The sequence below is a fragment of the Castor canadensis genome, chromosome 6, assembly GCF_047511655.1.
Source record: "Castor canadensis chromosome 6, mCasCan1.hap1v2, whole genome shotgun sequence".
Classification (NCBI taxonomy): domain Eukaryota; kingdom Metazoa; phylum Chordata; class Mammalia; order Rodentia; family Castoridae; genus Castor; species Castor canadensis.
Genome location: NC_133391.1, coordinates 38,675,794 through 38,736,741, shown reverse-complemented (window position 1 = coordinate 38,736,741; position 60,948 = coordinate 38,675,794). Strand labels below are relative to the sequence as shown.

The 60,948-nt window shown below is 46.4% G+C and overlaps 1 protein-coding gene across 2 annotated transcripts; it reads left to right on the top strand.

Annotated features, from left to right (window-relative positions):
* Positions 1-4,678: 4,678 nt before the first annotated feature.
* Kcna6 (potassium voltage-gated channel subfamily A member 6) lies at positions 4,679-40,672 on the top strand. 2 transcript variants are annotated; one of them, XM_074076236.1, is made up of 3 exons: positions 4,679-9,337; positions 14,907-15,097; positions 39,449-40,672. In XM_074076236.1, the coding sequence occupies exon 1, from the start codon at positions 4,681-4,683 to the stop codon at positions 6,268-6,270; it is 1,590 nt and encodes a 529-aa protein (XP_073932337.1). In that variant the 5' UTR covers positions 4,679-4,680; the 3' UTR covers positions 6,271-9,337; positions 14,907-15,097; positions 39,449-40,672. The 2 variants fall into 2 exon arrangements, with proteins under 2 accessions (XP_073932337.1, XP_073932336.1); XM_074076235.1 differs by lacking the exon at positions 14,907-15,097.
* The last annotated feature ends 20,276 nt before the right edge of the window (positions 40,673-60,948 follow it).

Genomic DNA, 60,948 nt, shown 5'->3' with positions numbered 1-60,948 from the left:
CTGGGGCTGAATTATGTGCCCTGTGAGAGTTGCTCACCTTGTTTTACATGCACATCCAGGTGTCTATTTTTTTGTCTTTCTAGAAGACCATAGTGCCATGGATTTAAATACCTCTAAAATTTAAAATTCATACATCATACATTTCTCATCCATATTCCAGCCCTGAGTCAGTAATTCCTCCTGGATGTCTTCATTTGCATGTCTAATTTGCCTCTCCAATTTAACATGTCTAAAAATGAGGTCTTGATGGATCTTAACTTCTTTAACCCTTCATCTTCCCTTTTGCGGCTCTTTTTGCTCTGGTTACTTTTGAAATAGGCTTTTGCTTTTATGGCTTGAACCTCCTATTTTAGTCTTCTTACCATGGCTGGAACGACAGACATGCACAGTGGTGTCCAGCTATCCATTGAAATGGGGTTTTATGAACTTTTTGCCCAATCTGGCCTTGAACACCTCCTAAGTAGCTAGGATTACAGGTATGAGCCACTGGCTCCAACTCATTTTCTCTTCTTAATCAATGACACTACTACCCCACCTGTTGCTCAAACCAAACCCTGGCATTCCTTGCTTATTTTTCATGTCCTCTGGATGCTGATCTTATCTCCTGATCTCTTTCCCCATCTCCACTCACTGTACTTACCCTAGTCCAAGTCACCACCATCCTTTCCCCCAGACTGCAATTTCCTGGTCTTTGCATTTCTCCATTTGCCTCTTTGTGATTCAGTCTCATTTCACCCTCAGCATTTCTCTCCTTTGCTTAAGAACCATCATTGGCTTTACCCTGTAAGCTCTACCATCTCTACCCTTATCTTGTACTGCCTTCTCCCATGGTCCTTGTGATCATTTAATACTCTGTAGTTCAGGCTTTTAGCCCTTGTATCTTCAGAATGTTCTCTCCTTGTTTATTACCTTGGTTGGCCCATTCTCATCTTTGAATTGTCAATTGAAATATTATTTCTTTAGTGAGAACTTGCCCCACTAACACCCTCTTTGAAACTGTACTCCAGGTTCATTTCTAACATAGTTCCCATGTATTCTCTTCAAAGTGTACCAGTATATCACACAAGTATCTTCTTTACTATTGGCTGTTTAAATGGTCTGCCTAGAATGTAATGAATGTAGGAGAAGCTTCTAAGGGCAGATGTTTTGCTAGATCACTGTTAAATCCTCAGCAACTGGCACCATTCTGGAAACCCAGGGGCTGTCCAATAGATGCAGTTAAATAAATGCATGGCCTGTGCTCATTGCACACACCTCAGCCTGGATGCCACAGAAGACAGTCTGTGCTGGCATGAACTTGGTGCTCAGTGGATGCTGGGCACCTGATCACCTGTCACTGGAAGCAGGGATACAGATTTTATGGAGGGAGGGAGCTGAGACTCACGTCTTCCTTCATCTGGGAACTGACACTTCTGAAGGTGTGACTGCATTCATCCTTAATCTATGCTTAGAAAGAAAGACTTAGGCATGAGGATTTTTCTTAAGTGAAAAAATGAGTCTATTCCACAAAAGAACTAAAAACAGAACTCTGATTCATGAATTTGCTAATGGCATTTCTCTCCCAGAGGAACCTCCATGCACATTGAAACCTTTCTTATGCCCGGTGTGGCGGTAACCGCAGCCATCAGTTCTGTCTGGAGCATGGCAGGTAGCGCCAGCCAGTTTGACAGGAGCTGTGAGATGGGGTTCCTGCCACCACCACACTAGGCTGGCAGAATGCAGGCTCCTTCCCAGGCTTCTTTGTTTTGAAGTCACTGACCTAGTTGACAACCACTTGGATAAAAATGGCATTGATATAAAAGAACACACAAATGGATAATTCCTTATAATTTTTGAAAATAAAAACAAAAAGAGTCATGAGCAAGTCATGTTACAACCCAGAAAATAACTGCAGATAATGGAACAAGGGCAAAAGAGGGTCTCCTATATTATATTTGCTGTTGCTTTCCTTTAGATTTTTTTTTAAATGCAGCAACTTTTGCATGAAGTCTAAACTGCTTAATTACATGCCCTGTAAGTGGGAAAACTGTGGACTGCGTAAAGGTGATATACTCGCTTTCAACCCTTCACTGATACACACAAGGGGAGGGGAGGGAGTGGAGACCCACAACATAAAAAGGAAGCAGAGCAACTGCCTGATAGAACCCCATAGGTCACAAGGGACAAAGTAGAGATGAGATGCAGTGAGTGCTACAGTCAGCATCTCTCTTCCCCTTCCACCACCACCTCACCACTTCCCTGCAGATCCAGGAGCGCCTCCCTCCCTCTTCCCCCTCATCCTCTGGGAGCAAACTCTGTGAACATCACTGTGATTTTAAAACACTGCATGCAACACAAAGAACTCTTCCATGCATCGTGTGGTTTGGGAGTACCTTTCAGTATCATTTGCATCATTATCCTCAGTGAACTCTTACTGGTGCAGAGGCAGCTACATAAATACACTGAGTAGCTGTCAGCCAATTCACTGTGGCCACAGCCAGCCAGAAAGGGGAAAACGAGGCACAGAGAAGCAAATGTCACGTGACATGGAAACTATAGTCTGAAGAGACCAGATGAGACCTCCCCTATCTGATCTAGGGAAGAAAGATGATCTGGTCTCTGGCAGAAATGTATGGAAAACCTCCCTATCTGCAGACCTCTGTGAGAGTTAGGGGAAGACTATGGTGCTCCATAACAACAAACTTGGCTCTGCCCTGCCACTTTGCCAAATGAATCTTCATTGTAACATGGCCTAGGAACCGAAGACATCTTCTGGTAAAGCACCTGGAAGGAAGTGACCAGCACAGATTAGATTGAATGTAGCTTTTATTATATGTATATTGGCATACTCAAATTTGAACTCAGGGCCTCACGCTTGCTAGGCAGGTGCCCCTACTAATTGAGCCATGCCCCCGGCCCATTTTTTTTCCTTAGTTATTTTTTGGAGATTATTTCTCTTTTTTCCTGGGGCCAGTCTCAGACCTCAGTCCTCTTACCTATGCCTCCTGTGTAGCTGGGATGACAGGTGCACCATATGGCAGGCCTGGCTTATTGGTAGAGATGAGGTTGAGATTGGTCCTACTAACATTTCCCTTGGGGTGGCCTGGAACAGTAAGCCTCTTGATTTCCCTCCTTTCAAGTAGCTGGAATTACAGGTGAATACCACCATGCCCTCTCCCCCTTTTAAAACCGACACTGACTACTCCCTTTCTACTCTACTCACATTTCCCTCACGTTTCTTGGTTGCATCATAAGCAGAAATCCCAGATGCATTTCAGGGAATGCTTGAAGCAAAAGCTTCTGGGAGTGCATTTCCTAGGCTATGATATGTCACTCATCCCACCACCCTCTGGTTCTGTTTTCACTGGGACTACCTGGGAGAAGGAGAACTTGTGATGGGTTGATAGGCTTCCCACCCCTTTCAGGGGATCACTTAGTCATCCTAGGAGAGCTGCAGCCTCACCCTCCCCTGTTTGCAGAGGGAGGTTCCCTGGGGCAGGGGGGAGATTTACTTTGGGATACAACCTAGTTTGGAAGCTCTCAAGCTATTTAAGAAAGCCTTCCTCTTTTTTTTTTTTTCCCCCTCCAGTAATGCTGGAGAAGCTGGCAAATGGGTCTTTGTAAATACAGAGGGACGGCATAAGGTTTATTTATTTTTTCATTAAATGTCCCGGTAAGGAGAGACACAGTGCTCTGTGTGGTGGAGTGGGGAGGGGTGAACCCTTATTGATGAAATACACAGCGTAGGTCACCTCTGTAAACAGAATTGAGACAAGCGGGTTGTGAGGGTGGAGGGGGCGTGGCATTAGGGTATGGCGCTCCTTTAGGGGACCGTGCATGAGAATGTGTGAAACCTAGAGGCGTGCCAGGAGAGCGCGGGAGAGATTATAGGAGAGGCAAGTGTGCGTCTATTTCCACAGCCCTGGCTGGCGGCAGCCCCTGGCTGGGTGAGGGGTGTGATGTGGGAGTGGGGTGGGAGGGGGCAGCAGGCGGGGCCTGCCACGTCACTTGGAGAGTGTGTGCTGGTGAGGAAGGACAGAGCAGAGAGGCGAGCCGCTGCTGCTGCGGCCGCTGCAGCCACAGCGCTCCGGCGCCGGGGCAGCCCCAGGGCCCTCTCCGAGGCCTGCGGAGCGGCTCCCAGGGAGGAGGGGGCGGTGGTGGCTGTTGCAACCGCGACCTTGGCCGGACCCAGCCTAGTGGTGGACGTAGGGCGGAGGCGGAGGCCGAGCAGGGGCAGGAGTCTTTGCTGAGCCAGAGGGAGGCGCATCTGGAGCTTTGGTACCAGCGGCAGCCGGGGGGTCGTGAGAGGCTGGAGAAGAGCAGTGGGAGCTGGGAAGAGCCAGCCCGCCTGGAGGGCGGACTCCTGCGTCCGAGAGCCCAGTCTCGGGCACAACCAGGGGCGAAGCCACGCGTCTTTTCCGGCAGCCAGTCTCACGCGCGCCAGTTTGAGGTACCAGGCATCCCAGTAAGATCAGCAAGCCAGAGGCGGGTACTGGAAGCCAAAGCCACATCTTCTGCGTTCAGATCACCTCCCAGACCTAGCCTTGCAGGGACCACAGGTCTCCCCGACCGAGCCGCCAGGTCAGATCGCGAGCCCCACCCTAAAGGAGGGAGCCGCCGAGAGCTGGGAAGCGGTGCTGCGCTCCCGAGGTTGTGTCGTGGGCGCCGTCCTAGCGGCGTGGAGCGCACCGCGGAGGGGACATGAGATCAGAGAAGTCCCTTACGCTGGCTGCGCCGGGGGAGGTCCGCGGGTCCGAGGGGGAGCAACAGGATGCGGGAGAGTTCCCGGAGGCCGGCGGCGAGGGCTGCTGTAGCAGCGAGCGGCTGGTGATCAACATCTCCGGGCTGCGCTTTGAGACGCAGCTGCGCACCTTGTCGCTGTTTCCCGACACGCTGCTTGGAGACCCCGGCCGCCGAGTCCGCTTCTTCGACCCCCTGAGGAACGAGTACTTCTTTGATCGTAACCGACCCAGCTTCGATGCCATCCTGTACTACTACCAGTCGGGGGGCCGCCTGCGGAGGCCTGTCAACGTGCCCCTGGACATCTTCCTGGAGGAGATCCGCTTTTACCAACTAGGGGACGAAGCCCTGGCCGCCTTCCGGGAGGACGAGGGCTGCCTGCCTGAAGGTGGCGAAGATGAGAAGCCACTACCCTCCCAGCCCTTCCAGCGCCAGGTCTGGCTTCTCTTCGAGTACCCGGAGAGCTCAGGGCCTGCCAGGGGCATCGCCATCGTCTCTGTGTTGGTCATCCTCATCTCCATCGTCATCTTTTGCTTGGAGACGTTGCCCCAGTTCCGCGCGGATGGGCGCGGTGGGACCAATGATGGTGGTGTGAGCAGAGTCTCCCCAGTCTCCAGGGGGAGTCAGGAGGAAGAGGAGGAGGAAGATGATTCCTATACATTTCACCCTGGCATCCCCCATGGGGGAGTAGGGACAGGAGGCTCACCCTCACTCAGTACTCTTGGGGGCTCCTTCTTCACTGATCCCTTCTTTCTGGTGGAAACGCTTTGCATTGTATGGTTCACTTTCGAGCTGCTGGTGCGTTTCTCTGCCTGCCCCAGCAAGCCCGCCTTCTTTCGCAACATCATGAACATCATTGACTTGGTGGCCATCTTCCCCTACTTCATCACCCTGGGCACTGAGCTGGTGCAGCAACAGGAGCAGCAAAGTGCAAGTGGTGGGGGTGGCCAGAACGGGCAGCAGGCCATGTCCCTGGCTATCCTCAGGGTGATCCGCCTGGTGCGCGTGTTCCGGATCTTCAAGCTCTCCCGCCACTCCAAGGGGCTGCAGATTTTGGGCAAGACCTTGCAGGCGTCCATGAGGGAACTGGGGCTGCTCATCTTCTTCCTCTTCATCGGAGTCATCCTCTTCTCCAGCGCCGTCTACTTTGCAGAGGCTGATGATGACGACTCACTCTTCCCTAGCATCCCAGATGCCTTCTGGTGGGCAGTGGTTACAATGACCACTGTAGGTTATGGGGATATGTATCCCATGACCGTGGGAGGTAAGATCGTGGGCTCTCTGTGTGCCATTGCTGGGGTCCTCACTATCGCCCTGCCGGTGCCAGTCATCGTCTCCAACTTCAACTACTTCTACCATCGGGAGACAGACCACGAGGAGCAAGGGCAGTATACACATGTCACTTGCGGGCAGCCCACACCAGACCTGAAAGCAACTGACAATGGACTTGGCAAGCCAGATTTCTCCGAGGTCCCCCGGGAACGGAGGCCTAGCTACCTTCCCACTCCACATCGGGCATTTGCTGAGAAAAGGATGCTCACAGAGGTTTGACAGAGCGAGCTGGGCCTGCGGGAGAAGGGGAACTCTGAGCAAACCATCTCTTAGGCTTCCTTCTTATCTTCACTCTTCGTGCCCTAGCTCCAGTTGAATTCTGAGTTTCTTCCCTGCATCCAGTGCACAGCATCCAGAACCAAGTACTGGGACTGTCAACCTTGTTGCCTGATCCCTGCAACATTCAAGGTTTATCCATTTAAGCGACATTTTGGAAATTCCAACGGTGCCACCCACTCATGCCCATCTTCTGTCATGTGAATGAGGCATACATTTCCGCTGACCTTTCCTCAAGACTCTGATTTTTCATATCTGGGACTTGTGATATCTCTAGGAATAGTGATATTGATAGAACAGAAAACAGTCATACTTGGGTCCTGTCTCTCTCCTTAGCATCCTTTGCTTTGGGACCTGCACCTGTCCTTGCTTCTGGTCACTTGGTAACTGGCAGAGGCTGGAGGATGGAAACTGTTCAACTTGCTGTTTGATTCCAGAGCTATAACATCTGCCAGTCATCCTGCAGAGGGCCCGGATTGCACAGTCTCAAAATATATTACTCATGTCTAATCTTGGATGGGATTAGGGAAAATACAATTAAACTGGACCATTTGGAGGACTTGAGGGCCAGTCCTGGATCACAGGGGCCAATGGATTCTCCCAGGTGTGATCCTGTGCAGGGGACACTGGTCTTTGGTCCACATTTAGCCCTCCCCACTTTGATCCCTCTCTCTTGAGCTTCCAGGAAGGTTCTTTCAAAGAGCCAAATACTCTTTTTGTGTAAGTGCCTTCCTGTGCAAGAGGAACTGGAAAAGGGAACCACCGAGCCAGGAGGAATAGCTCAATAGAGCCAAGCAATTGGCTGGACCACAGATCTGAAGCCAGGTGCCATTTAACAGAGATTTTCATCTTGGTGGGACAGAGGAGTCTTGCTGCAGACAGCAGCATTTTCTCCCTCAGCCCCCAGCCACACCACAGCCCTCTATCTTTCTTCCTGAGAATCTGATTTAGGATTGTAGTTAAAGGTTTTCTAAAGCAACCTTAGCTCATGTATACAAACAGAGGGAAGCACACATCGGACGCCAGCATGGGTTCCTTCCCCTGCTGTGGTTTAGAGTAAGGTAAAAGCAGTGCTCCTTTGCAGACAGCCCCACTGTTAGAGGTTTTTTCTGAGTCAAGCACACATTCCCTGCTCTGCCCCTTGGAGCTGCATCTGGCCTGCTCTAACTGGTAAGGTAATGTGGTGGGTTCCCACCTGGACTAAGCTATCTTCTTCCATTGTGAAGTCACTGCCATACCTCCCACCTGCCCACCACCCTTCATTCTCTCCCAGGAACATTGCCATTCAGTTCTTGCCTTTGATAAACTGTGATACACTGTTCTGAGCTTTTCTGGGTGCACTTCTGAAATCAAAAGGACTGTTAATATGTTTTTAATTTTATACCTATGCTTTAAGACTCTTCAGTGAGAATTTATTTTAATAAATTATTTTCTTGGAGAGCAACAAAGGGATAGCCCTTGTGGGATTGCTTGAAAAACAGTGAGGCTCCCATGAGTGCTATATTACAATCTGGATTTTGCCACAGCTTTACAGGGTAACTTTGGCACCACAGTCCCTCTTTGTGTCTCAGTTTCCCCACCTGCTAAAATGGGGACACTAATGTCTTCCCCTCCCTACCTCATGGGGAGTATTGAACTCATCCAGAAAGTCGGGGAAGACACTATGCAAATGTGTAAATTATTGTAATGGATTGGATTTTTAGTTCATTATCCTGTGTCCTTATCTCCTAGAGGCAAGGCCTTCCCAGAGAGTTTCTGTCTTGTACTCAAAGCCCAAGAATAGGCCTTGATAGGCTATTAGCTCCCAAGTCCCTCCTTGGCATTGTCTTTTTTCTTACCCTTCAGAACGGAGGGTATTCTTTTGGTAGGATTGGTGTGATCCTTCTAGGGCCAGAGGTCACTTTGTCCAGGAGCTTAGCTTCTCCATACCTGTAATACAGTAGGAGACAGAGGGGTTTATGGTTCAGAAACCTGTTCTGAAGTCAGAAAGTGTTACTTTTCCAAACCTCTTCAGTTACTCCTGAGCCCACTCCAGTGGCCAAAGGGTTGCTCCCAGCTGATGGTGGAATAAGTGTGCATGCATCTCTATGTATGTGTATGTAATCACGCTCATCACAATCCTTAAGCAAACATTGCCTTTTCAAGTCAGAGCATGCCTGAAAGTAAAGGTTTGTGGAGAGCCAGTCTCTCCAGGGACTCTGGTTGCCGTAGCAACCTTCCAGACTGTTCTCTCTATCTTCTGATTCGGGCATTGAGGGAGAACAGGCACATATTCCCAGCTTCTGAATGGGAGCAGCTCCCACCTACTGCTTTAGGGTTGGTAGAACCAGGACAAGGACTCAGGACCTTGGAAAATGCAGAGGAAGTAGGTCCCCCGAACTTCCTCTCCAGATTTTACTTCCTGGTTCCCCACCCAGTCCTTGAAGCTGCCTCATCTTATCCCCAAATCTTCAGAAACTTGAATGCTAAGAAACTTCCTCGCTAAACAAACATCATTATTAGGATTTTCAAAAGGACAAAGGAGCCCTTGGAGGGGGCAATGTATTCTCCTGTGGCAGTCAGGGTGGGCCTCATGGAGAATGATACTTGCCTGAGGTGTCATGGCGTCTCATCTCCTCAGAGGGAGACTCTATACAGGTCTGAAAGACAGAGAGAAATGAACCTCTTTCCTCCCAGAGAAGTGCAGCCTGTGAAGAATCTCTAGGAGGTGGTGCCAACTTCGTTCTTGTGAAGAACTGTACAGTGGTCCCTCCCTCACCCCAGCCCTAACATGTGGATGTCATGCTCTGAGAAGCCAGAGACTATGTACCATATGTTGCTGCGACAGCTGGGATGGGATCACAGCTGCCAGGAAAGTGGGGTCCAAGCCATCCTGACAAATGACTCGAGCCAGCAGGGGCTCCCGGAGGACTTCCCTGAACTGCCAGCCTCAGCCTGGGACAAGGATGCTCCTCCTGCCTGAGCATCCCCGAAGAGCAGGGAGGGACAGCTGGCTGTCTCTGCACCTGAGGTAGGTCCTCCTGTAGGGGGAACTTCATTCTTGACTCACTCTTCCAAGCAAAATTAGAACTCGGGGTGTTGGGGGAGGGGGCGGGAGGGCACACACCTGGGGAGATGCAGGGTTTCTCCTACTGCCTCCCTGCCCTGCTTTGTACCTTTAAGCCTCCATGGACTCTGATCTTTTCTGCTCTGTCTTCCCAGTGCTGTCTCATCCCTGCCTTTCTTACCATCTCTTTTTCTCTGCATTCTTTCCTTCTTTTCATTTTCATTTTCTTTGTCTTCTTTTCCCTTCCTTCTGGGCTTTCCCTCCTTGGTTGCTTTAAATCTCTTCTTCCTTCCTTGTCTATTTCTCTCTCTCTCCCTCTCTCTCTCTCTCTCTCTCTCTCTCTTCCTCATCTCTCCTCCCCCATTTTCATTTCAGTTAAGGTCATACCTTGAACTCTGGGACACCTGTGACCCAAGGTATCTAGCAGGAAGAATTCCCTTTTCCTGACGTCCCAGTGGGGAAAACCTGGACTTACCAAACAAGATGAGATGTTGTGAGGTTAGAAAAATATCTCCCAGAAATTTCCTGAATGTGCAAGGATAAAACAGAGAAAAAGGGAGGGATAGAGGGAAGGAGAGAAAGAGTGAGAAAATATGTTACATCCCAGGTAAACATGCTGCTTTATGGCACTGGAGTATGTCCATCTTAGGGTCCTCCAATATTAAGAGGGAGAGTAGACATAGTAAAATAAACAGAAAAGTGGACTTAGAGGGAAAGGCATAGATTGGAGTTAGCCTGGGCAAAGCCTTAACTCAGTGGAGGCCTGATGACTGTTCTCAATTCAAATGAAGCCTTGCTTAGTCGCTGGCTGGCTTCCTTGTGCACTGAGGGCAGATCCAGAGGAAAAGGCATCATTCCCAGTGGTGCATGGTACAGAGGATGCCCTTGATGTCTGCCAGTCCATGAGGAGAATGTGTGGGTTATCCTTCCTGGAGGTGGTGGAGTATAAGGTTAAGTCCTGTATCAGGACATCAGGACAGCCCAGGGGCCCTCCAGTGGGCAACCTCTGGGCTCTTAAACTAGCAACAGAGAACATTTGGGGGTGACAGAAATGTTCGAAAATAGGACTGTGTGGATAGTCATACAGCCAGGACTGGGAGGAAAAAAAGGTCTTGAGTCTGATAACCTGGGGGCTTCACCTTGGGCTGGGAGAAAAGTTTGGTTCTAGAAATCAGTTAGCATCTCTAAGGATAGAGTAGACTGATGTCAGGAATGGAATGATAGTTATTTTCTTCTGCCACATGGGGACACTTCAGAGCTTTCATGCAGCTGCTCTATGCTGTTTGTGTACAATACTAAGAACTCTGTGTGTGTGTGTGTGTGTTGTGTTGATTTTGATGATCAAACTATTGTGAGCTTTACATGCATTTTCTTTCTCTAAAGCTATGTCAGGCCAGCAGGTATGGCACTAATGATAAATATGCCAGGCATTGTTCACTATATATGAGTAGGGCAGTGAGCTTGCCAAGAAATTTACTCTTTGTTGGCCAAAAAAGCAACCACCACCACTACCACCAAAACCCACAAACATACTGCAAACCCCACCCAATCTTTGCACCTGTAAGCTCAAAATTCCCAAAGCAATTGCACAGGAGCCAAAGTTTTATTTTCCCCCAGCCCTTCCCCAACTACTCCCAGTGGTCATTATTAACCCTTAACAGCCCTTTGATGAGTACCTAGTAGTCCTTTGGTGCTTTGGCTAAACAGAGAAGTGGAGGTGACAGCTTCGCTTACCTTACCTTTCATATTATCTCAATCCTGTCCCGCTCTGCTCTTGCTTTGCTGGTGCCTACAGGACACCTTGGAGCTTTTCCCAGATGACACCTTTCACTCCTGTCACCTATCATTGCTTCTCTCCACTGGCTGAAGACTTGCTTTGGGCAATATTTCTGTTGCCCCACATCTCTGTGTAAATGCCAAGATAGATTCCCAGAGAATGTCATCCTCCTGGGACAACCTGGCTGGAACTGCCATCTGGCTCTGATTGGTCTTGACTGTGTCATAGCCTCAGGAAGGAAAGCATGGCCTCATTCTAGAGTGTCATGGTCAGTTAGAGGAAGCAGTGAAATCCACAGTCAACTGTAGGGTTTCCTCACTAGGAAACATTCCCTTTACACCAGGATGCACAGGTATCTCGTGGCAGAATAAGACCTGGGGCATGGAGGGATGGACACACCTTTCCAGACTGGGAGCAAGGACAGATGTTGCCAGGTTTCCTCATGAACCACTTTCCCATTCTAGGCTTGAGGTCCCTGTGGGATTAGAGATCGTCATGATTTTCATGTCCCTTTGCTTTGAACTTGGGAAAGTAGTTATCCTTGCCTCTTTGCCCCTTCTTGGTTGTCATGCCCTGTTTCATATAGTACCCTAAAAGAGGCGCGTGCCCTCTCAGCATCCGTTTCTCCAGGGTTGTTGCTGTAGGACGGTGACTCTCTCATTTTCAGAACAGGAGAGATAAAGAGGGCTGCATGACAGTAAATACCACTCACTGTGGTCTAACCTTGGTCATCACCTAACTTATTCTGGGCTTCACCATGCTGGGGTTTATGCCACTTTTTTTTTTTTTAAACATAGTTCCAACCTTTTCACTGTTACTATAGAAAGAATTTTCCCTAAGTGGATCATGGCCTGGCAGATAGGTTTCACCAGCCCCTAGGAAACATTCTGGAACATTCAGCAGCCTCTGCTGCAGGCTGCAAGGAGCCTAGACATACCCTGGCTCTTTGGTGAGAGCAAAGCCGACATTTCAAAAGGAAATCACAGCCACGCAGTCTGCTGGCGCTGCTATTTTTGACATGCTTGCTGTTCTCCCAGGGCTTGACAACCGCTGTCTCCAGGAGACAGACAAACTGCTCCTGGCAGCAGAGACACCACTTTGAGAAAGAACACTGCAGGACAATCCCCAGGTGGGGGAGAGTGGGGGATGTGAGATCCCTTTCCTCACCTCCAGGAAGCTGGGCACCTAGCTAGCAATTGCAGACCTTGGCCTGGGGCCTCACCCTTGCCTGGAGAAGCTGACCCTGTTCTGCAGCGCCCCCTACTCCCTGTGTGAGTAGCTGGAACAGGTCCTTTCATTCACAAAGTCTTTCAAACTGCTCAGGGCTGTCTGGTATGACAGTCTAGAGCAAAGCAGTGAAAAACGTGGGCACTAGGGTCAGAGTGCTAGGGTCAAGTTCAAAGTCCTCTCTGCTGTGTGACATTGAGCAAGTTGTAAAGCTGCTTTGTGCCTCAATTTCCCTTTCTCTCACATGGGGGATATAAGCACTAATTGTATAGGACTGTTCTGAGGATTAAACGAGTTTATATTTATGCATCTGTACAATGTTTAAAATAGTAAGCATTATGTAAAGATTGGCTAGATTTTTTTTTCCCAGTCCTGGGGGTTGAACCCAGGGGCTTGTGCTTGTGAGGCAAATGTTCTACAACTTGAGCTATGCTGCCCCCTCCCCACCCCATTTTGAGATAAAGTCTCCTTAACTTTGCCTGAACTGTCCTCAAACTTGAAATCCTCTGGTCTCTGCCTCCCAAGTAGCTGGGATTATAGATATGGCCACGATGCCCAGTTAGAATTGACCATTCTGATCCAGTTTCCTTCTCCTCCTTTAAGGTGGAGGAAGCAGGATTCTCTGAAGTTAGATGAAGTTGGCTCTCCTTTTCACGTCTCCATTTGAGAGTAGTTGTTGCAGCTCTCTTGGGGGCAGGGTCCCAGCACAGGACAGAATCCTCTGCCCACCTTCAGCTCACTCTTGCAGTCGCTACAGTTTCTCATGAGGGGCCTAGCCCGGGCAAGACACTGTGACTGCCCTTCTGTTTCTGGACTCTGAATTGCCTGGCTTGCTCGCCTTTGGAGTTGAGCTTGGGTCTGTACCTCATTTGTCCTCACCAAGCTTCAGTTTTGACATCTGCAAAACAAGGAAGCCACTACTACTTGCCTCTTATGGTTGTTGCAAGGCTCAGATGAGGTTGCCAATTAAAGAACTTAGCAGGAAAGGAACTCTCATCAAAGCATAGCTCTGATTAGCCCAGGGCCCTCCGTAATATGGGGCTGGAGCCACCTGTACCCTCAAGAAAAGGCAGTGTTCCTGCCAGCTTAAAACATGTAAATAGAACGTGACATAAAAAATAGACTCTGGAGCGCTCTCAGTTGTACCAGAAGGTTCTTTGCCTAGAGAATTCGTAACAGAATTTCTTTAAATAATTGCACTTAGGATGTGACTTAGTATACAGAAATTCACACTGATGCATCTTGGAAGAACAGGATGGATATTCTGGTAACATATTTTTTCCAGAAAAGATTGTTTCTCACCAAACTAGAATGAGGATTCTCATTTAATCCCCCCACCCTCAGCACCAGAGCATTGCAAAGGGCGGTACTGAGGTCCTAGATGGACAGGATGTCAGAGGTGGAAAGGGCAAAAATGCCTCTCTCTGTGGAGGAGGAAACTAAAGTAGGGAAGTGAAATTATTAACCCAAGATCACTCAGGCACACATCTGACTGACTGTGAGACTCACATTGTTGGTCCAATTCCAGCACATATTTCTATGGTAAATGGAAACCTAAGTATTCTACGAACTTTTTTTTTTTAAATGAATGACTGTTCATGTCCTACTCAACCACACTCCTTTGTAGAACTGCCCATAGGAAATGGGATTAAGTAATTTTGAACTTCGTCTCCCTCCCTGACTTTCTAGGGCACAGAGGCAGCTAGACGAGCACACACCACATAACCACCTTCCAGGTTACTAAAGGAGGCTTAATGAGGACAAAAGGTATTTCAGACCTGGGCTTGCAAGCAGGCATTGCATTGTCAGCTAAGTCTGGGCTTCTGTGCTCTATGATTAACAAATTCTTTAGATTTTCAGGGCTTTGATTTTTCTGTCAAATTTATTGACCATTCTGAAAGAAACTGTGACAGGTTGGAAATTGGGAAAGTGGTGGTGGGGGGAGGGTGTTATTTGAGCTTCTGTATTTGATGCAGGAAGGAAGTAATGTAGAAAGTTCTGATTTCTGATGCCCTGCGAACCAGAAACCAGCTTTTTGACTCTCTTCTTTACTTGTGTTGTCCTGGTAGAGAAACAGAAGTTACTGTTGGGTTACATGTGCCCTTTATAAATCACAGGACTGGGGTCAGGATGAACAAAGTTTCCAACAGCCGTGGAAGCTAAGCCATAAATCAGCCAGGCTCCTCAGCTTCTTTAAGGCAATTTGGCATTGCTGGAAAGAGAAGAAAGGTCTGGAAGGATGGAGAAAATAGCTCATGTTCCCTGCAGAAGACTGCTTTCTGTGCCTTAGGGAAGGGAGCACATTCTCCTGGGAGGGCATGCATGTGTGTGTGTTCTCGTAGGAGCCAGCCTGCTCACCTGAAAGTTTGTGTGTGTGTGTGTGTGTGTGTGTGTGTGTGTGTGTCTATGCTTTTATTTATCATTCATTCGGTCTGATGGGGTCGATCCTACCAGTCTGCTTTTCAGCAACCCTGGGAGGAGTGGAGGCCCAGCTGCCTCTTTGAGGGCTGCATCTCCTTTTGCCTGCAGGAATCCTGTGCTCTCCTGACTTCCAACCGAAGACAGTTTCCTTCAGCCCCATCACTAGACTTCACAGAAGAAGTAAGGTCTTGAAAGGCTAAAGATCCTCTTAGTCAAGGAGTGCCTGTTTGCTTGTCACCTTGAAGCTGGGACTGGGGCCTTCCATCATTTTTCTTGGCATCCACAGCCCTATTTTTCTTGTAAGTGAGAAACATTTCTCTTTATAGGTTAAACAACAACAGACTGAAGGGTGCAGCGCTTAGGGAAAGTGACCGCTGGCCTCTGTTATGTGGTGACACCATGGACATTGGGTTTGTGGCCCCTCTGCAGAGACTTCCATATGGCTTCACTTAATAAGTCCAGGCCATAGGTCCTCTGGTTTAGATGTAGCTTGTGGGGTGGGAGGTGGGATGGGAGTACTTGTAATTGTTAGAAATGACAGAGAGAGGACATGCAGGCCATGCCATCATGACCCATGAGGCTGCATGGGGAAAAACTGCATTGTGACAGGAACATGCTGTGTCCTTTGTTCAGTTAGGAAGGGAGAGGGGAATGTGTCATGCAATTAAGGATGTCCATCTAAAATGACTAAAATGAAAAAAATCAGGCCATGTTAGTCACCTTTCCATTGCTTTTATAAATACCTAAGATAAATCAATTTATAAAGAGAAAAGGTCATTTTGGCCCTCAGTTTTGGAAGTTTCAGGCCCATAATTCCAAAGACACATTGCTTTTAGGCCTCCAGTGGGAGTAGCTCATGATGGAAGGAACCTGTGCGGCAGAGAAAAGCCACTCACCTTATGACCAAGATAAAAGGGGAGGGAAGGGGTTGGAGTTCCAGTGTTCTTCATGAGCATACCCAGTATACCCAGTGACCTAAAAAACTCCCACTAGGCCCCACCTCCTCCCAATAGAGCCAAGAGGGTAACCATGCTTTAACATATGGGTCTTTGGAAGACTTTTTTTTTTTTTGGTGGTGGTGGTGCTGGGGCTTGAACTCAGGGCCTCAGGCTTGTTAGGCAGGTGCTCTACTACTTGAGCCACACCCTAGCCTTTAGAAGATATTTGAGAAGCAAGCTATAGCACAGGTAGGCATGGTGGTGCATACTACTTGGAAGATCCCAAGTTTGAGGCCAGCCCAGGCAAAGTTAGGGAGACTCTTATCTCAAAAATAAAAGCAAAAGGGCTGGGCATGATGTTGTTCAAGTGGTAGAGTGTTTACATAGGCTGTAAGAGGGGGCTGGGCTCAATCTCCAGTATCACAAAAATTATATAAATAGTATATGTATTACACAGGCAAAATTTAGTGTTTGGATAATTCCAATTTAAGGACTACCCCCCACTTCCATGAGGTCAGGTAATGAGATATCATTTGGTTTCTGCTGGGCAGGACTGAGGGAGTAAGAGCAGGAATTCAGAATCATGTGACTTTCTGAATAATGACTGAGCCTGAGCCATAGGTTCTGCACACCTCTTGTTGTCTGTATGATGCCACGGTCATTCCTACATTCTTACCTCTCTTCCTAGGTTGTTCTCAGTTGGTTTCAGCTTTGTTATGCTTTGAATATGAACTGTCCCCACAGACTCATGTATTGAACACTTGGTCCCCAATTGGTGGCATTATTTTGGGAGGTGGTGAAAACTTTAGGAGGTGTGGCCTGCCTGGAGGAAGTAGGTCACTGGGGACATGCTTTTGAAGGTTATGGTTGGTCCGCAGCCCCTTCCCCTCTCTCTGCTTCTTGTCTACCATGAGGTGAAGAATTTCCTTTACGTGCTCCTGCTGCCATGATGATCTGCCCAACTGCATAAGGCTAAGTGACCATGGACCGAACCCTCTCAATCCATGAGCCCAAATGAATCTTTCCTCCTCTAAGTTGTTCTCTCAGGCATTTTTGTCACAGCAAAAGTAACTGATCCAAGCTCTCAGGTCTTTGAAGTTTGCTAAGCACCAGTTAAATTGGGTTTCTGTTCAGGCTTTCCTCATTTCCCAGCTTTCATTAAAAGATATCAGGGCCAGAATTTAAGAGGGGAATTACCACAGCAATAAGTGTTGAAGTCAGCTCAAAATTCTTAGGATTCCAAGAGGGGAATACATTTCCCACGAGTTATCTCTCCATGGGAACAACCTTCATTTCTGAAAGCCAGAGTTTAAAAGGGCTCTATACCTTCTCTCCCCCAAATATTTCTCCTCTCTAATAGGGAAGAAAGAGTTAAATGAGGCTGGGATTAAAGAAAATCCATCATGAGCTGTTGTAATGTGGGTCTGCCTCACTTTTCCCAGTAGGTGCATTTCTGAAAAGTGCTTGTTACATGTGGAACAGTATCATTTTCATGTCAGAGTACTTTTTAATAGAAGTGGGCCCATTGAAGTGTAGCTAAACCTAAAAGACAGCAGGTCGTCAGTAGAAAAATGACCTAAAACTAGTTAATAGTGTAATTCATACAATCCTAATTTCATCCTCCAATGAAAGCAAAAAGAAAGAAAGAACCTTCTTTTTCCTTGGAGGAACTAAGAGGTAGTTTTCAAAATGTATGTTCAAGTGAGAACCTAAGACTGTCATAATCTTCTCTCTTGTTCTAACTGCACATAGACTCTCCAAGTGACACTCTTGCAGGTGTGAGCATTGCATTTCTCATACCTGAGGCTATACCAGGTGAAGCAGAACAGAAGTGAAGATACATTTTGAGACCAGTAACTTGTTCTTTGCTAATAGCAGGACAGGAGCCAGGACTGGCCACATGGAAGGGAGTCAGTGCTCAGCCCTGCCACCCACTGGCTGTGAACTGTGTGATCTTGGGAGAGTTAGGGACCTCTCCGAGCCTTAGTTTTGTCCTGGTAGAATGGGGCCATTAATAGATGTCCTTCATAGTGGCTGTTGGAATTAAAGAAGAACAATGCTAATGAGGGCTTAGCATACAGTAAGCATTCAGTAACAACTAGTTATTATTTCCATGGTCTCTTCTTTTTCTACTCTTATGGAGTACTGAGGCATAGCAAGGCAATTGGATATTGTCTGGTCTTTAGAAATAATTAAAAAGTCCTTGAAAATCAGTCTTTTGGGAAATAAATGTTGTAGTTTCTTTCATTTTGCAGTTCTACACTTTCTGATCTCACAGTGACCATGAGTCAGTTATTCAATCATCAAATAGCTGGTAGTAACAGGGTTGACTCATCAGAGGGGCTTGCTACCCTCCTAGGGAAAATTACTTCCATGATAAAAAAGCCAGCCGGAAAGAAAATATCCAGGGATTTGGATAAATTCCTAAAGAAAGGACAGAAGCAATGAGGTGGCTCATCCATTCTAAATCACTGGGAACTGTGAGAATTCCCAGCATGTTTAGGGATTAACCGGGAAGCTGTGTAATGGAATGGACAGTTTGTGTGGATCAGCTAGTCCCATGCCTGACTTCCAGGCTTGCCTTGGGGAGGAGAATGAGCTTTAAAGAGGTGACAAGGACACAGGTAGAAGGCTTGCTCTAGTGCTGAGCAAGCTTACAAATGTGCTTTTTATGATATGTGTAAGGGCAACATTCTTCTCTGGAATTTTAAGTCAGTGAAAAATATGACTTAACTTACAAATAAAATATTTGCTGTATATGCAACATTTCAGGGAATGTATTTAATTTGCAAGTAAGCCAGCTGAATTCTCTTAAGGATAGAGAATAAGGCAAAATGAAAAGAAAAATATGTTAAAAGAAAAGAAAAAAAGAGAATAAGGCAAAATTGACATAGAATGATCAAGCAGGAAGAGACTTTTAAAGGTTCTGGAATCCATGACTCTGCTCTGCACTGGAGACATTTCCAAATTATTCCAGGCTGATTCTGAAAAATCTCAAGAAGAAACATCCGTCACATTGACTCTTTCAAGGGTTTGAGCTTCATGAACTTGGTGTGAGGAGGTCTCCTCTCGTCTCCACTGGATTTAAACTTCCTCATATTTTGTCTCTTCCACTGAAGTGGATACACAATGACCATGTTACCTAGAATGACTTACACCAGAGCTTCCCAAATGTGTTCTGGAGAGCGCTGGTCCTACCTGACATTCCCATGCTGAAAACTCTTGAGCGCCGTGTTTCAGAAACTCTGTCTCTTGGAGACACCCAATGCATATGAACATACAATTAAAGACTCTGAGAAATCTAACAGCACATAAGACTATATCACTTCTTTAACCCAGTGTTACTCAAATTATTTTTACCACAGAATCTCTGCCTTCTCTTTTTAGTAACTTCTGTTCACACCCCACAAAAAAATGTAATCCAAGGAATACATATTGAGAAACTCACAGAAATAGGAAGCTCTCTCCAATAAATTTGAGTCCATAGAGCGTCAGCCATTAAAGGTTTTTCAAATGGACCACTTTGTGGCTACTTGTCAACCCTTTTAAATGTCTCCACACCTCTCTGGTGTGGTTTCAGTTCTGTACTCAGAGGCAAATGGAGAAAGGCCGTAGTCTCTCTTGCCTAAGGATGGCTTGGTACCTGCTCTTTTTTGGCTATCATGAGAGTTTCTTATATCTGTTTGTTCCTCTCATCTTTAAATCCACTGAAATTTAGAACAAATGGAGTGTGGGACAGACAGGAATTGTGTCTAACTCTGGGCCTGTCACTAGCCTGTTGTGTGACCTTGACCAAGTCACCTGCCTGGCACTCAGCAAATGTTGGTCATGGGTGTTATTCTCTGCCCCATGATCTTCACATGTGAAGTGAAGTGGTTGGATTAGACAACTGAGTTTCTGCTTAAAAATTCTATGGGGGCTCAGGCACATTTGTCAAATGTGACCTCCTTGATCACTTGGCAACCATCGTTGCTTGGTTGTTGCCACTAGAGTGCTTTTCGGAAAGATAATGGATTTGCTAAAATTTCAACTTTATGTAAAATAATAGAATTTAAGAGCTTATATACAGCCTCTCATTTTATAGATAAAGATTAGAACTGAACACTTAAAAATATACTGAGCAGGTTATAGAAAAGTTTAAAAGAGATGTAATAATCTTACCTAGTACTGAGTATGGCAAATCTCTTCCTTCTGCTCTTCTCCTTCCTTCTTTCCATCCTTGTTTCCTCCCTCCCTTCTTCTCTTCTTTTTGTCCCTTCCTCCATTTCTTTCCTGCCCTTCCTTCCTCCCTTCCTTCTTTCCTTCCTGTTTTTTCTTAGATGAGTTCTATCTCTGTTATTGTTTCCAGGTCCTTTTTTATTTGACATTGCAAAATAAACATTCCTTGGTTTTGGCTGTGTCACGCACCTTGGCATTATGATCGGAAAAAACGTCGGGCACGGAAAGACGCTTCTATATTAAGGAGAACCGGGAATGCAGACCAGCAGGGAGGATGCTAACCAGTTCTCTGCAGCTCAGGCTCCTTGGGAGGGAGATGTAGAAAGGACAATGGAAAGAAAGGTTGGCACAATTCTCTGGTATTCTTAGCAAAGTCAAAGCTGCTCTCTCCATTTCTGGGAGAGGACTGTGAGCAGTGGGCTGTGCCCTACGGTGGCTCTGGGGTAGAAAGCTCTGACCTGGGAAGCTTCAGGGCTGGGATGCAGCTCTGCACTTTCCTACCAGGTCCTGCCACTCTGGTGTTTGTTCACCATCCTGGTCCCAGTTGGCTTTCTGCCCTTGTAAGATGGAAGAGCTGAACAGAACATTCCTAGGGTACCGTTTTGGGTTCAAATATCATTCGTGTTCCTCAGTAACACAGTTTTCTGATACGCATTCATAGGCTCATGTGTTTCTCCCGATTCTCGCATTGTTGTGTTTGGTGAAGTTGGAGAGTGTGTGTGTGTGCATACACGTGTTTGTGTAACCTGGTGAATGGAACAGAGCCGGCAGACAGTGTGAAGCAGAGAGCCTTGAATGATCTATCGAGGAAAGGCCATTGGTGCTATTTGGTATAGATGGCTCTTTCTGGACTACTTTTATGTCTTAAACTCTTTGGTTGGGCAGTTTGTTACCCCACAGAGCAGGAATGAAATTGGATTTAGCCAGCCAGCATAAGCCCTATCCGTAAAAGCACACCTTCCCATGTGTCTGAGGAGGTCATTCCCTTCCCTGAGTTTATTTGCTCATGTGGTAAGAACCATTGCTGAAGCTAGGCATGGAGACTCTTGGCTCAGCTACTTGGGAGTGGAGATCTGGAGGATCAAGGTTCTAGGTTAGCCTGGGCAAAAAGTTATCGAGACCCCATCTCAGTCAATCAGTGTGGGCCACCATGCCCGTGATCTCAGCTATGTGGGAGGCATAGGTAGGAGGACTGAAAACACAGGCCAGCCCAGGCAAAACATTAAGACCCTATCTAAAAGAAAATAACTTAAAGCAAAACAAGGTTTGGGGTGTGGTTCAAGTGCTAGAACACCTTCCAGTGGGAAGGAGATGAGTGACAAACTCCTCTCTGGAGCAACATGTCCATCATGTCTGTTCTGGTCATCCCTTGGAATCCTTGTGGGACCGGCTTCCGGACCCCCACAGATAACAAAATTCATGGATGCTCAAGTCCCTTACATAACTTGGCACTCATTTACATTTTAACTATACGCACATCTTCCTGCATACATCATCTCTACCTAACTTACAAAGCTAATACAGCTTGTCACACCTCCTAGCAAGTCCAGTTTAGCAAATCTGAGAGAAGACCGAGACCTTGCTTGTTTGATAATACGTGCCCCAAAGGGTTATCTTCACAGGTCTGGGGAAGTCTTAGAAAGCGGGTCTCATCCGTCACAGGGCATCAGAATCACCTGAGAAGACATTTACAAAACAGCTCCACTTCCTGTCCTTCTGCTGTCTACCTGCCCTGATTTGCATAATTGATCCAAGGTGAGGTTCAGGTGCAGCTTAAAAAAAAAAAAATCTTTTCAAGAGATTGTTGTGAGGAGCCAGAGTTGGGTACCACTGCTTAAGAAATGCTGGTGGTGACACCATTGCACTTTTATATTTGATGGCACTTCTCCTTTACCATGGATCACATAACAATCCATGACAATCTAGTGACAATGAAAGTCACTAGAGAAGGTAGTATTATGATTGCTCTTGACCCAGAGAGATTGACTGAATTGTCCAAGATCATACAGCACCTTCTGTCCAGCCCACAGCCAGTCCTGCCAGGCCTCTTTTAAAGGGCTCCTCCCTCGGGAACAATTTCCTAAACAGAACACAAAAGGCTCAGCATCTAAGAGAAACAATGGGCAAATGGAACTGCATCAAAGCAAAGAGCTGCACAGCAAAGGAAACAGTCTGCGGTCTCAAGACACAGCCCACAGAAGGGGAGAAAATCTTTGCCAGCTACTCACCCAATAAGGGACTAATATCCAGAATCTACGGGGAACTCAAAAAATTCAGCCCCCAAAGAATTAACACCCCAGTGAAGAAATGGGCACATGAATTAAACAGGGAATTCTCAAAGGAAGAGGTACAAATGGCCAGTAAAAAGACAAAGAAGTGTTCAACTTCCCTGGTCATAAAAGAGATGCAAATCAAAACAACACTTAGATTTCATCTCACCCCAGTTAGAATGGCCATAGTCAAGGGTAATAACAACCACAAATGCTGGCGAGGATGTGGTGAAACAGGAACACTTATACTGGTGGGAATGCAAATTAGTACAACCACTATGGAAAGCAGTATGGAGATTCCTCAAAAAGCTAGAGGTAGAACTGCCATTTGATCCAGTGATACCGCTCCTGGGCATCTACCAAAAAGAATGTAAGACAGGTTACAGTAGAGATGCCTGAATACCGGTATTCATTGCAGCACTATTCACAATAGCCAAGCTTTGGCAACAACCAAGGTGCCCCACAACTGACTGATGGATCATGAAATTGTGGTACGTATACACAATGGAGTGTCAGTCAGCCACAAGGAATAATGATATGCAGTTTGAAGGTAAACGGATGCAATTGGAGGACATCATGTTAAGTGAAGTTAGCCAGAATCAGAAATGCAAAAGCCACGTGTTTTCTCTCATATGTGGAAGATAGGTCCAAAGATAAACATATACACAAAAACAAGCATGATCATGTACAAACTCTATGGAACTCAGGGAAAGAGGAAAGGAAAAGAGAAGATAGAGCATCAGTAACATCGCATACCACAAGATGTGAAGGTAGAGGATATAAGGATGTGTATTGAAAGCTGTTGAAAAATGGTGGGTGGGAGGTAAAGGGGAAAGGGACAACAATGAAAGGGGTTGAATGGACCAAAGTAAAGTACACACACAGTGGTCATACATTGAAACACCTCTTTGAACGTCAACTTAAATGTAATGAAAACCAAGACCGTAAAATAGGTACAGTGTGTGTGTGTGGGGGGGTACTAGTGGAAGAGGGGAGGGTGAAAGAAGAAGATTAAGGTGATAGTATATAGTAGATGTACTTCATATACCTATATGAAACAGAACTAAGAAACCTCTTGCAGTTGCTTTAAGTGGGATGGGGAGGAAGTTGAGGGAGAGAGACGATGGGGACAATGTAAATAATTAGAATTGTCACAATGAATACCCCCCTGTATAATGAATATATCCTAATTTATTAAACAAACAAAACAAAAAAAGGCCTCCTTCCTCCCTTGAGAATCTTCTGTGGTGAAACAGCCCTAGCCTCCTTCCACTGCCTCTCCTAGTGTGGAGGCTCACGAGGCTTTTCTTGCCCTGCTCTCTACACCTGCTACTGCAGCCACCTCTCCTCCTCTGAAAGCCTCCCTGTGCAATGTGCAATTGCACTGCTTTCCACACCCCATCCCACAGCACAGCTAGGGAATGGCATCAAGGGACAGAATGCCTGGGAGCATGGACAGTCCACGTCACCCCCCCACCCAGTGGTCTGAAAACAGAGTTGTACGGATCTTTAGTTCCAGGCCCAGCCCTTCTCTGCTGTCATTCTGTAGAAACACAGAGCCTCACTGACTGCAGGGAGTCCTGTCTAAGCTAGCTGACCCATAGCTGTGTCCTCTCTCCCCAACTGCCACCCATCACAGACTTACGTACACGAGCAGAGATTCCCTCACCCCTGTGCCCATGATGCCCTCCACTCCCCAATAGTCCCACAGCCCACCTGAGTCCTTCCTGCGAGGTCACTTTGTGGGGCTGGAGTTCTCCTCTGCACACCTGTCTCACAGGAGCTTCCCATGGTAGGCCAGGGAAAAACCATAGACCAGGGAACTGTATTCCTGCTTCTCTGTCTCCACTCAACCATCAACTGTGGGCTCAACATCTCTCCTGACAAACCAAAGACCTTTGAGTTTCTTTCCTCTTCCTCTCCTGGTCCAAACCTTTCTCTGGCCCAGGCTGCATCTTGGAGAAGCTCCCAGCCACTGCAGGCGCTCTGTGTCTGTGATCCTGCAGTTTCTATCCTGGGATGCCTGGGAAGAAGGGAGGAGGCGGGGCTTCACTTTACAGGCAATGCAGGCAGCTGAGATGCACCTGCAGCAGAGTACCAAGTGCCATTCTCTGTGTCCCCTGTACCTAGGATGCAGCAGTCTGCCACTGAGCTGAGCCACTGTCAGCAGATTCCTGCAGGGTGGTCCCTCTTTGTTTCTCATCCTTAGTGACTTCTGATCCCCAGCACTGACTTTCAAGAAAGGCATTCTCTGTGCTGGCAAGGACCCCCCTGTCCCTCTCTTCTTACACACAGTCCTGTGTAACTGTGACTTTTCTCTTGGATGAGACGACTTAGAAGGAGTGGAGAGGAGGAGGGACCTGGCCAGCTCTCCTCTCCTGAGCAGAGGAAGAGGAGGTGTGGACCTGTGGAGCCCTCCATGGACCTGCATGTGGTCTGATCCACTGGCTTGGTGGATCTTTACCTTTCTGACTCATCTATCAGAGGGTTCCAGGGTCCTTCACAGTAACCCAATCACCCACAAGGCTGAGTCCCCACCATTCAGATTGGCACTGCTTGACCCATCCCCTACAGTGGATTGGAGCAAGACTGAACCTGAGTCCTGTCTGAGTCTCTTCCTGGAAATGTTAGTTGGGACAGAAGGTTCTGGTTCAGACTGGGCTGGTCTGCCCATGAAAGAGATAGAAAACCTCACAGCTGGGGGAGCTGGAAGAAGTCTGCTCCTTCCTCTGGCTTCCCTTCTCATTTTACAAGTGGAAAAAGAATTGAGGACCTGAGGCATGGCTCCGCTGACCACATGGCCACTATGGTCATTTTATAACAGAGCTGGATCTTGGGAGTGTAAAGGATTAATTCATGAGCTTTTGTGGTTAGGAGGTGACACCTCAGCAAACCATCCTTTGGGGAAGCTTGTGTTCAGCTCAGACTTTGAAGAAATTCTAGTGGTCGAGCCCTACCCATAGTGGAGACTGCACAGGCCACAGCATTTGCTGAGCTAGACTTGAACCATGGCTTTCCTGCTTGCCAGTATTGGGATCTTAGGTATATTTCTTACACTCTTGGGCAGTGTGTTCTTCAACCACAAAATGGGGATCACAGGGCTGCGGATAGAGTCCTGCTTAGCAATGTGCAAGGTCCCAAGTTCCAGCCCCAGAAAAAAATGGGGATTGTTATACTCATCTTACAGGATCTCATGGGGGTGTTCTAATGAGGGTTAGAGATACTGAGCACATAATTATCACTCAGGAAAAGAAAGAAGACTTCCTACTCAAGTCATGCTAGCTCCCTCCTTCCTAGTGCTCTGCTCAGAGTCTGATGTGGTATTGAAGTTGTTTCATGATTCCTGTTTAGAATTATTCAGGAGCCCCCTCTTTTCTTCCTCAGCAGCACTACATCAGGGAACTGTTGGCTACATCCAACAGTGGTTTTTCTTTTTTTTTTTGGGTGGTACTGGAGTTTGAACTCAGGGCCTTACTTTTGCTAAGCAGGCACTCTACCACTTGAGCCATGGCCTAGCTCTTTTTGCTTTAGCTTTTTTTCAGATAGAATCCTGTGATTTTTGCCTGGGCTGGCCTTGGACTACTATCCTCTTTCCTATGTCTCCTTCCTAGCTGGGATGTCAGGTGTATGGCTCCCACCCCCCACCCCCACTGATCTTGGAATCCTGGGCTCAGCCTCAGCAGTCCTGCAGGGTCCTTCACTTGCCTCTAACCATGTAGCTGGGACTTTTCCTTATGCTGGATACCAGGGTCCAAGAACAAGGGCAGAAGTGTCAAAGCCTCTGAAGACTGGGGTTGGAATTGGTGCATCACTTTTGCTGCCAACTACTGTCTGAAACAAATCACCAGTTATCCACACTGAGTGAGGAGCTAGACCCCGCCTCCTGATGGGAGGAGCTTCCAAGTCACATTGAAAGGGCAAGATGGGAATTAGAAGCATTTTTGCAATCAGTCTGCCAGAGCCAATGATGCTAAGATGGGAAGGATTCTATTTCTGCACCTGAGCACCTTTCCCCTCATGCTCACTGAAGGCCCATCAGCTCCAGGCTTCATGTCCTCCACAGCAACGGCAAAGGCAGGCTGAATCTCTAAGGATGAAGGGATCTTCTCCACCCTTCCCTTAGCCCACAGTTAGGACACATCCTAACGAGGATCAGCAGGATGACTAATTTGTTTATTTGATTGAGATGGGGTCTTACTATGTAGCCCAGACTGATTTTGGAATCCTGGGCTCAAATGACCTTGCCACTTCCATCTCCCGAGCAGCTAAGACTACAGGCACCTGGCGATAAGCAAATTCCCAGTGCTGGCCACCATGACTGATTCAGAGTCAGCTAGAGTCCCTCCACCCCACTGCACCAGGGCTCAGGACGGACCCAACTTTCTTTGAAGGCTCAATCTCCAGAAACCTAAACAAAATTGGGGTTCTGGGAGGAAAGGGAAGAGCAGCCAGGCTGGGAGTCAGTGAGCTGTGGAGGAATCACCTTATGGGGTGGCTTGTGTCTATTTGTTGTTTCTAGCTGATGTTTACATGATAGTTGTGCATTCCTGTATGAACCAGGCTCTAGAGAACGTGAAGTGAGCCAGGCTTCAGTCTCCAGAGGCAGGAGATCACATCCTGGTGACAGGTTCAGGAAAACACCTGATGTGCCCAGCGTGGAGGTTGGGAGCTGTGGGGCTGACGTGAGGCCCAGATATGGTTCAGCTGTTTGCCCTTTCTCACCTCTGTGTTCTGACTGAGAGTGACGGAAAAGACCAATGCAGGCTCACAAGGCTGACTTTATTGTTACTCAAAGCACACCCAGTTACCTATAGTCCAGGATTCTCAGGTAAAAGGGTGAGTTGAGATACGCAGCTGGCTGCAGGCCAAGCTTGAGGTCTCTCTCTCTCTCTCTGTCCTCCCCACCCCCATGGTACTAGGATTTGAATTTAGAGCTTAGCCCTTGCTAAGCAGACCCTCTGTCTCTTGAGCCACACTTCCAGGTCTTTGCTTATTTGTTTTTTTCTTTTTTGGTAGCACTGGGGTTTGAACTGGGGGTCTCACACTTCCTAGGCAGGTGCTGTACCATGAGCCACTCCACCAATCCTTCTCTGGTTATTCTGGAGATAGACTAGCTTGAACCTCCATCCTCCCATTTTATGCTTCCCACTGTAGCTGGGATGACAGGTGCATGCCATCATGCCCAGTTTTTTTCCTTTGAGATGGGGGTCTCATGAACTTTTTTGTCAGGCTAGCTTGGAACCATGATCCTCCTGATCTCAGTCTCCCAAGTAACTAGGATTACAAGTATGAGCCACTGGTACCTGGCTCAAAGTAGGGGGTCTCTTATTCCTACCAAAAGCTGTGACCAGTTCTCTAAGAGGTAATTTCTGGGAACAAGACCCCAGTGACTCTAAATCCACTTACCTAGTTGGTTTAATAGATGGAGAGTCATACACAGCAAGGAAAGAGGCTTGCTGCCACCCCGAGGACTGTCTTGAAGAAAGGCTTGGACTGGAGAATGAGAGGGTGTTTGAGGAGCTGGAAGCTTGGGGCATAGGGAGTGGGACGACGGGTGCAGGGGAGGCTGGAAAAAGAGGTCAGACTTCTACAGCAAAGAATCACGAAGCTGCTAGAAGTTGCCCTTGAGAGTGTGTTTTAAGTCTGAGTCAGGACACATTTTGGAATAATGCCTAGGGCTGAAGTGAAGACAGGAGTGGAGAGACAGCTTCTGTAGCAGTGGTGGCTTTAAAGGCAATTGCCAAGAGAGGTTGTAGGGGCGGTCTTCCTGTCAGAAGGAATATTTTATCACTGACATTGTGCATAATTGCTGACACATGGAAATAAAAACAGTCCGACTTTGGGCCAGTTTTATGATGTTTTAAAATCCTCTATATACAGTGCACCTCTAAGTTGCTGGATCAGGGGCAGTCTCTCTCAGCACACTCCGAATGGCACACCAGAGCTGGGGGCTCTTGCAGGAATCTGAGTAAAGGGGTGACAGCCCATGGATAGACCAGTCAAGAGTGGGTTCAGCAGCCTGGAGGCAGATCTGAAAAGCGTCTTTGTATTTGGGGTACTGCTGTGTCAGACCACAGAGACTTTCTCCAAGAGAGCAAAAAATGTGCCTGGCACACTTGCAGGGCACAGGGTAGGTGGGGGTGGGTGGTTGTCATCATAGTACTGACCTCAGGGCACAGGGTCTCAGTTCCATCTCCTTGGGCCACTCTGATGAAGCCATCCCTCCAGCTGTTTGGAGGAGGCAAGGAACAGCGTCTCTTTTGTTCCTGGAACATTTACCATAAAATATTCAGGGCTGCCAGGAAGTCCTCAAGCAGCTGAGATGTTGGACAAATGTGTTTATCAGAAACAAACAGAAAGCCTGGCCTGCCAGTCACCATTCCTCCGGGCTTGCTCCCTGTCTTTGATACCAGGGAAGCAGCCTAATCCCATGCCTTCTGCACACTGGGGGTCACAGTGAGTGCTCCTAGGTGGGGCCAGGTAGAGAGCAGAAACAGGATCTTAGCCTAGGATTCCAAGTGCAGCCTGTATGAAATGTGACTTGATGGCCCAGTTAACTCAGTCCCCTCAGAAAGTGAGAAAGTATTGTATGTGTTTGCTTTGACCTGCTGCCTGACTGAACAGAGCACATAACTTATCTGAGGTTTTAATTAATTAATCAATCAATTAATTTTGAGACAGGGTCTCTCTAGGTAGCTCAGACTGGCCTCAAACTCAATTCTCCTGCCTCAACCTTCTGAGTGAAGGAATTACAAGTGTGCACCACTATGCCTATCTCTGTTTTTTTCTTTTTGTTGTTCTTTTTTTAAAAAACTATATATATATTATATTACATATTTAAACTATATATATAATTATATACATATATATGTATAATTTTAGCTCCTTTCCTTGGCTGTCTGTGTGTCCTCTTCAGTGACATGGTCCTTCATAACTTTTGTCCATTTACTAATTAAATTGTCTGGTTTTTGGACTGTTGAGTTTTTTGAGTTCCTCAGCTATTCTAGATATGAATATTTTATCAAATATGTGGTTTGCAAACATTTTCTCACAGTCGGTGGCTTTTATTTTCATTCTCTCCAGAAGATTACTCAGATAATTTTTACTTTTGACAAAGTTGAATTAATATTTTTATGGATTGTGCTTTTGATGTAATGTGCAAGAACTCTTCATCAAACAATAGGTCCTGAGAGTTTTCTGCCATACTTTGTTTTTTAAGGTCTTGTAATTTTGAATGTTATGTGGGAGTCTATGCTCCATTTGAATTTTTTATATAAAATGTGAAGCTTAAGTCCAAGTTCATTGTTTTATCTTAATGGATGTTCAGTAGCTCCAGAACTGTGTGTTGTAAAATCCCGCCTTCCTCCATTGGGTTGCTTTTGCAACGCTGCTGAAAATTAGTTGTGGGGGTGTTTCTATGGATTCCGTTCTGTTGTATTCATCCATGTGTCCATCCAGCCCAACAAAGCCTATGATCCAATTTTCATTGCTCAGAATTCCATCTTCTGCTTGGACCTGGACAAATTATCATTTGTCCAAATTATTATTCCCTTCCCGTGATCAGAGCATGCTCTGATTGACATATCTGCACTCCTTGGAGCGAAGGTTGTAGTCAGCTTTACCCCCAAAATTTGGGTGCTTTTGGGATATGGAAATGATTTCTCTAGAGGAAATTGTGCTCTTAGCCACCCTTCCCTCAAATGAATAAATAAAAACGGCAAATAGCTACTGCATCTATACTCTTTTAGCTTGAAAAACACGTCATAGCTTAGACCAGTGAACACCAAAATAGGACAAGGAACATTTCCAGAGCTTTAGGGAAGGAATTGCTGACCCATACGTGGATTTGTTATTTCAGATTATGAGATTATAGAAATGCTAAGGAATGTTTTTATCTTCCTAAAATGTACTAGTACTTTTTTCAAATTTTGTAACAGCTTTATCGTTTTGTTCTAATTATAAAAATAATATATGAATAAAGGTGTAAAGACCAAAGTAAAAATCACCAATAGCCTCACAATCCAGAGAGAGTTCCTATCACCATCTTGGTAGAATTAGTCCATGTGTTTTTATGTGTGTGTGTGTGTGTGTGTGTGTGTGTGGGCGTGTGTCTTGCACATATAAAATACTTGGTAAACATAAAATCTAAAATTACTTTATCATTTTAAAATACTGTCTTCCACAGCTCTTTTCATGTTAATAAATATAGATCACAAAAATTACAATTTTAATGCTACTTACATTTGAATAGAAATACCATAACTATATAGTCATTCTTCTATTAATTTAATTTTTTATGATTATAATAACTTGCTGATAAATGTCATTACCAGTATGTGTTTATGTCTTATCTTATGATTTCTTATGAAGAGATGCTATGCTAAAGATTGTGTCTTGTGGACTTTGGCAAGTATTGCTAATTAACCTCCAGAAGATTGTACCTATATTTGGGCATGATTGCCAGAGAAAATGTAAGATGCCCAGTTTCATTTCAATTTAATACAAACAATGAATAAGATTTTAGCACAAGAATTTCTCAAATATTGCAAAATCATCTGAAATTCGAGTGTTACTGGGGATGGCAGGCTGGGTATAACTCTCAGCTCACAAAGCCAGCAGTGTTTCTGTACCTTTAATGTCAGGAACCCCATAACTTCCATTTGGTGACTACAGTGTACACAGCATCCATCGCCTCCCAAGTCTGCTTATCTCCTAGGATGCTACAATCTAGTGATGTGTGGGTCCTTTCTCTTTCTGTACTGCTAACCTCTAACCCTTTTTCCCCAGATTTAGGGCAGGCTTCACTGCTTCTTATGTTGTTACTCTACTCAGACTGCCACGACCAAGCACCACCAACTGGGTGACCTGGTGGAATTTATTTTCTACCAATTCTGGAGGCTCAAAGGAAACATGTATATTTTGGCTCTCTGTTTTTGAAAGCCCAGCACATTTTTGGTTTGGTCTGTTGCTTTGGGCCTGTGGTGAGATAGCACAGCATGGAAGGAGTGTGTGGTGGAGCAGGGCTGCTCCCCTCATGGCCAGGAAGCGAAGGGAGCAAGAAGAGGACTGAGGTTCCACTATCCCCTTCCAGGGGAACACTCCCAGTGACCTCAAGACCTCCCCCTATGCCCTACTTCCAAAAGGGTCCAGCACCTTCTAATAGGTCCACTTTGGGATCAAGCCTTTAACACAAGAGCCTTTGGGAGACCTTCGGTTATAGCAGCATTTATGATTAAGGTGCCAGCAAATTGGTCCCCGGGTGAGGGCTGTTTTCCTGATTTCTCACTGTAGCCTCATGTGACCTTTACTGTGGGTGCATGAAAGGGAACAGGTTCCAGTTTCTCCCTCTTTTATGAAAACATGGAATTGCATCAAATCAGGGATAACCTCACTTAACCTTCTTTGCTTCCTTAGAGGACCCATCTCCAAACACAGCCACACTGGGTTAGAGCTTCTGCTGAAGAATAACTTCGGAGGATCAGGGACACAAATATTCAGTCTGTCACACACACCCTTAAAAATGTTCTCCTCTTCTGGCTAGGTGCAGTGGATACTGTGTGTGATCCCAACTACTTGGGAGGCAGAGATGAGGAGGGTTGAAATTCTAGGTCAGCCCAGACAAAAAGTTAAAGAGACCTGGAGACCCCATCTCAACAAATAAGCTTGGTGTGGCACATTTAAAATCTCAGTTCCACAGGAGACCTAGGTAGGGGAGATGGTGGTCCTAGACCAACCCAGGCAAAAGGTGAGACCTGGGCTTAAAATATAGTCTAAAAGCAAAAACAGCTGGGACTGTGGGTTGAGTTAGCAAGTGCAAGGCCCTGAGTTCAAACCCCAGTAGCACCAAAAAAAATATTTTTTTTCCTTTTCTTATTTGCTTTCAAAGGCTCTTGGGGAATTCATGCTTGTATTTTAAAAAGCAGGCAGACTCTGTTTTTGAATAAAATTGAATAAAATCTGTGAGTTGAACTGAAAAACATAAGTAAGAACTCAATTTAGAGTTATGATCTTAAAAGATTGAATATTTATTTAAAGCAGTGTATCTCCTAAATAATCTTTAAGCACACAGAAGTCACCTGGTGGAAACATGAACAGTACACTCTGTTCTGTGTCCAGTCATAGCTCCAGTGACTGGACACTGCCTTACACCAGCCCTGCCTTGAATTCTTACACCATGGTGTAGTTCCAGCTACTATTTCCGTTCATCAGATGAGGCCATCAAGTGTAGAAATGGTGTGAGACCAAAGAGTTTTCTTTTGAGTTACCAGGAGCATGAGTGATTTTCAGAATAATAAAATAAAAAATTTATTTTGAAGTGTATGAATTGTTTAATGAGGATCAGAAAAAAAATTCCATCTTGAAATTTGAGACAAACAGAAGAAATTGCAAGCTCTGTATGAAAGTCACCTTTCTCACTCTTGAATGTCACAGTTGATACTCTAGCTGAGGGAGACTGCTCATCTGATGGGCATAGAGTGGCTTCTTGTTTAACTTGAATCTTGGAGAATGATTCTGACATAACAGACTCTCAAAGATAGTGGAGAAGCGTCCCAATGATGTTCCCATGTGTGTCTGAAGTGTGCTGTGGCACTAACTTGTTGCATGTCTCTTCTTCCCTTCTCTGGGAATGCATAGGGCTTTGGTGATTCAGTGACAAGGAGTAAAAATTTCCACGTCACTCACAGAAAGGGCAGAATTGTTGGGATACAGCTGTTGAGCCTAACTCCCCAGTGAGAAGAGCAGAAGTGGTCAGTGGAATCCTGTGTCCAGCAAGGGGGATGGGTCAGACTTTCCTGCTGGTGCAGCATAGCCCAAGCTCTGGGGAGTGAAGCCCATTAAAAATGTGACCCTCCCCCAATAGCTGTTGTCAGAGATGATTAGGAGCAAGGGATGGTGTCTAAAGAAGTCCACCCAAGGGGATTCTCAAGTAAGTGTCTACTAAGTCAGTGCCCAGGTGTATTATATTGCAGAATAAAAAAAAATTGGGGCTCCCTCTGACTGAGGGGAAGGAAGATAACCTTGGTGGTAAAGTGCTTGTCTAGTTCGTAAGGCCCTAAGTTCCATCCCCAGTACCACAGAATAATTTAAAAAATAAAAACGAAAGGAAGATAACCTGGCAGTTTTACTCTTCAGAGTAAATATTTATCAGCTAGTTGTAGATAAGTAGACAGAAAAGAAGTTAATTTAAACTTGTTTACCATCAAAGAGTTAAATTAATACTGGGTTATCAGGGTGGTCCCTAATTCAGCATTTGTTGCTCAGATTTGAGACCCCTTACCGTCCCATCTGATGCTGAATTTGGAATTCTGTGCATTAATAGATAAATGGTCATTGTCACAGTGTCTTGACAGCCATTCGGTATAACATCTTTGGATAACAATGCATGTGCAATAATTTGGTGATTTTATTATATGGTTTGCCCTTATTTTTATTAAAAAAATGAGTAGACAGTAGACATACTCCAATCTACAGCACAAAACACTGTTGAAACTCAATAGGGGTGAGATAAGATGAAAATCATTACGATTGCCTAAAGTGCTGAATCTTTTTTTTTTTTCCCCAGCACTGAGGTTTGAACTTAGGGCCTCATGCTTGCTAGGCAAGCACACCACTTGAGCCACTCCAGCAGCCCTAAGTGTTGAGTCTTTCGCTTCAATTAAATGTTCACTGGGACCCCGCCTTCCGAGGTGGGTTGAGTGTGAAAGGAGGAAGCACGCTTAAGGTTTATGTGTGAGATACTGGAAATACGTCCTCACTGGTCCTATGTGAAAGGCAGAAAGTAAAGACGGATTTTGTGAGTTACAGTCCAGGATAGCAACACCACACCACACTTAGTCCTTGCACACTTTATGTCATTACACATTACTGAAAAATATGCATGGTGATGGGGACCCGTAGGGTAGAGAGAAAGGGGAGGCATGCATTCAAAGAAAAACACGCAGTTTCTCACCCAAGAGTTTTAGGTAGTGATGAGTTAGATGAATAAATAGCGTTTAAACCCTAAGCAATGCCAATCTGTTATCAGTCTAAAATATTGTGTACTTCTTTTGGTGGTACTGGGGTTTGAAATCAGGCAGGCACTATAATGCATGAGCCACACCTCCATCCTTTTTACTCTGGTTGTTTTTGAGATAGGGTTTTGCTTTTTTGCCCAAGTTGGCCTGGACTGTGATCTTCCTATTTTAAACTTCCCAGCCTTGTTGGGATGACAGGCATGCACCACCATGCCCAGTTTTTTCTGTCGAGACGGGATCTCATGAACTGTTTGCCCAGGCTGTCCTGGAACCATGATCCTCCCCAACAGCTGGGATTATAGGTGCGAGCCACTAGCACCCAGTGAAATATAGGGTTTCAAACAAATAATTCAACATGTATTTGTTAACCTCTTCTTACGTAGTTGGCACTGGGTGTATAATGAGAAGATGAACAAATGATTTCCTCCATTTGTGTAACTTACAACTGTGTGTGTATGGGAGGGGTGTGTGGAGGCAGATGTTAATCCAGTAAGCCCAAATGTAAAATTGAAACCCTGACAAGTGTTACAAAGAACTGATACCCACAAAACTGCTGTAAGACCCTAAAGTAGAGGAGTTTGATTTAATGACGTTTTTGGCTGATAGTCAAAGTAAGCAGAGACTGCATTCCAGGCAGAAGGAACAGCATATCCAAAGGGCCTGTGGTGGGAAAGTGTGGTGAGTATGGAGAAGGGTAGAAATGGAGCTGTGTCCGTAGCTAAAGAGTTTTATCCTTAACCTAGGAGCAAGGGACGCCATAGGCAGGTTATGAGCAGATAAGGTGGAGCAACATGACCAAGTTTTTGTTTGAAAATGCCAGGTTAGCCTAAAGTGTAAGGAGTTGGGGGATCTGGGGGAAGTAGGTGGGCCAGTTACCAAGCTTTGCCAGGGTCAAGGTGGAAGATGGTACCAGGGCAATGGCAATGAAGGTACACAGAGGCGAGTGCATCTGAGAGCTAGTGGAGGAAGTAAGAGCTGCTTCATGTATTGGGGAAGGATTGGAGGTGTGGGTTAGGTAGAAAGGGGTGGATGAGGGGAAGACAATGCCTTTTAGGCACTACTAACACCAAATAGCAGGTGTATTATTTTGTTTTGTGTTGCTATAACAAAATGCTTCAGGCTGTGTAGATGGTTTGCTTGGTTCATGATTTGGGTGGTTGGAAGGTCCAAAGCATCACAGTTTGCTGATCCACACCACAGTGAAGAAGTGGGAAGGAGAGGGGGTCCTACTTTCTACAAACTGCTCTCGAGAGCCATCATGAATCCATTTATGAGAGTGGGACCACCATGACCTAATTACCTCCCACCAGACCCCACTTCTTAATGGTTCTACCACCATTATTACATCACCCTACAGGGACCAAGATTCCAGCACATGGAACATCAGGGACACACTCAAACCATACTCAAATCATTGCAGTGGGTGATCCAGTCGTCATTTCATTTTGATAATGGAATGAAAATATGATTTGGATGTATGGGGTATGTGGGGGAGGGTTACAACAATGAGCATATTTCTAAAACTGACTTCGATTTTATTAAAATAATAATGCGTGTGGTTTAAAAGCCAAATAAGCATGTGAAGCTTTTTAAGGAAAACTTCCAGACCTCTACCTCTCTTTTCCTTAGCAATAACGTGGGTCTTTACTCTCAGTTATTTCTGGAATTTGCTTTTGCTTTCTCAGCAAATTCATTTTTTGCTGTATCTTTATTATTATTTTTTCATTTAACAAATGCTGATAAAACACCTACTGTGTGTCAGTCATTCTGTTCTATGCATGGATACCTTAGTGAACAAGTCATGGATGCATGTGGTGAAGAGGGAACCTTCATTCCAGCAAGGAGAATAAGCAAATACTTAAATAACTTACCCGTTATGGAGGGACAGTGTTCTATGTACACACTGTAGTGAATAAAGCAGTGATAAAGAGTGATGTAAGTCATGTCAGGGGAGAAATGCATGCTAAATGAGGAAGTGGAAGATAGAGGGCTTACTGAGAAGATGGTATCTGAGCAAAGGCTGGGAGGATAGAAGCCCTGTCTGGGTGTAGGGAAAGGACACTCTATGCAAAGGGAGCAGCAAGTGCAAAGGCCCTGAGGTGGGAGGACATGGTAAAATTGAGGAGCACACCAGCTAAGAGCCTTCATTATGGGAGCAAGGCAACCAGGAGGAGAGGAATGAAGGGTAAGGTTAGAGTGACAGATTGTGCAGGGCCTGGGGATTACCCTAAGGACTTTGAGCAACAGAATGTGAACTCTTGTCTTTGTGTATGAAGCCAAATTCCCTGTACCACTTTCTCTGCCTCCCACATAATGCCTTGTTTAAGTCAGCACTCAGTGTTTTTGCCATTATTGGTATTATTTTCTACATTGCCAAGCAGTGCATTACGATAATGTTCATTTAATCTCTTGTAAACGTTTTGTTAATAATTGCCTCATTTTCTTCACCTGATTAATTTTCTGCATTCGTATTTAAAATTCTTTACAATCTCTCCAACAGAGTTGGAGAATCGCTCTTGATAGTGTTTTCCATGCCATCAAGAGCAGGAGACTTGTTACTGGTTTTCCCCCTCTGCCAGTCTTCCATTCTGGAACCTGGAACCTTCCATTCTGCCACTCCTGCTGTTTCTGCCGCTGCACAGCTGCAGTCCTGGGAATTCATTTTCCTTGTCTCCTAGGTTGAGTCTCTGTTTTTCTGAACCATGTGTTTCCTCTGGTTGACTTCTAAAGAAAGGAAAATGGAAAGTACAATTTTACATTTTGCATGCCTAAAAATGACTTTACTTGGTTCTCACACTTCACTTATGAGTGGATGGATATAAAATTTGAGGATGGATATGCCACTACCCCTTAGAATTCTAAGGCATCGTTTCTCTGTCCCCAGCTTCCAGTGTTGCTGCGTGAAGTCAATGCTTTTCTGATTTCTTTGCATGTAAACTTTTCCACTTTGGAAATGTTAACATATTCTCTTTATCCTGGTACTTTGCCTTTTTTTTTTTTTTTTTTTTTGCAGTACTGGGCTTTGAACTCAGAGTATCTTGCTTGTTAGCCAGGCACTCTATACCTTGAGCCATACCCCCAGCCTCTGTTGCGTTAGTTACTTCTCAGTTTTTCAGATAGGGTCTTGCATTTTTGTCTGGAACTGGTCTTGGACCCGGATTGTCCCAATCTCTGCCTCTCAAGTAGCTGGGATTACAGATGTGAGCCACCACACCCAGCCTATCTTTTTGTTTTTGTAAATCTAGCAGCCCTAGGGAGCTGGGGTTTTCAAACTGGAGACTTGTGTCTTTCGGTTTGGGGGAAATTCAATATATTATTTCTTATTTATTTTCCTTGAAAGTGTTAGTCTAAGCTTAAAAGGGAAATATTTCAATATAGCTTATAATCAGCAAGACCATTCCTGTCCTTACCCTCCCCTTCTTACATTTCACAGAAACAATCCCTTTCAACTCTTTATCTGTTTTGTCTAGATTTAACAATGAATTTCCTTTTATTTATTTTTTGAGACAAGGTCTCAATATGTAACAAAGGATGGTCTTGAACTCACAAAAACAAAAACAAAAACAAAAAAGCTCTTGTTGTGACTGCCTAAGTATTATTCCTGGGATTACAGGTATGTACCACCAACCTGGCAATATCCATCTTTTAAATCTACCATTTCAAACTCGAGGTCAGGTAGACTTCTGCAGTAATGTTTTCTTTGGGTTGATATACAAATGGTGAGTTTCCTAACATGAGAACACGCAGTAGGCAGAGCCAGAAGGGCAGCCCAGAGATGGAGCTCATGACTTCCGTTTGCATCTGGAGGACTGAGTCAACGTTTGGAAACTTTGACCACTTATCTGATGAGACTGCTCTGCTGTGAATGCATTGCTGCTTGACACTTTACAACCAGGTGTGAGGAAGAAGGATGAGTTTTCTGTTCCCTTCCCTTCTCACCATTTGCTAGAGCCTTATCCTTCACCTGACCGTTGGAATTGCACAAAGAATTGAAGGTTTTGTTTTTATTTAAAGCCTTTTGCAGAAGTTCTTGTCCACTGATGGAGCCAGCAGAAAGCACCTGAGTGAAGTCCCTGTGCATTTGATGTTGACTGATCAGTGACACTTGGTCACTGCAAACAGCTGCCAGGCACTCAGGTGTGCAATGTTCTCTTGAGTTAAATTCATTCTTTAGTAAAAGCACAAGTTTCTCCAGCTGTGGACTTTTGAGCTTCCTCCAAATAATAGAAATGACAAGTTTTAAGTCTTCTCATTCTGTAGGAGTCTACTGTCTGAGCAGGATAATGACACCAACAGATTTTTTTTATAAATCTTCACTGTGTCCAAAGCAGGTCTACGAACACCTGGTTCTTTGGGTGGATCTAAGAGACTCAGAGCACTTCTTGTAGTCATTGTCCCTGTGTCGCAGATGTTGCAAGCGATTGTTGGTTTGTTTGAGTTTAGACAAATGCAATTTGCTGTTGAAGTGCTTTGTGGTAGTCAGAGAGACACACGTCCCTTTGCAGAGAAGCAGTTTCTTTGCCAGAGCATGGTTGAAGGTAGATGTAGAACACAGGACTTTAGGATGCAAATCCTACCTACCTTTCAGTAGAATCCATGTCAAGTGGGACAGACCACAAGGACACAGAAAATCAGAGGATAAAGGGAAAGAGAGAGAGAGAGAGAGAGAGAGAGAGAGAGAGAGAGAGAGAACGCAGTCATGCTTGGGATGGCTGGAGAGGCTCCTGAAGGTGGTGGACCTGGAGGGGCAGGAGTTAGGGTGTGGAGGGAGAGACAGAGCTTTTTGGTAGGTAGGTAAGAGGGAGCCAGGCTTTCAGGAGGGAGGAATTGCCTGACGTCGATGTGTTCTGAGGACCAGAGATGGGTCTGTGTCTCAAGACCCACTGGATAGATTATGGAGGCTGCACTTGGGAGACTAGAAGTCAAGTATATTGCTTGAACTTGACCCTCAGCAGACTAACAGTGAAGAATTAAGGGCAGAAGTATATGAAGACAACTTGCACAAAAATGGCTTCAGAGCACAGGTGCTCAGTAGCTGGTGAGTTGCTGGGGTGGGTGGTGGTCAAGGACCCCAGGAATAGGGGACTGGTAGTGGATCATGTAGAAGTGTTGGAGGAGAGAGGAAAGAAGCCAGAGTCCCCAGGTTGTTTGGTGGCATCTATTGCCACCTCATTAACGATATTTCCTTTGCTCTCCTTCTTCTCTGGCAGAGACAATGCTGCACAGCGGTCCAGGTGAGGAGACCTATGCGTACCTGCCTGATCGTGGCTGACCAGAGAAGACCTGACCCTTGACTTATACAGAAGACAAGACCCCCTCCTTGGGTGATCTGGCCTGTCATCCTTTCCTGGTTGTTACGAAGCTGATATGGGAACCCCTGGAGTTAAAGATGGGGCCTGAATGTTGGAGTGAGATAGCAGGAGAAGGGTGAGAGCTGGTGGTGTGGTCAGAAGAGATGAGGTATGGGGAGGACAGAAGATTCCAGAAATGCATGGTTGTGCCTCCCAGGCACAGGGTGCCTGTGTAAGAGCGACAAATAAATACATGGCAGAGTCTCAGAGGCTGCGTGTTACACTGAGACAGCACCAACAGCTATGCTAAGCACATATGTCACGTGGTTTGACTAAAGGCTGGCAGATTCCAGGATGCCAGAGCCCCTGACCAGCTTCCTAGCCATTGTCATCCCACATGAGCATGTGTCAGACACAGGCCATGAGAGACAGTACTCTATCAACTTTTGCATATCTCCCATAGGTAGGGACATTATCCATGAAGACTAGAGCTATAACCCATGTCTGGGAATTATCTGCTTCTTCTAGCTATAGAGAGAGGCAGATATCAAGGTCAAGTGGTTTCACAGAAGATAATGTGTGGTTGCCCATCTTTCTAGTGAGCTCCGTTGCTCTTCCTGGAGTTGACAGCTATTCACTGTAGGGAGGTCCTCGGTGGGAGAACAATGTTACTGCAGGAAGTCCTTCCACAATCAGTCCTGTGCTCTTCCAGAATCTCTGGAGGGGGAGATTCCTACGAGTAACCACTCGTCCAGTGTCTTTTTCTGTTGGTCACGAACACATTCCTGCGCTGAATTCACTGATGAGGTGTGGTTGGGGTTATCATTAAGTGCTTAGAAGTTCCCAGTGCTGGGGCTTCATTTCCATGTTTCAGGGACCACATTTTTAGCTAGGGGTCAACCTAATGTCTCTCAGAGAGCCTGATGGAGAATTGTCAATCAAATGTGTGTCGAGTCAGTGGGTGAGGGAATGAGTGACTGAGGTGCTAACTCTGGTTAATACATAGTTAAAACACCAATATACAATCAAGCGCTCACAAATTATTGACTACAAGTGAAGGCGGTTGTTGAGTATCCACACACACCCCCCCTCCCTTTTCTCCATCAGGCTCCTCTTCCTACTCAATAAACTCAGTAACTCTGACATCTCCTGTGAAGGTCTATTTCTCAAACTGTGTGTAACATTGGTTGGTTCATCTAACATGTGTTCACTGAGTACCTGCCATGTGCTGGCCATTTTTTTCTAGATGTCAGAGATTCGCTAATGAATAAATAAAAGCAAGCAGAAGATTAGATTGTGGTAGGGAGAGGCAGACAATCAATACAATAGCTAAAATGTATTGAATCTGAGGTGTGTTTATCTTCAACAGAGGAAAATAAAAAAAAAAGGGAGAGGGGATAGGGAATTACAGTGGAAGGGGGGTTGAAATCAGCTTAAAATAAGGGACAGGGAAAGACTGACCTAGAAGGTAATGCTTGAGTGAAGAAACATTTCACTCAGAGGGAATAGCACCTTCAAAGGCCCTGAAGTTGCAGCATTGCTTGCGTGTTCTAGGAACTGTGGAGAGGCCATGTGGCCGGAGGGCAGAGAGAATTCAGCAAAGTTGCAGGAGATGTAGCCCAAAAGAGCTTGGTAGTAGAGAGTGGGTCTGGGCCTTACAGGATTTTGCCTGTGTCCTGAGCTGGGTGGAAGCCAGTCCTGCAGGGTTTTGAGCAGACAAATAACACAGTTGGATTTAAATGTTAACAGAATCACCAGTGACAAGGCTGTTTGAATAACTTAGAATAGAGCTGAGGGTGGTCTGGACCAGCCTGTTGCAGTGGAGGTGGTGAGAATGAAAAGTATGAACCATTTGAAGGAAGTGAGAGCAGGAAGCATCAGATGTGGGGTGTGAGGGAAGGAGCAAGGGCAAGGATGACTCCCAGCTTGTGGAGTGGTATGTGGAAGAATAGAAAGGCAGCCATGTCAGCACTGGGGCCCTGGTGACTGGACCCCTCCAGGACTTCTGCTGGGGCAGACAACCCCTCCCAGAGGCTGGGTGCAGGATGGCTTTTAGCTAGCTAAGCAGCTCTGTGGCAACCTGCCTCCTCCCTACCTTTCAGAGCAGGTGCAATGGAGTTTAACTCTCTACAGTCTCGCCTAGTTCTTTGGAAGAAGCCAGAAGGAGGAGACAGCTGTCATTGTCCTCCCCATCTGTCTTCCTGACCCCATGTCTGAGATAGATGCATCTGGCTTTCCATGACTCATTTTTGTCTCTCACTCTTCTCCTCCTCCACAATCCACCCTCAGACTTTGTTCACTACCCTCTTCACGTTTCTCCCCTCCCCACTCAGACTAGAGCACAGCGAGTCTGCATCTCAGCCCAGTGACACAACATTCATAAGCAAAGTAGCCAGAGAGACCAGATAACTGCCATCCAAGACCACAGTCATAAGGAGCAAAGTGAGATGGTCTGGGAAGCTTTCTCCACCCAGTCCACCCTTGAGAACACTGGGAACATCAGTGGCACTGACTCCATCTAGGAAGTGACAGGCAGAATACTGTCACATGTGGAGGAGGCCACACTAAAACAGGAAGCTGGAGACAAAAGGACCCAGGGGCAGTGATGGTGGGTGGGGACGACGTCAGGTGCATGGAGCGCACCAGCAGAAGAACCCAAGGTCATTCTGGGAAAAAGAAGAGCCTGAGAACACCTGTATGACCTCTACTGGGAAGGTCAGGGTGGTTTTGTCCCCAGTGGATGGGTGGATGGATAAAACCCCTTGTGCTGTGAGCAGGGGCTGATGTATGTCACTGGCTGCCCCAATCTGTCCCTGCTCTCTGCCCTCTGCCTGTTTTTGGAGCACACCATTCCACGGGTGACTATTGTCTGTTTTTCAGGGATAGGTGGCAGAGAACCTATTTGCTGAACAGTCTTTGTGCCTTAGACTGGTGTTAAAATGATTCTATTTCTTGTGTGCATGTGGGTTGGCTGATGACCAGAGAGTTTCCTGGGCCATGGGATAGGGGTGGGGGAGGCCTCAGTGCTGTCCATCTGCCCAAGTGCCTGGCAACACAGCCTGATAGAGGGGAAAGGGCTTTGAACAGAGAATATGAAGCCTAGGGGGCCAGTCCTGTTCCTGCCATTGGCTCACACTTGACTGTGTGACATTTCATGTCCTTATTCCCTGCTCAGCCCTCAAGGGAAATGGGCAACCAGATGAGATGATCTCTGGTGTCTCTTCACTTTGTAGTTCTGAGATTTGTACCTCTATCACATGGACCACCCAGGTGCACAATGGAAAATGGAAGCCCAGTGAGGTCCATGGCAATTTGGTGCTTGTTACACTTCTAAGTACCAGGCAGTTATAATAACTAGGTGTCTTTGGCTACTATTGAAATAATTCTGAATTCCAGGCAAGAATGGCAGTTTTATGGATTACCTATGACATAAGGTTTTAGGATGATTAAGTGAGTTAATATAAGTCAAGTGCTGACTGCCCAGCAGTAAGCCAGTAGGAGTGTTAGCCATCAGTAGTATTATCATTACGGTTATGGGATTGATCACCTGGACTTTCTCTTCCTGATGGGCCACACAAGAGGACCCCTCTCAGATAGACTTCAGAATACAAAGCCTCCTGGTTGCTGGAGCAGAGTAGGAGAGATTAGGTTAAGGTCAATGTCAGATGGTGCTGGTAACAATGGGAAAGAGCTTGTCTGACTCCATGCTCAGATAGGAGGCTCACTAACAGCGTCCTTCCCATGAGCTCAGCTAGCATCACGACTGTGGATCACAGCATTGCACAGCATTTCAGAGATAGAAGGCCAACTGGTTGACCTGCTCAACACATCCTCCTTCAACAAACGGAGGGAAGGAAGCCCCAGAGAAGTGAAAGCAACCATGGCTGGAAGAGGGGTCCTGGTAGGGGACCAGCACTCCTGGTGGGCTGGCTGCTGACATGCTAATGATCTCTGTAGTCAATACTTCCCTGTGCTGGGTGTGATGGGGAAACCCAATAGCTTCCTCTAAGAAATGAAGGCATTACTCGAGGTGAGGAGGTGATGTGTGAGAGAATCTTAAGGACGCATGCCTCAACTCTGTAACGCCCAGCAGATCCCTTCCTGTTTTCTCCATTGGAATTAGTCATTTTTTATTTCTGACAATGTCCACTAGGGGGAGCCACCACCACTTTATTCTTTCTCCCAAAGCCCCTCAAAATTGCTCCTGGGTTAGTCTTAGTGGGAAGGATCTGGTAAAACCTTTGTGGGAATCTATGTATGACTCCCAGTCTGCACTACCCTTTTTTCTGGGACTGTTGGGTTCTCCTCCTGGCAGAGAGGTGTTGGAAGTCTAGTGATAAATGAGTCATGTGCCCCTAAAGGTGTTTTGTATAACATTAAGCATAGCTGCTTAGAGATCCTGCGAAAATGTGGGGTCAGCTACAACATCAAAGGCTTCTGGTCATCCACCTGTGAAAGCAGATGGGCACTTTCAGGAGCCCTTGCCTGTGGGGTGCCCCTGTCTTGTGGATGGGTTCAGAGAGCAGCAAGAAGCAGCAGGAGGCTGCCTTGGAAATGCCACACAGAGGTTGGCATCTTGGGGTCTTAGGCCCAGTTTGCTCTCTGTGGAGGGGAATTGTCCAGAGGGACCAGGAGATGACACACCAAAGAGATCAGGTGTCTTTTGGAAAAAAACGATTGTCCAGTTCAAATACCAGTTGGTTAAAGAGATTTGGGGGAGGAGAAGGAACGGGGGTATGCTACCGGGCAAAGAATCAGACCAAATTATCTAGACCTCCTACCTGCTAACTGGACCTGGAATTAGGAGAGGATAGATAGAACAGTGAAATGGTGCACAACCTTTTCCACTCTGGTGCAAATCTTCGACACTGGGCCTCAGTTTCCTCTCGGTCAAGCAGGGAGTTGCAACAAATGATCCCTAGGTCCTTCCTGTCACGGATATGGTGCATTACATTTGTCCTTCTACACTGTCTCATTGGTCACCAGCTCACTTCTTTGCACAGTTTGGAGCATATTAAAAGTAGTCCCATCCCCCACAAAAGCATATTTAAAAAAAATAACAGTAACACCAAAATAAGCCTGAGCCCTCTGTGCTTAACAGTGTTCAAAGCAATCAATGCACTTCACAGAAACAGGCTGGACAAGTGTGAGAGCAACATCAACAGTCTCCTGCCTGATGTCTGCCTTCCCTTTTCACCTGCTTACTTTTGGCAGGTGAATGCTAAAAGCATAATAGCACCATAAGGTTGCTACATGCTGGTGACAGGGTCCTGTCGATTTCTAAGCTTTGCCCCTTAAAGATGCCTGAATGACCTACTCTCCATTCTAGGCTGGGATTTGATGAAAAGGAAGGACAGTGGGAGGGGCAGGGGGATGAGGGAGTTCAGCCTGGGAGAACGCATTTTTATTCCCAACAATGCACTATTGATTATTATTATCATTAATTAGAACAGGGGAAAAGTATCTTGCAGTTTCTTTCTGTTCAGCTCTTGAATACTCAAGCAAGGTTTCTGAAGAGTAATAGGAACAAAATATCTAGGCTAGTCTTTTTCAGTTGTCATTGTAGGTCAGAATCAGCTAGAGATCCTGTGAAAAGGCAGGTTCCTGGGCACCCACCCTACTGATTCAGTAAGTTTGAGAAGGGGTTCCTGAAATGTGCATTGATTGCAAGCTTCTGGTGATTGTGATGCCACAGGTCAGGGCACCACGCTGCATATTACTGATCTGGAACACGAGGATGCCAGGTTGTCTGCATTCGCTGGTGCATCGACCTCTATGGTGATGATAATTTGGGTTTTTCAGCTTATAGGCAATAGTCAATGTAATAGGTGTATGCATATTTAAGTCTTCAGGGAAACTGAGACAGATGAGAGCATGGTTATAACTGGCAGCATACTGGGATTGTGGGAAGCCTCCCAGGTCAGCGCTATGAGTTTATGTCCACTAGGGGGAGCCAAGGCTATTGCTTTCCAGGCTTGAGGGACCCAGAGCAACCCTGCATGCCAGGTTGGGGCGGGGGGGGGGAAGAAGGTGGGGTGCTGGGCTCCAGCACATCCTGCAATCTCTGGTGTACAGATACTATGCAGAAATACAGGCTTGGAGGGAAGGGGGAGTGTGGATTTCTCAAGCTTCTTGGTTTTACTCTGCTTCCTAAAAGTGCATGGTGTCAATCCCATTATGCAATACATGACTGGTGGTGTGAGAAGATCACTGTGGCACTTTGTGGATGGAGTAGGGGAACAGGAGAGAGAAACATTTGTGTGGGGTAACAGTGGGGAGTGCTGGGCTGGCTGGATCCAAACGTTTCCTGTCCAGGTGTGTGGTGGAGGGGATCCAAGCTGTCCCCAGCTTAGAGGTCTCCATCAACTCCCAGTGTCATGATGCTGGTACGAATGTACTCCCCTGGGGTGGGGGAAAGGCCCAGGAATTCCTTAGGGAGACAAAGACCAAGGAAGGAAAATCTGGAAACTAAAAAGACAAAATGACCAGGAGAGTATTTTACCTGCCTTGAAATTGCAAAGCCAGGCGGTCCATAGACAGTGTGTCCTCACTGTGCATCTTGTTAGCCGATCTCTTCAGGAGACACGTGAGCCCTCCAGCCAGAAAATCCCCCCTGCAACTTTTCTGTGGCATACCTGCCTCTTGCTCATGCAGAGTCTTTCTCTTCTTCGTAGGACACATAAGCTTTGGAAATGGCTTCATCTCCCCCAAATTATTAGAAAGGATCGCCACTTCAGTCACCAAGAACCCCTCTTCCTTTCCTTGGCCTGACAGTGGCCATCCAGTGGTTTTGGAGAGAAGACATGGATGAGTCTAAGTAACATCAGGACACATGGGGCTCTTGGTGGACTTGGGTGTGTATTTTGAACCCCAATTCATTTGAGGGCCAATTTCCATAACGTGTGTGTACTTACCTTTGTGTGCATGTGGGTGCAAACCTTGATGGTGAATTATGGAGACAAAACACCAGCTCTGAAAATTCAATTTGGAGACTAGGTGCATATTTCCCAGGGCCACCTATAGCTCAGGGACCCTCCCCTTGTCCCCCAATAATCCTCTAGTTAGCTTGTCAGCATTCTCCTGACCCTGATAATGTCACAAGCAAAGCACTGGTTCAGGGACTGCCCAGTGACAACTCAACAGAGACACAGAGCTGTAGTCTGATGTTTCTCCAGCTCACTCTGGTAGCTTTCAGTGTGAGCATATGAGTGAATTCCTTTTATGGTTGTAAACTATGAGTTTGTAGGTTTATATTTGTATAAGTGTGCAAGTATGTATGGGTTTGTGTATGAGTGTATATGTGCATGTGTACATAAGTGTGCGATGTGTTTACAGCCTGTCAACTCCTACCACCAAACACACTCCCTAAAGCTCTTTCAGCAAGCAAAACCCTCATCTCCCAAACAGTTCTCTTCATGGCAAGCCACAGAAAACTGTCCCCCACACACAATATGCATTTGGCTTTCCTGGAGTCTCTCCAAAGGGCCCCTAGCCCCTGCTTTGTGCAGAGCAGCAGCCCCTCTGTGCAGTGTCCCTGTCCTCAGCACTCAGCGCTCTCTCCCTTGCTGTTTAGATGCAGGTAAGTCCAGCATGGAATCTGGCCTGCCTGAGCAACCCGAGCACACATCTTCAGGGTCCCTGCAGGCTGCCTGCTGCGCCCTGTAGCCCCTTGTATCTCACCTTTTCCACAGGGCTCTCATTACCAGGTACCGAGGCATCAGCTGCTCCCTGCGTCATCCTGAGAGCTGCCTGGTTGTTTGGACCAGGAAGGAGCAAGCAACCAGGTCTAGAGAATAGGGAGATGTGTGTCTGCTGTGGCTGCCCTTCCCATCTCTCCTGGTCCCTGTCCTTGAAGGACCCGCAGCCCCCTGGCTTCCTCGCAGCAGCCTTTTCCATGCTGCAAGTGACCTGGATCAGCAGGGACAGGAAAGTCGCTGCTCCAATTGAATTTTGCTGCAGTTTCTTTTTTTCCTCCCCTGGATGCTGAGAGCTATTTTTAGCCAGGGACTTTTTTTTCAGGGGATCCACAGTCAGTCTATTTTTAAAGCCCTTACGGAGGCCAAATCACCCAGTGTTCCTCATGGGGACTTTGGAGAGCAAAGTGGGGAGGCTGGGCAGTGGGTGGGGGTACCTGCCTGAGGATGAGGGATGCTCGCAGAAGGCCTAAGGAAAGTGCTAGAAGGTGGTGTCCAGGTGGGGCAAGGTGGAGACCACAGGAAGAGACAGAACCCCCCCACCCTTCCTTCAAGTCTCCCAAGCAGAGATGCCAATGCTGCCATCCCAGCAGTGCAATGACATTGCCTGTGATGGTGGCAGTTGGTGTAATTCACTGTGTTTTCCTATCTTTTCCCTGAATTTCTCCACTCAGATCTCTTCCCCCATTCTTCTTCCTGCAACATTACACTGTGTGTAGGAACAAACTGAGTTGTGGGCACTTTTGGACAGTGTGCTGGCCAGGAAGCCAAGCCAAAGTGGGGGAAGTTAGAGGCCTGGGTGAGGAGAGGGGCCCAGTGTGTGTGGCCAGGGTGGATGGGGTCTGTGTGTGGCAGGGAAAAGGGCTCAGACTTTAAAGGGAGAGATAGAGAAGGAAACTGAGGAGCCCTGAGAAGAAAATGAGGAATGGGATGGAAGTCCTTTCAGAGGACAGGGCGGGTGGCACTCCAAGGTGTCTTCAGAATATCCCTTTCCCTGTTTTGCCCCAGCCCCAGGTCTGGCCCTGAGCCAATTGCTCCAAGGCCTGCGGATTTGGGGCTGGATTCATAAGACCTACGGGGGGGAGGTGTGGAGAGGAGCCTGGGTGGAAAATTCCAGACTGTGGGTGAGAACACTTCCACATGAAACCTCTGTCTCAGCTTTCCATGTTGAGGACATCCTTGAAGAAAGCCTGGTAGACACCCAACAGGTTAGCCTCACATGCCTCTACACTCCCGTTTCTCCTAGAGCACAGTCCTCCAAACCACAGAAGCCTGGGACTGAGCTGAAAATGACTGGGGTTGTTGGTGTGACCTTGTACCTTCAGTTCCCTTAAGACCTCCAGTTGAGCCAAGGATGGAAGAGGAAGGAGGCAGAGAGGGAATCTGCCTCTGACCCTCAGACCAGCACAGGCTGTGGCCCCACCATCTTGGCAGAACCCGTGGGTGAGGCTGGCCTCCCTGGGCAAGGGGTGACCTACAGCCTGGCACTGTGGGTACTGTGGACAGCCTGGTCTTCCTGCTTCCAACAACAGGTGGGGAAGGGTCTGGTGCTCTCCACCATTATCTGCCCAGACCCTAGACTGTTCTCCCATACCTTGGATGCCCCTTACTCTGGACAGGCCTTTCCAGAACCCTCTGAATTCACTAATGGGCACCCTAGGGTGAGGCTTTTCCTACCCACTCTATTTATAACTGCCACCTCCCTTCCTGTCAACCCCCTTGCTTAAGTTTATCCCCATCGGACACACCATAGATCCTACCACTTATGGTGCACATATGTTCCACATATGTTCCACAAGGAAAAGGATTTTGTCTGTTTTGTTTGTGACCATCGCTAGCATATACTAAGCACTGAATAAATATCTGTTGAATGAATTAGTAACAGCACAAGATGTCCTGGCACAAAACATCCCTGGAGACATGTTTTCTCTGACCCCCTCAGTGGACTTCCAGCCCAGAAGAGAATTCAGGGATGTCCTGATATTGGGAAATACATATTTGACCTTTTCCTCTTTTTCTTGGCATACTACTAAATCCCTTGGAATTTCTGAAGTGACAGTGGGTGTCTTTTCATATGATAATGAGATAACTGATGGCCCAAGTCCCTTGGCATCTTCAGGATGGGGGTGGGGAAGGGGAGGTTTGGTCCTGGAAAGAGAAAGGCAGGATCAGAGGGTAAGTCCTCCCAGAACTGAAGGTCAAGTGGATTTTCAAGGGCCCATGATGTAATCAATCATGTCTGTCATGAAGCCTCTATGAAAATCCTAAAAGGGAAGGGTGTAGAGAACTTCTGGGTGACTGAAGGCTTGGAGGTTTCCAGAGAGTGGGCACCAGGAGAGGCATGGAATCGCCGCACCCTTCCCCCATATCTTGCCCCCACTGTAGCTCTCCATCCGTATCCTTCACAATATCCATTATACTAACCCAGTACACCTAAGTGTCTCTTGGGTTCTGTGAGTCACTCCACAAATTAATCAAACCCAAGGAGGGGGTTATGAGAACCCAGGTTTATGGCCAGTGGTCCTGTGACTGGCATCTAGGGGACTTATCGTGGACTAAGCCCTCCATCTGTGGGATCTGATGCTACCTCCAGGCAGAGGGTGTCAGAATTGACTTGGATTCAAGGACACCCCGCTGATGGCTGCTGCTGCAGAATTGCTTGCTGCTGGTGGGGAAAACCCCTCACACCTTCTAAGGTGACAGAAGTCTTCTGTGCTGGTTGTTGTGGTTGGTGTCAGAGCACAGGAAAAAAAGAGGACAAATAGTAACCCCTGCCCAGCTCACACAGAGCAGATCCCAGGATAATGAGCAATTTAGAGTCAGATGTGTTGCCATTGTGCTATGAGGCCAATAGCGAGCAATTTGGAACCTCCAGCCTGTCAGTGCAGGAAAGCCACAAAAAGATAATCAGATCTAAGCCCTGCATCTTTGCAGAAAACAGAAGAAAAGCCCAGAGTGGTGAAGTCACTAGCCCAGAGTCATAGCCCAAAAGTGACAGTCACACACCATGCTGGACTTTCTTCCAGGTGTTCCAGCAACCACTGGCCTCTCTCTGCTACAAACCTGGCCTCCTAGGGCAGGGAAGCCAAAGCCTTCTAAAGTGGGCTTGTCCTCAAACATTGACTGACAGATGAGGAAACTAGAGTGACCAGGCTCTCTGCCAGCTGGAGGGCTCCGGAGGCTGTGGAAGATTCTACCCTGGATGACATCACTGTACAATGCAGTGAAAGAAACAAATTGGCAGATGGACCCTGCTGGCAGGTGGCGCCATGGGCTTGTCTTCCTCCACCACGAGATCAATGTTCTCAGCAGAAGTGGTTTGGGGGTGTGATAGCACGGGGCTCCAGACTCCTGGATCCCTTATGGATGTCACTGTCATTTGTCAGGATGCAAGAAAGCATCTCTCACTCCTGGAGAATGAAAGTCCACCAATGAGCCAGCCCACTGTATTAATTGCCCACTCCTCAAGACAGAGAAAAAGAGAGAGAGAGAGAGAGAGAGAGAGAGAAGAGAGAGAGAGAGAGATTAGTTTCTGAGCTCTGGAGAAGTAGGAGCTCTTTCTCCTGCCCTACCCAAGAACCCAGGAACCATTATTAATGTATGACTTCTCAGGCACAAATTGAAATCCACGGCCACCACAGAACTAGGAAATGAGGAAATCAGGTAATGGAGCAATATTAAACAACAGTAAAAGTGAGTGAGTGTGAGTGAGTGTGTGTGCACGCATATGTGTCTGTATGGCTTGAACCCTCACAGACTTAGGGTGACGTCTTCATTCCACTGTCATTCTTTATAATGTATCCAGTGTTGCTCACACCCATTCTGTTGCAATTCTTCACAATATGCTTTGAGACCAAACCCATGTGGGTTTCTTTTTTGGTGGTACTGGGGTTTGAACTCAGAACTTCGCACTTGCTAGGTAAGTGCTTGATCATTAAGCCACACCTCCAGCTGTTTTTGCTCTGGTTATTTTTGGTCTCTCTTTTTGCCCTGGTTGCAATCTTCTTATTTTATGCTTCCTGCCGTTGCTGGGATGACAAGCCTGTACCACTGTGTCCAGCTTTTAGAACTTTAGAACATTTTTTTGTAATCGTTAGAACTTTTTTTGCTTAGGTTTCCTTTTACCCCTATACTCCTGATCTCAGCCTTCCCAGTAGCTCAGATGACAGGCCTGAGCCACTTGTGCCTGACTGCTATGTGTTTTATGATTAAGTTAACAGAGGCCTAGACAAATCAAGTCCCAGCTTGAGTCTGAAGTTTCTCTGCAGTTTCAAGTTAAGTTTCAGCAGGGCTGGAACGTGACATGGGCATTCCCTGTTACAAATGTCCTCTCTTGACCAGGTGTGTTTATCAGGGCTGGCTTCCAGGAGGGGCTCTGAGCTCAGGTTAGAGACAGGGAAGGCTGGCTGGGTCAGGCAGAGGGTGGAGTAGCCTTGGGTTCTCAGTCTCTGTTTCAACTAGGGGCCACTCTCCAGGACCTTCCTGGTCCAACCTGGTCCCACCACATGTGCCCTCCTCCTGCACCAGATGTGTCTCTCTAGGGCTGGGTACAAGAAGGGCTATAAGCTCGTGGTGAGTGGGAGTTCGGGGATGCTGAAGAGGTGGGAGGGCTCCATAGGCAGTGTTGGTGTCCTGGCTTCTGAATCCGGTGAGCCTGTGTGAAATTGGAAAATAGACTAACCCCAGGCCACTGTCCCTTTGCTCCTGCTGGTCCCCACACCTTGACCTCCAGGACCTGTGAACATGACCCTAGTTGGAAACAGGGTCTTTGTAACTCAGTTAATCATCTTAAGATGCAACCATCCTGCATTACCTAATGACAAGTACCCTTCTACGAGACTGCAGTGGAAGGATGGAGGAGGAGAGGGCTTGCCTTCTTTCCTTCCTTCCTTTCTTTCTCTTTGTGGTACTGGGGCTTGAATTCAGGGCCTCATGCTTGCTAGGCAGCTGCTCTACCACTCCAGCCATGTCCTCAGACTTTTTTGCTTTAGTTATTTTTTAGGTAGGGGCTTGTGGCTCTCCCATTTCTGCCTGGGCTTTGTTGGATTATGATCTCCCACAGAGCTGAGATTACAGGTGGAAGCCAACATGCCTTTTTTGTGGTATTGGGGTTTGAACTCAGGGCCTAACACTTGCTAGGCAGGTGCTCTACACTTGAGCCACTCCACCAACCCATGCATGGTTTGTTAGTAGAGATGGGGTTTTGCTAAGTTTTTTGCCCAGGCTGGTCTTGAATCTTGATCCTTCCTATATCCTCCTCTTGAGTAGCTGGTATTGCAGGCATATACCACAACACCTGTCAGATTTCTGTTGTTTGTAGGTCTGTGGTTATGTTCATGGTGTCCTAGGAAGGAGCAGAGTGGGACAATCTCTCTGCAGCTGTTCTTCCACAGGCCCCCAGCACACATATTTGGTTCCTGGGGGCCACTCCTCACTAGATTGCCGAACCCTTGGCCTTATCTCTGTCCATGCATTTGTCAGCTCAGGTGCAAATGTCCCCTTGTCTGTCTGTCTTCCCCTCAATCTGTGCCTGAGGACAAGGCTTCCCAACCATGACCTTTCTCCTCATATCCACAGGGTCCACTACTTGGTAGGTCAGCAGTAGCAGGTGCCTGGGTCAAAGAACACTTATGTGTGCAGGTATGAGACAGCACCTGGGTCAGAGAAATGAGAGGTCACTTCTCTGGAGGAAGTGGGCTACAGTCACGTCTCAAAAGCTGACTCCAGAGAGATGAAAGGGGAAAAGCTAACATTGCACAGGTCAGCATGAACAGATACACAGCAGAAAGGCTAAGCATTGTGACATGGGTGGCTAATGGGCCACCCATCAGGAGGCCAGCACAACCAGCCCAACATGGCAAAATGCCATTAAGTTTATTAGTGGATGCTGCTGTCACTACTGAGTGCATCCTAGGGATCATACGTGGGCAGCTGAATCCCTGGGACCCTAAAGGAGATGTACTTGTGTTATCTTTCCTTACAAGAGAATGGAGGCACAGAGAAGGCAAGCAACTTGCCCAGTGTCTCACAATGACAAAGGGGGAGGGAGGCTCAATTCCAACCTGGACAGTTGGGGTCCAGAGCTGGGCCCAGGCCTGGGATGCTATTCTTTCTCCCATGGGATGTGAATGTTGGTGGAGATGGGGCAGAGCCCTTCCTGTGCACTGGACACTTCCCAAAGCCCTCTGGACCTACCACCTATCTCAGCCTAAGAAGTACCCTGGTGCCAGGGCCTATTGTGAGAACCTGGAGACCTGCTTGGGCCCATTGCTGCTGCTAGTCACAGCAGGATCTGAGTGGTGGTGTGCTATGGAGTCAGCACCATCCCATCTCTCTAGGACTGGGGACAGTCCACAGATTGCAAATGGAGTCATAAGCCTGAACTGCCAGGGCCCTGTCTCCCCTGATCCAGAAGGAGTCTTGATTCTACTAATGGATGTAAGTGTCCCAAAGCCCTGGCACCTAACTCTCAGCTCACACTCCTGGTAGGACTGCCATGAGAGCAGACTTCACCTGCTCTGTTAGAGTCTCTCCGCTCACATTCTCCTTCAGATGTGTTCAGATGTGGCTGACATTGTGGAGGAGGAGGAGGAAGCTGAGCCCATGTTGAGTCTCATATATTCTGGCTTCCCAAAGCACTCAGAGATGATGGACAGGCCTGAGCCACCCATGGGTATTGGTAAGTTCTTTGTAATCAACCCTGAAGCAGGAAAGCCCTGATTTGAAACATCTCTGTGGTAAACACCCCCATGGTGGCCTGTTTTAAGGTATCAATATCATGTCGGCTGGGCTGCAGAATTCTTGAAAGTTTAACAAGTAGTTCTCATGAGCCAGTCCCAGCTGGCTCCACCACACTTCTGTGAACAGCCTAGTGGTCTCTGGAGGTCTGGGTTCTGCAGACATGGAAAACTCCAAGCCAGCACTGAACAGAGAGGCTACAGCTGCTCCTCTTGGACACACGGGATTCAGATGAAGCTTAGGAAGAGGCATCTTGGCTCTCAGCACTCATATTTATGGAGGTTCTGTTTAGGAGAGCAAGATTTGATCTCTTCCCAGTTCCTTTTCCAAAGAGAAGTGGTAGCAACATTTTCCTCTGAGTTTCAAGACAAGTGTCAGTCACAGCCTCTTCCCAGAAGTAGAAAAATTATGTCATGGAGTATTTTTGATAATGAGTACAAATCCCCGATGGTGACAGATGAAGTCTGAGAAGTCCAAGCCAGTGAGTCGGCTCAGAGGTTATACATCATTTTTCCATTTCCCTAGTGTGCATCATCTCATTCATTCATTCATAAATTTGATCATTCAACTGACGTGAATTGGGAGAACAGGTATGGTGATTAGGGGGCATAGAAGAGAAGATCCCAAGTCAGGTACTGGAAAGAAAGCAAGGCCAGCTGAGAGAGAGTCAGAGGTCAGACGCAGAAGTGGGCAGTTGACCATGAGTCTGGCATGCAGACAAAAGTTAGAGTTAACGATCATGGGAGCTTCATGCAGCAGCAGATGAGAGGGTCAAGATCAGAGGGCAAATAGGTGCCTGGTCACATGGTCAAAGTAGACCTGATGTTGAGGCCACAGATCATCCCAGTCCTTGGGTTCTTACCTGCTTCCTGTTGGAACAAGTGATAATGTTGCTTCCTGTTGGGACAAGAGATTTCACTAGAGTGGACCAGGGAAAAGGAGAGGAATTTTGTAGAGAGACCCTGGCACCCACTAGGTACTATGCAAAATTTTTCATGGTTTTTTCCAAACCCTAGTTGCAAGGAGAGAATCTTGTGGTATGATTCCATTATTCATTTAAGGAAAACCAACTCTGCTCAGAAAAGTTAAGTGATTTTCCTCTGGCAACACAGTTAGCAAGTGGCAGAACCAAGGGGGATGAGAGGCTAGGAGCCGAATACAGACTCAGACATTAGCAGCTGAGTTAGTTGGGTGTTTCTCTGCACGCTTGACGGGCTAGGGCAAAGGAAGCTGAGAGATGTTGTCATTCTCCCCATGCCACCAGGAGCAAGGTGTTCACTGTCCGTGCGTCCTCCCTGGAGGAAGTGCTCTGTGTGTTTACACAGGGCACATTTCTGGCAGGCAGAGGAGGGCCAAACTATAAACGGAGCTCATACCCAGCTCGGCAGATGCCGGAGAGCAAGGTGCTGGCTGACACACTGATGGAGAACAGGGACATCTTGTTTACGTGGCTCTCCATCTGGACAGCAGAGCAATGTCCAAGACAAGGCAGTAGCCGAACTTTGGAGGCTGCTCCCTGGCCCCCCATGCCGGCTCCAAAGGACTTTGGTGGCTTCCACCCAGGTACAGTGTGGGAGGCAGAGATTCAGAGCAGGGCAGCACAGAGACACGGCTAGTGGTCTGGGCTGGGGACAGGGGTCACTGTGATAGGGGCAGGTGGCAGGCTGAGTTGATGCTCCCTGAGGACAGATAGGAGGAAAAGGCTATTCTGTCCAGAGAGAGATTTAGATCAGACAATAGGAGCATTTTCCCTCCAGAAGAGCTGGGTAGGAATCAGTGTGATGTGATAACCAGGCCTTTCAAATGCTTTGGGGAATGTTTTGGGGGAAGGTTGGAAAGAGCACTGGGCCAGGATAAGTGATAGAAGAGAAGGACCCTCTCCCAGCCTAGACACTATGACTCAGGAAGCATCAATGTGTTCCACTTGACAGAGCTAACAACACTGGGATGGCAAAAGTAGGTCAAAAGTTCCCTTGCCCTGTGCCATTTTGGCTCCTAAAGGAGCACATTGATCCTGAAATCCACACATAGGCAATCCCCATGCATTTTCCCTTGTCACAGGGAAAATCTATTACTTTGGTTCAGGCTAATTTCAAAAATGACTAGCATTGTTTACTGATCAGGTAGGTTATATCAAATAACCTCCCCCACAAAAAAATCTACAGTGGCTTAATACAATGTATTAAGTAGCTTTGTGTCACTACCACAAAATACCCGAGATGGCTAATGTGTAAAAAAGAAAGATTTATTTAGCTCACAGTTTTGGAAGCTCAAAGTCCAAAATCAGGCAGCCTCACTGACTAGGCCTCTGATGGGGGTAATGGGTGACCCAAATCATGGTGGGAACTTATGTAGAAACCAATGTAGTTGCACCTTGAACCAGAGCCGAGAGAGAGAGAGAGAGAGAGAGAGAGAGAGAGAGAGAGAGAGAGAGAGAGAGAGAGGTCTGTCTGGTCAGGGTACCACAATTTCCTTCAAGGTCACACCCCCAATGACCTGAGGATTCCCCACAAGGCCCTCCTCTCAAAGGTCCTCAGCTCCTTCCTGTGGCACCACCCTGTGGGACCAAACCTTTAATATACGAACAAAATGAAACAGTTAAGCTACCTCCAACCATAGCACACAGCAGCATGTGCTCACATTACTGCTGAATACAAGTTGGCGAAACAGAGGGCGTGGGAAGCTCTTGTCCCTGTAGTCATTCGGGGAATCAGGCCCTGCCATCTCCTAGCTCCAGGGTCCTCCACTGAGGCTGCAAAGTGAGAGAAGAAGCAGGAGAGACAGTAAGATTACCTAGAAGGTTTTCTAGGGACAGATCCTAGAAGTGACATAAATTGCTCTTGGTTACAATCTGTTGCTTTCATGCATTCTCATGACCCCATCTTCTGCAAGCAAGATTGGAAATGAGGGGCCCAGAAGGAAAAGGAGCTGGGTTTGGGGAACTCAAAGCAGATTGCTGGCTGCCATTTTCTGAGGAGTTCTCTGTATATTGGGGGTGGTTGTGAAGACCCAGCCTCCAGAATTCCCTTGCTGGATTCTCAGACTTTTTAGAGCACCGACACCCTCCCCTTTGGGAATTCTCCAGCCTTGGAACCTCCCCATATTGCAGAGCCACTTGGTACTGATGGCAGCACTGTCCTCATTGTGGGGAAAAGCTTGTGAACTGAGGACTTCATGAATTGAGTGTTTGGAGGGAGGCTCCATGATGGGTCATATTGTTCACTCATCCAAGTGGCTCAAATGTCAACACTGGGGACACTCAGCATTTCCAAAGCTTCTCTGACTCTGGGAACCTGTGAGTGGAATGTGTCTTGTAGGGACTGGGTCCTAAATGGAGGAGGGAAAGGCAGAAGACCACTGTGGGTTCTGGTTCTTGATCCTCATGGATAGGATGGTCATCCATGGTGACTTGCCAGGACAGCCTGGTTAGGACCTATTGCTCAGGCATAATTCATAGTGTCTGCTTTCACTCTCCAAAGTGTTTTAGTTTGGACGGTAAATTACACTTGCTCTGCTTGGAGGAGACTCATCCCTGAGCTGTCCAGGCTCTATGATCAGATATGGCCCTCTGGCACAGCCTGATGACTTCATGGTGTCACAGGGGTTGGGTCTCCATTACTAATACCCTAGTCACTGTCACCCTGGACTTTCAGGCTCTACAGGATCCTGGTCTTCTTTCTTCCAGCCCACAAGATCATGGATCTTTGCTCAAGCAGCATTTGACAAGCAGATAATAACACAGAACCCAAAATACCTAGGAGGTTATTAGTTCTAGTTGATAGGATCATGAAGATTTAGGCATTTCTAAGGTCACACACAGCCCAAATTTAGTTCTAACACAGACATTCTGATTTTTTAGGCTACTCTTTCTTTCTCTATGCCTGATATGAGGTCTTTAATACCCTTTACCTAATGGAGGTCCAGCAGGCAAAATTCTATAGGAGGACCAAAACATCAAATGAACCAGCTCCAAAGGATGTGTGCCATGGTTAATTTATAGATATTATTGTAGCTTTCTGGATCCTCTCCCCAGTAATTCATCACTGTCATCAAAAAGTCTTATTTGCATAGTCATATGCTCAGACCACACAGATTTCTAGCTCTGAAAATGACCAGTTTCTGAAAGGCCTCCAGAGCATTTCTCTGAAGGTAAAGATGGCATTTCTACCTCATGAAAGAAGAGAATGATGTAGACTCTTGTTAGTTGAATGTCAACACCAAATAGAGGCTGGGATTCAGAGAGATGACAGAGTGTGAAATCGGGGAGTGTTAACTGGGTTGAACCCTCCATCCCTCCAGCCCCTTTCTGGGTTATGGTTTTTATGCTTTGTTTGGACAAGCCATCCATAAAACCAGCTTGGAGTTGCAGGTGTGAAGTCTGGGTCTCTGAAAGTTTGCAGCAACCTGAAACTATCTCCTTACAGTCTGTAGGAAACAAACAAACACAAAGATAAACTGGGAATGCAAAGAACTGACTAGATCCTGGGGTCCAAAACTCAATGTTCCCCTCATCCTATCTGATTTCTTCAGGGTTGTAGGGATAAAAGTCAAAGTCTTTCACATAAACACAGACTGTTAGATACTGGCCAGGACTTTAGAGATCATCCAACAACTTCTAAGCATGAAATATTGTAACCCTGATAGGTTTTGTTCTGTTTGTTGTTTTTTTGGCAGTACTGGGGTTTGAACTCAGGGCCTCACACTTGCTAGACAGGCACTCTACCACTTGAGCCACTCTGCCAGCTCCTATAACCCTGTTGGAATGTAAGGAGATTCCACAGGCCACATGAACTTCAAAAATGAGTATTACCTATGTATTCAATTAAATGAGGCTTAGAAAGAATTTTACAACTATTCTATCAATCCCATTAGTTCACAAATGGTATCGATTAAGACAAGGCAAGTAGTAAGTGAAGCAAAGTTAGTCAATTTAAAGAGGAATGTCAGTAAGATTAAAGTTGGTACATGGATATGTCAGAATAGTGTCAAAGTGATAGAAAATGAAGTTTGGAAAACTCTGGTCTGGTGTATGTCTCTTGTTTTTACAGAAGAAACTGAGGCCCAAATAAAAGAAACTGTTGATTCAGACTAGACTTGTGGTACCCTGCTCTCTATGAATTTCTTGGGTGCTTCCCTATATGACCCATGCAGGAGACTGATGTCTGCCTGGCCTCTCAGCCCCTGACTGGCCAGCTCTTCCCTAGAGTTGGAGTCACTGACCCTCCACCTAAGATCCACTGAAGGCCAGGAGGATCTTTATTCCTCCAGAAACATATCTTGTCCTATGGATTGTGGGCTTTTTCTTTTCTGGGATCTGAGACAGGAAGATAAGATTTTTCTGGGAGCCTCAGATCCTTCCATGTTGCCTGGATGTTTTGGAAAAAGCAAAGCCAAACATTTCTGCCTGCTCATTTCATGATGGGCAATGTTTTATCAGGAGATCTCCAGCATCAGCAAGGCCTAGGTTGCTCTGCCTTCCTCTCCATCACTATGGTCAGGAACTCAGACTTGGGCAACCATCTCTCAAGCATCCTCCTGGGGAAGGAACTTGATCATCACATCATGGTTTACTGTGGTTCCCTGGGGCTGAGACCTTCTCTTTTTGTTCCAAGGAGCATCATCTCCACCTACATGGAACTATAAATATCAGAAGGCAGAAGAACTGCGTGTGCTGATGTCTTAGAGCAGGATCTTTCTGGATTGAGTTTGGCCACCAAACACTAGCTGTGCAAGGACTTCCTATGTTGCCAGATGCCTACAAAGAGTCTGCTCTCCAGCTCCCCCATCTACAGGTGCAGACCACAGGGCTCTCACTCAATTCCTTGAGTATCCAGATATTGCAAAGCTTCTAGTTTCTATCTGGATATTTTGAGTATGTGACATGTGAACACACTGCATTATAAAATCCAAGACTACTGAAGACCCTGGTGGAGGAGAATGAACAAGGAAAAGAGCAGCTCAACATGATGGAAAGACTATTAATGACAGATCAAGGCTGAATAAAGAGATGGTAAGAAAATAATAACTAAGAGAAGGCCAGGGTGGTCATAGAACTACCAGCCCCCTGAAAGTCTCTATGACAGAAAAAGACATTTTTAGAGATAAGGGGTCATTCTGTAATTACTAGAAGAGTCATCCATCAGTAAGGGTTAGTGCAGCTAACCATTTCTATTGGAACTATAAAATGCAACTATTGCTAGCTCTGTATAGAAGTATTGACAATTTTAACACACCTTTCCAAAGGTGAAAAAAATAGCATGAAGATTTGCATGATGTGACTCATAACCTTTGCTCAATGAGTATATGTACAATCTTGTGCCCTAAGATTAGAGAATTTATTCTTTTTAATCAAATATGGAACAAGAGCCTACCTTACTATGGGTTTCATTAGTCTTTAAATTGATTTCCCTTTTAAAAATAGTTTCTGGGGGATACTTTTAATTATCTCTTCTTTGTAGACAGTAGATGCAAATTGATTGACTTTTATCTTTTAATTTTACCTTATTGTAAATAATAAATAACACCACTTGTGACCTATTAAATTTGATGTGATAGTCATTACACTGCTAAATAAATGCTTTGTACAATTATGAACTTCCTCCTAATTAAGTAATAAGCAATCCACATTTTCAAAGTGCAGGTACTTCCCAGAATTTCCTTGTGTACCACAAACAATATGTATTAGAAATAAAAAATGCTGAAATTAATGAGAGTCTGATTCAAAAAAGCTACAAAAGAACAACGAGTTAATCTAGTGGGAGTAGGAAAAGGAAATAATAAAGATAGGAACAAAATAAAGCTCGGAAAATGGAAATGACTACAAAATTTGTCTTTGAGAAAAGCAACAAAATAGATCATCTTTAGTCAATGTTGATGCAAGAGGGTGCACAAAAACAAGACAATTGAAATTAAAGCTGAAAATTCTTTCCAGTATAGATTTAAAAATTATGAGATAACTATTGATTGACTCTATGCCAATACGTTTGA

Excerpts from the sequence above, each read along its gene's own strand:
- Kcna6 (XM_074076235.1), top strand. The coding sequence starts at position 4,681 with ATGAGATCAGAGAAGTCCCTTACGCTGGCTGCGCCGGGGGAGGTCCGC.